Source organism: Rousettus aegyptiacus, unplaced genomic scaffold, assembly GCF_014176215.1.
Source record: "Rousettus aegyptiacus isolate mRouAeg1 unplaced genomic scaffold, mRouAeg1.p scaffold_m13_p_8, whole genome shotgun sequence".
Taxonomy (NCBI): domain Eukaryota; kingdom Metazoa; phylum Chordata; class Mammalia; order Chiroptera; family Pteropodidae; genus Rousettus; species Rousettus aegyptiacus.
This window is the reverse complement of record NW_023416311.1, coordinates 30,216,199-30,277,146: the sequence shown is the minus strand read 5'-3', so window position 1 is coordinate 30,277,146 and position 60,948 is coordinate 30,216,199. Positions and strand designations below refer to the sequence as shown.

Below are 60,948 nucleotides of genomic sequence, written 5' to 3'. Positions count from 1 at the left end.
GAGCTGTTAGAGGGATTTGAGCAATGAAGAAATATTACAAGATCAATGTTTCACCAAGCTCTGTGTGCGGCATGAGCCCAGCCTAGTATCAGAAAAAACTCCTTAGGAGGTTATATCAACAATTAGGTTAGATCTCTAAGGCTTTGTACCAACCCCTCCTACCCCCCACCTACCAGCCTCCCACGTCTTGCAGTATACTCTGAGTTGCTTAAATTTTCCTTTTATTTTACACTTCCTTTTTTATTAATTTTTTTCCATGTGGTCTTCTGAAATTTACCCACCATTCTTCGATTCCTCTTTCACTCATTGATTTCATAACCTTTTACTTTCTACTTTCCTGGAAACCTAAATCATTTTGATTGTGACATGCTGAAACTGTTTGCGCCATACCCTTTTGGCTGACACCACTAGTTTAATGAATACAGGATTTAGTAATGGGTAGAAGAATGTGCATATTGTTTTTGGGTCACAACCACCTGTGTAGTACTTTTACAACTACAATGAATGTGTACTAAGAGATGTGGATGGTAATTTTTATCCCACGTGAGGTTGACAATCTGCCAGAATATTTCAGGAGGCCCCTTGGAATCCAAGCTCAAATGCTGCTGGCATAATTTGAAATCACAAGATCTAGCTTCATGCCCTGAATTCATGGTTTAATTGGTTGGACAAGACTCTGCATCCTGATTATATTTTCACATCTGTAAAGTGGGAATTAGAATTATCCAACACTGCTTATCTCATGGGGTTGTTGTGAAGATTAATGATGAGAGACATGAAAGAACTTCTTACTCTGTATATTAACCCATTTCCTGTTTAGAAAAAAAGTGCAGCTCACTGCTAGCATATAATTTAATTTATCACAAACACACTTAGGCTGAAGCAAATCTGACTGGTCTTCAACATGAAAGTAAAATATAAAAACTTCTTGGTGTTATTTCAAAACAGGACTTATCTCCAGTCCTAATGTAACAGAAATATATACATAAATTGCATTCATCAAATGAATATTTGGCTAACAGCTATTCAAGAACGTTGTTAACATCACACATAGGAATGCTACATTTACTAGGATGTGACATTTTCTATGATCAAGAATTACTGTATTTTGTAAATGGAAATACCTATACTAAAAACAGAATGCTATAAATAGAATGATATAATTTGTTTCCAAAGGCTATTGATATACTTGAGCGATGCAGAAATAATAATAAAAGTGAGATATTTCGTGACAGACTTTGGGAATAATCCGTGAATTATCTCGTGGTAAATGCTGATGCCGCAAGGCAAGTGCAGCTGGTGAGTATTCTCAGGGCAAATGGGAAAAGGGTAAGATAGAGCTGTTGATCCTACTTTTCCCGGGGATCATCTTCCAGCCTCCCATGTCTGCCTTTTGTTGGTATTCAAGCTTGCAGCCCTTTCTTAATTACCTCTCTGTGGGGCTCCATTATCCCAGAGCTTCCAGAGGTATGCCACATTCTGAGCACAGTTATGTCTCTGTCTACACTGGCAGACTGCTCCCAAGGATGGGGACTGTAAGACTTATGGCCCACAGCTTGGCTCAAGAACTACACATAACATTTAGCCACTTGGCCTTGAAGCAATGCACGGATGAGGAGATGCATTCATACACTATACTTTCCACTGGCAGCTATGGAATTTAACAGGTGTCTCCTGGAAAAAGACCTTAACCCAAAGATGATAAACTGTAATAGTAGAAATTTTGGACTTCATGACAAGCTTCCAAGTAAATAAAAGGAAGCGGGTGAGATAGTTGGGACTTGCTGCATTTTACCAATGAGACATCCATGTATTTATTCAGTCCAGTGTCAGGCAGCCCTGCGGACTTTCAGGCCAGAGGGACTGAAAGAATTGGCAATCTGTAAGTATCACTTTCTACAGAACTGCTGAAAGTGAGAAAAGATAAAGAGAGAAGGAAAGGCGCAAACAAGATTTGTCTCCTGTTCCTTTGAATATTAAGAAAATTGAGGTTTTGTCTTTGACATAATCTACAGTCTTTCAGGCCAAGTACACGCAGAACATGGATTTGAATGATGATAATGAGCTGGTGGAATTTCCAGACTCCGTCCTCAGCTCTCTCCCACCAGGAATGTGGTGGGGGGTTTAAAGGTGATACTGATTGCTATTATAGACCTCTTCCTACCAGCTCTTTACCACCCATTTAAAATCCTCAAGTAGCCTAAAAGAAGGAAGCCACCTCTACTGTGATCCCTTTGCCCCTGAAAAAAAGCTCACATCACCTGTCCAGAGTCCCACACCATGCATAGTGGCATTTGCCATGTCATTGGTGGCTAAGGTGTTTGGGGTTCAGGCTGCTATTCTCTTTGTACCCATTGTTCTTGGACTTGCCATCTTTCCAGAGAGACAGGGCCATTGTTTGCTCTTAAATCTGGCTCTCTGGCTATTGCAGGACCCGCTGAGGGCTGGGACAGGAAACAGGATGAAATGATACACTTGGTTAGTCATCACCTTCTCATCCACGTCCTGCCTCTCCTTCAGGGACCCCTCGTCAACATAATCCTGATGAATCAGCCTGAACTTGCAGTGATGGACACCGAGGCACAGCCAGGCCTTCTTGTTGCACTAACAGTCAGGAAGATGGTGTGGTCACCAAGGAGCCACAAGGAAAGGACGCACAGGACACCCAACAACTCACGTCAACCACCTCAACTCCAGCAACTCTACTCGATGCCCACTTTGTATAAAGTGCTCTGCTAGAGACTAGGGACATAGTGGTGACTAATAACCAGACTGTACCCTTGAGAAGCTCTCAATCTGCTAATGAAACTTGACGTGGAGACCAACAGAGGTGCTGAGGGTAGAAAGGACAATAATAGAATTGTGTGCAGGGAAGAGAAGTTGTCCAGAGGAGGAGGTGGTTCTATCTGGTTTAGGAGGTCAGTTACAAAAGACTCCAATAGAAGAGGCTCTGTCTAAGCTCAGTTTTGAAGGTTGGGTAGGAGCCTTCTAGGAGGCACACAGACATTCCTTGGCACAGGCAACTGCATGGGTACAGATCTGTAGACATAGCTTATTTGAAAGATTTCATTTTTTAGAGCAGGCAGCCATGGTGTCAAGGGCAGGTTAGAGATTTCATGCAGTAGCTTTGCTTATGTTTCTGCAATCTTTGGGCTCACTGATAAAACTGAATAGGTTTTTTACTGATTTCCCACAGAATATGAACATAAGGCTGATCAAACTAGGAGTGTCCATGATGCTTTGCCAACTGTCAAAGTGAAGAGGGCAGCTGCAGGTGGAGCAGAGATGGGTCTTCTACTGGCTGCTACTTAATCAAGCTCCACTCCCTTACCAATCCTGTCTGATGAATCACAGCTGGGTGGGAAGGGAAACTCTTCACGCACAGGCTGGCAAAGAGAAATAGAATTTATTGCTGAAAGGGAAACTCAAAGGAGAGGCTCTCGAAAGGAAATTGGCCATGGACCTGATCCTAAGCTTTTCCACAGAAACCTGGATTCTTGTGGCTATCAGCCTGGTGCTCCTCTATCTGTGAGTAACTATTCAGGCTTGTGACCTCTGTAATTACGATCTTGGGAGGTTATTCATATTCCCTTTTTATCTAATCTGTTTCACAGATAAGACCGTTAATGAAGGGAAAGTTGTTTAAGTGTTGGGGGCTACAGATATCAAAGCGGCTATTATTGATCTTAATTAGATCTGTTGAAGGAATAGCCCTCCCACCTTCTCCAACTCCTAATTACTGTTGCCTGGAGGATTCAGTGACATTATTTGCTCCTAGGGATAATCTTCTGATTGACTGCCAGTTTGGATAGACCTAGACTAATTAACCAGAATTCAGCAGAGGCAGATAAAAACAACTGGCTTCTGTGCAGTGGGGTCCTCATCCCCTTCCCAGCTCTGGGTATCCTGGAGGAAGGAGGGAATAGCCTGGTTTTATCTCATTATCTGCATCTTCCCAAGTTCCGTGTCTACTACAAGAGATGTTTGGAAGGTTTGGCACCTGTGTCACTAGGGTGGTTCCTGCTCCCCTCCTTCCCACTGCCTGGCATAATTTACACAAGACACCAACCAGGGTGCACCCCAGACTTCATGGAGTATGGGGACTGCCCTATTCTTCTCTTCACACTTGACTCTTCCCTCTTTTCTGTGCCCCTCCCTTGGTACTCCCCTCCGAAGACTCATTCCTGAACCCTGTAATAGGCAGAACTCTAATTACCTGTAAATGAAAATCATAGAACATGAGAAACTTGACCGAAATTGAAATGAAATGAAATTGTATTCTTTTCTTTTATCTTTCCTTCCAGTCTTTGGGGAGGGCTAACATCAGTATAGAGATTTATTTTCCCCCTGATGTGAAATCTGCTAAAAGCCTACAAAGCTACAGGCCAATTTGGATTTAAATATTTTTTCCCTTTAAGTTATAGTACAGGAGGATGAATTAAACTGTCTAACAGAAGAATTCTTTTCAAGGGTGAGATTCCTGGCGTCATGGAGCCGGCTGCGAGAGGAACGTTTTTGATGAGTGGGTAGGGAAGGCCCCCATTATATCCCATTTGACCTTAACCTCAATTTCACTTTCATTAAAAGTAGGAAATCATAATATGAATACATAAAATATAAACTTTATTTTAATTTTTTGAAAGAAATGTTATGATTTCATAGTTCTGTGGCAATATGTTTTCTATTTGATAATACTTTAAAATTAATTGATTATGTTTAATTCCATTTTATTTAATAGTAGACTTTTTTACTGATATAAAACTATTTCCAGCATGTTTTTTCTGAAAGATAAAAGCGGGCTGTTGGTTCAAGATTGGTGGCTACGAAAGTGGGTAAATAACCTCACCCTTCTAGAATAATGTCAGAAATATGAGTCCATTATATAAATACATACTTCTGTGACTCTATATATGTTTTTAAAAATACCCAGACAGTATTTTAATCTCACAGTGCAGGTGAGATAGAGAGAGCGTGAGCCAATGATGATAGGAAAGGCATCCAGATAGCAGTCTAGATGGAATAGGAGAATATTTTTCTCAGATACCCACAGGAGGTCGCTTGGGGCATCAAGGTAGGTACTGCATCTGATTCAAGTCTGGGGACAGGGACACCATCTAAGTCACATTGTGTAGTCTGTCAGTAGGGCTGTTACTAGATACTGTCACCACTACATAAATCGTTGGCCTTATTGTTAGCCCCTTCATTTGTACCAAAAGCAGCATTACTCTCCCCAAAAGAGAAGAGCTGGAAAGAAAGAGTTCACCCAGCCCACCCTCTGCTTTGATATGGAACCATGTGAGTTTAGACACTAGACCTATCTTCCCTCGGCATCAAAGTTGCTGACACATTTATTCAATTGCTTGGCCTCACCTGAGAGTTCATATAACATGTTGAAAGGTCAGAAGCAGAAATGGGTACAATTGATTCGCAATGGTTATATTGGTAAAGGAAAACCCTGAGGTGGGACTAACCAAGAGTACCCCGGCAATATTGGGATTTGGAGATAGTTGACACACAGAGGAAGTAAACAAACTGCTTTGTGAGTAACCATCTTGAAAAATGAGTGAGCCTGGTACTGTGCTTAGCAGCTTCAAAGATTGAAGGACCAGATGTCATGAGGGAAAGAATGGCCTAGAAATGGATTCTTTAGTCATTGGATGCTTTGTACAGTTTCATTCAGGGAACGAATTGTCAATCATCCTTCTCTAGAGATCAAGTCAACCAAACTGCCTAAGAACAGAGACTTGGTATAGCTAAAACACATCCAAATTTCTATGAGAACTATGGAAACCTTGGGCATAGTTTTTATTCTTAGAAATAAGTAAACGGTGGCTATTCCAAGGCCTCTTTATTTAGAAAGAGCCAAACTCTAAAACAGGGTCAGGACATAGTGAGAAGGAAAAGCATAAAAGTCACCGAGCAAACAGTGAGAACAATGTGGGTTCTCAGTAACTCTCTGTTATTGAGTGGATGCAGTTGAGCAAAATTTCATCATCAGAGCAGAATATGTCCCCCCCCGCCCCATTTTTTAAACCTAGAATAAGAATCTCCAAAATCATGGAAGAGTCAACTTAGTATAAGTCATGAGTGTATTTCCTGGAAGAATTCCAGACCGAACCCCTGGAGCACTCCAATTTGGAAACATTTATCAAGTATTCGCTCTAGGATTGGGACCCCGAAGTCTTCAGCTCCTTTAAGCTAATTGTCATTACTTTCTCAAGGTCTCACAGTTGAGGTGGGAAAGGAGATGATAAGTGGATGTACTTATTGCTGTTGGAGTTGCTGTTATTATTTATCGTCTACATGGTACCTCCCTAGATTGACACTTCTGGTTCTGAGTCAGTGACTGGCCAGCACCAGCATCTATCGCATAATCCCTGTGACCTGGCAATCTCTTTTGCTTTGTAGATATGGGACCTATACACATGGAATATTTAAGAAGCTGGGAATTCCCGGGCCTACACCTCTGCCTTTTTTTGGAACTATTCTGTCCTATCGAAAGGTGAGTGTTGTTTGAACTCCCTCTTTTGTATCTTATGGTTGCAAATCCCAGCGGAGTTCCATAGTAAAAATGCACTCCTCAGGAGGAAGTTCTGAGGCTTCCTGTTCCAGAAAGGGCTTCATATGCCCCACTCAACAAGGGGCATCACATGCCCGACTCAGCACTGGGCTAGGTTTACCCCAGGGCTCTATTACTGTTAGGAGCCTCAGGTTTTGCTTCAGTAGGACAGAGAACCCTCTGGCTGATTCAGTACAGGACTTGATGTTTCAACTTGTGAGCATCATGGTGAGGATTTTCTTTCTGCCAGATGCAGAGTCCCAAGAAGGTAGAGGCTCCTGGTAGCCCTCACTTTTTTTCCCTTCCTCATGGATAGCTTTGAAACTTCAGAGTATCAGGCAACTCAAGTGTTCACCATCGGGTAATTTGCACAGACGTTCTTGAATTCTCTTAAGAATTGCTAAATTCTGCCGTTATTTCCATGGGCCTAACTCATCCTTTGCTGCCCATGATGATTTTGGGGGACTCGAGAGATGGAACAAAAGCTTTCAGCTCTACATCTTTATCCTCAGAGGCAGCACCCTATGGGTGAGTCCGAGCAGGGAGTGTGTATAACTGACAAGATGGTGGCCACCTATTGACTATTTAAACTATAAATGAGTTCTGCATTTTTTTCTTTAAAAAAGAAAACAGAATTACTATACTAAATCACTAGAAAGGAGATTCGACAACATTATTAAAAATTTAGTTTGCCCTAATGGAATGTACTAGGTGACACATGACTGTGAATTATGGTGTACCTTTGTGGTTAATCCAACCCTGGTACTTCCCCATGTCCTGATGCATGGACAGAAGGTTATAAGCTCATGTCTGGGTGGCCAGCAGGCAGAGTCTTGCATAAAGACTGCTCTCTACGTCAGATTTCCTTTCCCGCAGACCAGAGGCTTGTTTCTCAGATCCTAATTCTCCTGAGGTCTTCAGTGCCCCTATTAGTCTAAGTAGATCCCACACCTTTTCCCTTCTGAAATAGCAATAATTTTTTCCACCTTTCTCAAATCACCTCTTTATAGATACACCCCAAGACCACATTTCTAGCACTTTCTTTTATATGGTTAAAACATCACAGATCGTACATGAAACAGCTACAGGAAGATTTGTTTTTTAAGTTACAGAAGTAAAACTCAGAGAAAGTGTCTTGATCTGCTCTGCCCTGGTGGAGGGTGCCACCTCCCTGTCTTTTCTGTTCTGAGCTGGAAAACTGGAAGGCAAATCGACTTTGTCATTTAGTCATTCCCTCACTCAATATCTCTCTCAACAAACATGTCTTAGACTTGTTTAATTCTGCTAGACTAAAAGAGGTCACTGGTATCTTCAACTTACTAATTCTGTTAGAATTCTAGAGGTGGCTCATGAGACCAACGAAAAGAATCCTTAACCAGGAGATGAAAGAGTGTGCAGGTTATTCCTAGTGTCCCTCGACTTCCGTTTTCAATGTCCATGGAGGCAACAATCCAGGGATTTATGAGATTTTAGAAACAATGCAGGCACATCCAAAACCCTTCAGAAAGACAAGCAGTTACTCAGTATCATAGACAAGGGGTAAGTGGTTCAGTATCTACGCCACTTGGAGAAAATTCAAGACTGACTTTAAATTCTCCATTTCAACATTCTCCTCTGTTTTCCATCTGTTCTCCAAGACACCTCCGAATAAGGCTTCCCTCTATCTGCCAGTGCAAGACAGGAAGTCTGATTTTAAGAGATTCGAGTAATTTTTGTCTCAATTAGAGGTACAGTTTAGCACATTTAGAGTAATAATCTAATTTTGTTTCTCCTTGTAGGGTTTATGGGATTTTGACAAGAAATGTTATAAAGAGTATGGAAATATTTGGGGGTGAGTATTCTGGAAACTTTCGCTGGACATACTTGCTGTTCTGATGAAGCCCTCTTCCCCACCTCCCCCTACCCCACCCTTTTTGTGGAACACAGTCTCAGACCAAAGCCTCTTAGAATGAAGCCACCTATTACAAAGGCTTTGGAAGCTTGTCCCACCAGGAATCTGATAGGTCACCAGGTGTTCGGTGTGCAATCTGAATCCAGCTGTAGAGTTGCAGGTTAGCACTGCTGTCCAGACTTTGATGGTCTAGGGACTCCTAGCATCACTCTCTGTCCAGGGCCTCATTATCCCCTCTTCTCCATTTTCTCTTCCTTGGGTCACCTTTAATTGGGTAAAATGCATTATTTCAGACCCTTCTAATATAAGCTCATAAATGCATGTCATTCCCCCTTTCCACATGAATCACTGTTACTTAAAAGCCAAACATTTTTAAATTAAAATTTGATTTATATGTCCTTTTGGAAAATGGCTGTGGCTTTAGGTAAACAGAATAGTAAACCAAGGTAAACAGAATAGTAAACCATTTCTGCTCAGCCTTTTTTACTTTCTCCACAGTGTGGGTTCTGTTATTTTTTAATTTTAAGCTAAGGTTTTCCAATGGAAATTTAGTTTATACAAGTATTGTTTATCTACTCTAGTATACTGATTTTTTGTATGTATGTATATGTATGTATGTATGTATCTTTATTAATGTATTGGGGTAACATTGGTTAATACAATTATACAATGTTCAGGTGTACATTATAATTTGGCATCTATGTATTCTATTGTGTGTTTACCACGCAAAGTCCAGTTTCCTTCAACTACCATATATTTGACCCCCTTTAGCCCATCTCCCTCTCCCCTCCTCCCCCACCTCCTACCATCTGGTAACCAAAAGTCCATTGTTCATGTCCATGAGTCTCTGTTTGTCCTGTTCATTTGTTGCTTTTAGGTTTATATCCCACAAATAAGTGATATCATGTGATTTTCAACTTCTTCTGTCTGGTTTTTTCGCTTAGCATGATTGTCTCGAGGTCCACCCATGTTGTCGCAAAAGACTGTATTTCATCTCTTCTTATGGCTCAGTAATATTCCATTGTACATATGTACCACAGCTTCTTTAGCCAATCATCTATCATAGGACACTTCGGTTACTTCCATGTGAGATGTAGGATATTTCTAAACCTCTCTGTTTCCTGGCGGGCTAATGGACTTGAGGATTTTGCAGAGTTACCTCGGGCAGTTGCAGTTGCTGTTTCTCTTTGGAGCGTCTGGTGTTTTAGTGAGAGCAGCGGGGGAGGTGTAGCAGGGTGCTTGTATGATAAAAGCAAGTGGGAGAAGGCTTCACCTCTCCATACTTCTCGTCTTCTAAGTGCCACCTCAATAACTTATATCACTGCACTAAATGTACTCTACACCCATTTAAACCCTCTCAGTTTTAGAACTTTTTTTTTTTAAATGGACAGCATTAAATGCACTGGTGTTCTTCCATTTTTATTTGTGATCCCAAAACCATATAAAATTCCTCTCCAAAGTCAGAGAATAGGTAAGCCTTGTGGAAAATCTTCCTTTTTGTTTTAGGCAATGCAAATGATTTAGAGTAAAAAATAAAATACCCGTGGACAATATAATAAAACTTACATTTAAGCCGTCAGGAGATCAAGTGAAATTAAGATGTATCATGTAGAAAGAGTCAGCTTTCTGTGGTACACATGTGAAAGGTCGGCTTGCCCTGCTGCTAATATTGTCACCTGCATGGAGCCTGAGGCACATTGGGGATCCACATATATCTAAATATAGATAATGAAAAGAAGAAAACTTTTAAATGAATTATACATGCTCTTCTGCATTTTTAAATTCCTTTTGTCCCTGTCTTTAAAATTTTCCTAACTTTGATTCTGCTCGGGACTTCTCTTTAATAGTTAAAATAATATTTCCTGTTAAGAAATTATAAACTGGTACAATTTTAGAAAACAGGGCATATTCTTACTATATATTTTATAGCATTCTAAATATTTTTTATTTGCAGACACATTTGTACATATTTGTTATCAGTATGTCTGCAATTTTCATCTAACATGAAATCATGCATTTTTCAGGTTTTTGCTATATTTCAAAAGTATATTTTTTAATGACTGAATAGGTGGACTCTATTTTTTTTCCTGTTCCCAGATAATTTACTTGCCTTCAATGATTTACTAGCCTAACTTCCTTTTTGATAATGAAATATTTTTAAACATACAAAAAATTATGAAGAGTGGTATAGGAAATACCCATTTATACACCACCTACACTCAACAAAGGTTCTAATGTTATTACTAACCATGATCTCTAGAAATATGAATTATGTAATATTGAATGAAAAGTCTGGACTTCCAGAGTGACCTCAGCTGCAGAAACTGTCTTGTTAAAATTAATCGGCTTTGTTTTCCCAATGCAGGTTTTACGATGGTCGACAGCCTGTGTTGGCTATCACAGATCCAGACATGATCAAAACAGTACTAGTGAAAGAATGTTATTCTGTGTTCTCAAACCGGCGGGTAAGCATCTATTTCTTCTTAATTTAAAATTTTATTTATTTATTTTTAATGGTTAATTTTGAAATAATAAAAGGTAAACAGGAAGTTACCAAAAAATATTTGGGGGCAGAGGGCATCCCATGGCATGTACCTTTCATTCTGTTTCCCCCAATGGTAATGCCTTATATAACTACAGTATAATAGCACAACGGGAAATTGACATTGGTACTACCCACAGAGCTTATTCAGATTTTATTAGTTTTATGGGCAGTCATTTGTATATATGTGAGTGCTGCACTATAAAAATTTATCATATATGTAGATTTATGTAACTACCACCACAATCAATATACAGAGCTGTCCCATTTCCTTAAGGCTCCCTCTTACTATTCTTTATAGTCACAGTGTGTAGTTCATCCTTTCCTTTTTCAGGGTTTTGGGCAGAGCAAACCTTTCTAAAATTTTATTTTGATGAAGCTCATTTATCAGTTTTTGAAATGGATGGTGTCTTTAATGCCAAATCTGAAAACTTTCCCTTTGGCACTAGGTCCTGAATATTTTCTCCTATTTAAATGTTATATAGTTTTATGTTTTATACTTAAGCCTGTGAACCATATTGTGTTAATATTTGTATTTGTATAAGGTGTGAGTTTTAGGTCAAGTTTCTTTTTTTAGTGTGTACAATGATCCTCCCACCATTTTTTCCCCAGAATTGTTTTAGCTATTCTATGTCTTTTGCCTTTCAGACAAATTTAGAATAAGCTCATCTATGTTTATAAAAAAAAAACTGCTGAGATTTTTTTAAGAATGAAATTAATCATGTAGATCTATTTGGAGAAAATCTATATTGTTACTAGGGTCAAGTCTTTCAATTTATGAATATACTATATTATTTATTTAGATTTTTTTTACTTTCTTTCACCAATATTTTTTAGTTCTCAGTGTAGAAATCCTATACAGGTTTTGTTAAATTTACACCTATCGTATTTCATTTTCTTTGGAGTGACTGTTGTAAATGGTATTGTGTTTTTACATATTCATTGTTATTATAGATATGCGATTGATTTTTATGTGTTGATCTTGTATTCTACAATCTTGCTGAGCTCATGTATTAGTTCTTGAGGTTTTCTTTTTATATTCCTCGAGATTTTCTGCATTGACAATCATGTCACTGAAAATGGGGACACTTTTAATTTTTTCTTTCCAATCTGTATGCCTTTTATTTCTTCTTTTTCTTTTGTCCTCTTACTGCACTAGCTAGGACTGCCAGTAAGGTGTTATATAAGAGTGGTATGAATGGAGATTTTTGCCTTATTCCTGATCTTAGGGGGAAGTATTCAATCTTTCTCTGTTTTGAAATTTTTATAGATTTATTTTTGACAGATAAAAATGTATGTATTTGAGTATATGATGTGACATTTTGATATATGCATACATTATAAAATGATTCCCTCAAACGAATTAAAATATCCATCACCTCTCGTAGTCACTTTTTTTTTTTTTTTTTTTTTGGTGTGTGGTAAGAACACTAAGATCTATAGTCCTAGCAAATTTCAAGTATACAGTATAGTATTATTGCCTATAGTCACCATGCTGTCTATTAGGTCTCTGGAATTTATTCATCTTATAAATAAATATTTCTCTGTTACTATGAGTTTAACTATTTTTCTTTAGATTCCATATATAAGTGATGTCATGTGATATTTTTCTGTGTCTGACTTAATTCAATTAGCGTGTTGTCTTTCAGATTTATCCATGGTGTCACAAAGGGCAGGATTTCCATTCTTTTAAAGCCTGAATTTAATTCTATTTTACACACACACACACACACACACACACACACACACACACTACATTTTCTTTATCCATTCATTATTGATAGGTCAGTACTTACAATTACCATTTTGATAATCCAGATGTGTCATAGATTCCTTGTTCCTTCTTCCTCTCTTTCTTTGGAATTTGATATGTTCTAGTATATGCTTTGATCCCTTTCTCTTCTCTTTTCAATAGGTTATTCTTTGTGATTACCAAGAGGCTTATATAAAATATTTTACATATATAATAGTCTATTTTAAACTAAGAACAACTTAACTTTGTTCTATTCAAAACAAAATGCTTTTACTGCCCCTTTTATGTTTTTAATGTCATTATTTACATACTTTTGTATTGTAGATTCATTAACAAATTATTTGAGCTCTAGTTATTTTTAAACATTTTGTTTTTAACCTTTACACTAAAGTCATAAGTGATTTGCACACCACTATTAAAATATTACTGTATTTTGAGTTTGACTATATATTTACATTCACCAGTGAGTTTTGTGCTTTCATGTGACTTCATATTACTAATTAGTGTTCTTTGTTTTCATCTCGAAGATCTCCTTTTATCTTTTCTTCTAAAGCAGTTCTAGTGCAATGAACTCTTTTCACTTTTATATGTTTGGAAATGTTTTCACCTCACCCTTATTTCTGAAGGACCACTTTGTCGGGTAAAGTGTTCGTGGTTGGTAATTTTTTTTAAAATTTAGCATGTTGAATATGTCATTCCACCGTCTTCTGGCCTTGAAGGATTCTGCCAAGAAATTTGCTGATTGCCTTATGAGCTCATATATGATGAGCTCTTTTTCTCTTGCTGTTTTCAAGATTCTCTCTTTGTATGATTTTCAACAGTTTTATTATAATGTATCTTGGGAAAGTCTTTTTAATTTTTTCCCCCTCTTTAACTCCCCCACCCCCTATTTCCACCTTTGACCTATTGACGTTGCCATTTTCCCCTTAAGAACTGGATCTCTGAAGGTGGGGCATCTCCTCCCACATGCTCGTGGTGTGCACCTGGGGCCTGTCACACCCCGGCGGGCCTGGTCTGTAGCTCCACCTGGGGAACGGACCCAGAACCTTCAGTGTGTAAAGCAGACGTGCTAACCACTACACTATGGAGCCACCCCAATGGTGAGTTCTTTTTAGATCAACCTATTGAGGACCTTAGAGGTTCATAACTAGGATTTCTATATATTTCTACAAATTTGGAAAATTTCAGCAATTATTTTAAAAATAAACTTTCTGCCCCTTTGTCTCTCCTCCTTCTAGGATTTTCATAAAGCAAATATTATTTCATTTGATGGTATCCCATGGGCCCTGTAGGCCTTCTTCATTGTTTTTCATTCTTTATTTTTTTCCTGCTATGACTGGTTACTTTTAAATGATTTGTCTTTGAGTTCACTGACTCTTTTTATAGTTGACTGGATCTGATCTTAGAGCTTTCTGTTGCATTTTGTAGTTTGGTCATTGTATTCCTCAGCTTAAAATTTTATTTTATTATTTTCACATTTTATATCTCTTTGTTGAACCTTTTTTGGTAATTTTTTCTGATTTTGTTAAATTTTTCAAGAATTAAATTTATTGAGGTAAAATCGATTAATAAAATGCACAGAAACCATTGTGAGACTACGGGGATCATGAAGAATTGGAGACTCTGACACCAAATGATCTTATTAAATTTATTTTATCTATGTTTCTTTAGCTCTCTGGGCTTCTTTAGAACAAGTATTTTAATTACTTTGTCAGGGCAATTCATGATCTCCATTTCTTTGGGGTCTGTTACTAGAATTTTATTGTGTTCCTTTGGTGGTATCATGTTTCCTCGATTCTTTGTGATTACTGTAGTCTTGCAATGGTATATGTGCATTTAAAGAAGCAATTACCACTCATAAACTTTATCAACTAAATTCAGTAAGGAAAAACCTTTACTTGTGAATCAGAGCATACTGGAGTGTGCCATGGCCCTCAGTCTAGTGGTGATGGGTGCCAGTGGGTGGTGACTCCAGGGCTGGGTGGTAATGTTGGTCTGGTAGCTGGGTCCACAATATCACCAACTATATGATCTTTGGCAGCAAGAGCTGTGGAGGGTTTATGGCAGTTGTAAGGGCTGTTAGGATATTCAACAGCATCAGCCGGTCAAGTGGTGAGGGACCAAGGCAGGCAGCAGTGATGGCAAAAGCTGGTGGTATGCAAATTTGGGGGGACCAACTGTAGGCACACATGTCAAATGGCAAGGAATAGGGCCAACTGTTAGCATGAGCACAGAAGTAGCTTAGAGTACCTAGTTGTCAGTGTGCACTCATATGGCTATATCAGCAACCTACAGGAACATGGACAACAGTGGGGCCTAGTGAATGAAGTTGAGGCTGAAGCTGTGCAGGTATGTGGCTGCAGGAATTAGCTGTGGGCACATATGGCAGTTTAACCACTAACAGGAGGCAGAACTGACTCCAGGCACCTGTGGAGCTACAAGAGCCCAGTTTGGTGTTATATACATACCCAGCTGCAGAGGTCAAAGCTGGCTGCTGGTATAGATCCTAAGGCTAACGGTGTTAGTGGTGGTACTAGTTGGGGCAGCTCTGGTGGGGGTGGAGTGTGGTAAGGTAGGACTAGGCACCTGAAGTCTGCAAAAGTGAAAACATCTGGGGCTGTCAAGTAGCAAAATCTTCAGGGGGTTCACAGTATCTGCATTGCTGTTGGTTTCTTCAGCAGCAAAGACTGTTTGGGTCTTTTACAGAGGACACAGAAAAGCAGGGTCATTCCTGCCACATAGCTGATACCGGCGGTCACTTCTCTTCTTTGTTCTTAGCTACTTCTAGATTTTTTATCTATGCTACATGGTGTGTGTAGTGAAACCAAAGCAGGTCATTTGTGCTGTGCCCTGAAAGGCTGGGGGAAATTGTCGCTCACCCAGTTGTTTTTTACTCAGCAAAGAGGAGTCTCACAGGCTGTGGAGTTCCCTCTTGGCATTGAGCATTGCTGGCCTGACAAATGGGATAATGCAGGCAAAATTAAACCCTTCTTCCTATTCACTTTATATAGTTCTTTTCAGGTTTTTTGCTTCACTCTGTTGCCGATCTTCTTAAGTAAACTCCTGCGCTCTCCTAGATCTATATTTGTTTGTGGATAGCTGTCTCATTGTTGTTTGTGGGATGATGGAGGCTAGAGTCTCCTACTCTAGTATCTTGGTGATGCCCCTCCAGGTTTTCATCATTAAATGTGACATTAGCTATAGGAGGTTATTTTTGTAGATGCATTTTAACAATTTGAGGAAGTTTTCCTCTCTGTCCAGTTGGTGAGTTTATATCATGAATGTATATTGGAGACACCTATTTTAAAACAAAATATAGTGTTAGAAGATGAAAGAGTCTCAAGCAGGTTGGTTTGATAGACCAGTCCCAAGCTGGTAAAGAAATATAAGGGAAAAGGATTTCAATGTAATTGTATCTTTTTTTTTTCCAGAAAACAAATAGATTCCTTATAAGTATTAACTGCTATTGTGTGTGTGTGTGTGTGTGTGTGTGTGTGTGTGTGCGTATATATATATATATATATAATACCATATGATGCATCCCTTTTTCCCGTTGCTCATGTTGGAGATATAAGTAAATATAGAACTGATTCGAGGCAACATACAGTTTGCCAAGGCTATCTGCTGTCTGTCAGCAGCCCTTTCAGTTCTCCACAGCCCTGGAGGATGTACTAGATTTTATTCCTATCTATACCCCTGAAAGAGAAGTTTCATTTGCATTTAAAAAGAGATTGGAATACAAAGGCTGGATACCATATCAAGTGTCTGGGTGTGTCCTCCACCATGACGGAACTCTAAACATTTAGGATAAGTATTTATTGAGTATGTAGCATAGGGCCTGCTACTAAGTAGAGAGTCATTAAATATTTGTTGAATAATTGATGTCCATTTAACAAATATACAATTATTGAGACCTCAAAACTTATGTAGGGCAAAATGTCTTATGCTTTTAACTCTAGTCTGCAAGTCTACTAGGATTTATGAAAAGTGCCATCTCCCTGTCTGAGGATGAAACTTGGAAGAGAATACGAACATTGCTGTCTCCAACCTTTACCACTGGAAAGCTCAAAGAGGTAAAAACATAAAGATGTTCAATTAGAAACTCAAAAAAAATAAAAGCATCTGGGGATAGGTAGAAAATAAAAGTTTCTTTCCAAGAGGTAGCCTGCTAAATTTGAGCTTCTCAAAAATGGTCTTGTATTTTCTGTCCTAAAAGTGACATTATAAGATTCATTATAAAATATCACTTGCTGCTGCATGCTTGTGAAATCCAGGTCCTTTTAGGACTTGAGTCTTGGCACTTAACTTTAACTGCTATTATACTTTGTGTCTAGATGTTCCCCATCATTAGCCACTATGGAGATATGTTGGTGAGAAACCTGAGGAAGGAAGCAGAGAAAGGCAAGCCCATCTCCTTGAAAGAGTAAGTAAGGGTGCAGCCACTGGGTTCTAAGCTCTGTCACGAGATCCTCCAGCTGCCTGCCATGAAGCTGAAATTCCCACTGTCAACTTACTTTAATGACCAAACAGAAATAGGTGTGTAGTATTACAATGCCGGTGGGCCACCCAAGAAGAGATGACTCACCGAAAAAAGCAGGACAGCCACTAGAGAAACGTCTTCTCCTGTGTACATGAGCCAAGATACATTTTTCTGCATAATTGTCACCTTGGATATTCTGGAAGACGAAAAATCCACAGTTTAAGAAGAAATGTGATCGTACCACAATTTTGATATATAGAGTAGGGGAAGTAACTTGGCACATACTGGTGGGAAGTGGGTGGGGCAGGAAAGTTATAATGTAGAACTTGGAGCCCCTTAAACCCCTTCGTGATTTTGCTGGGGATACCAGCAAAATATGAAACATTAAGTCTTACCACCACTTCTCCTTTCTTTAGTCTCAAAAAAGAGAATGTCCTGCGCAGACTCTGGGCAAGGTGACCGTATCATTTCTTGTCTAAAGTAAGATATTTTTCAGTTACGCAGGAACAACAGATGTAAATTGAGAAAACTGAGAACACATGATCACTGGCCTGTGGGATTCCCCCAAATCAATTTTGGAGAGCTTTATTATTTTTTTAAAACTAGGGACATTCTTAGTTCTCACATTTTACAGAAATGAGTTTGCCCTCACAGGAACCTCAAATCACTGGAGTTGAGGAGAGTGGGTCTTTTAGGAGCCATGGCGGGGGTGTGGAGAAAGAGGGATGGTGTTGCTGGCAACAGCTGGCAACTCAGAAGAGGGTGCTGCTGTTCTGTGATGTGCTGAAGAGCAATCAGCTCTGAGCATAGACGCTCTGGGGAGGCAGGACCCAGATCAATGTCATGTTTCTTGACTCCACTAGGATGAGTTCGTTTTGTCCTGCTCAGATACAGTACAACTACTAGTGCCCACACTACTGTCATTCGCCTGGTTATGGGTCTCCATCCATTTGTGACTGATCTCCTTGTGCTTGCAAGTGGGTCTATCTTGCCTCCGTGTCCCCATCACCCCCAGCACAGGGCCAGCGATATCCCTGGCACCTCATAAACTCTTCAGATGATCCAGCAGATGGTTTTGAAAGTGTGTGGCCCTTTTCGTGTCTTTGCCTGAGCATATGCATTTACATGCTCTTCTTGCTGCATCTGTTCAATAAGGAGAGCAAAGTTGTGCTGATTTTAATTATCCTCGTCTTTCTTTTTCTACTCAGCATATTTGGGGCATACAGCATGGATGTGATTACTAGCACATCTTTTGGAGTGAACATCGATTCTCTCAACAACCCACAAGATCCCGTTGTGGAAAATATCAAGGAGCTGTTAAAATTTCATTTCTTTGACCCATTCATTCTCTTAATAAGTATGTAGATTACTATTTTTTCTTTCTCCCTCCCTCCTTCAATTAATCTATCTTTCTCTTTCTTTCTTTCTTTCTTTCTTTCTTTCTTTCTTTCTTTCTTTCTTTCTTTCTTTCTTTCTGTCTGTCTGTCTGTCTTTCTATAAAAGCATATTGAGACATAATTCTCATAGTACATAATTTATTCATTTAAAATGTACAATTTAATCTTTTTTAAAACCTAGTGTCCATTGACAGATAAATGGATAAAGAAAATAAAATACACAGCTCACACACACTCAATGAAATACTACTCAGCCATAAAAAGGAGGTAATCCTGTCATTTGTGACAACATTGATGTACCTCGTGAGAATTATGATAAGTGAAATAAATCATACAGAGAAACACAAATACTATATGATCTCACTTGTATGTGGAATCCAAAAAATATCCAAACTTATATGAAAACAAGAAATGGTTTGTGGTTATCAGAGGCAGGACTTGAAATTGGGGAAATTGAATGAAGTTGGTCAAAAGGTACAAACTTTCAATTATAAGATAAATAAGAGTTTAGATTCTAAAATTTCTGATAACAAGGGAAAAAAGACTTTGTAACTATATAAGATGAATGATGTTAACTAAGCTTATTGTGGCAATTATTTTGCCATATATGTATGTCAAGTCATTATGCTGTATATCTTAAGCTTCTACAGTTCTCTGTGTCAACTAGAACTCAATAAAACTGAAAAAAGTTTTTAGTACATTCGAAGATATATGCAGCCATCACAATATCAACTGTTAGAATGTTTTTGTCTACTAAGAAACCCTGTAGCTTTTAACTTGCACTTCCTATTCTCTTTAGCCCTAAGCAAATCTCTAATCTACATTCTGTCTCTATAGATTTGCCTATGCTGGACACTTCATGTAGATGGAATCACATAATATGTGGTCTTTTGTGGCTGGCTTCTTTCATTTAGCATAATGTTTTCAAGGTTCATTGATGTTGTAGCATGTTTCAATACTTCATGTACTATTATATCCAAGTAATACTCTATTGTATTGAAAGTCTCCATTTTGTTTATCCATTCATCAGTTGATGGACATTTGGGTTGTTTCCGCCATTTGGCTATTGTGAATAGTGCCGCTATAAATGTTCATGTACAGGTTTTTGTTTTAATACCTGTTTCAGTTCTTTTCAGTTTCTTTTGGTTGCACTTATTTAACAAAGGGGTGAAATTTCTAAATTATATAGTAATTCTGTGTTTGACTTATTAATGAACTGCCAAAATTTCCCCATACATTAGCTACATCATATTACATTCCCACCAGTAATGTATGAAGGTTCCAATTCCTCCGCATCCTCACCAACACTTGGTCAACATTTTCTATCTTTTTAAAAAATTAAATTTATTGAGGTGACATTGGTTAATAAAATTATGTAGGTTTCAAGTGTTTAATTCAATCACACACCATCTGTATAATAATTGTGTGTTCACCATCCAAAGTCAGATCTCCTTCTGCACCATATATTTGATCCCCTTTACCATTATCTACTTTCCCCCTTCTCCCCTTTCCCTCTGTTAACTATGAAACTGTTGTCTGTGTCTATGAGTATTTTTTTTGTCTTGCTCATTTGTTGCTTTTAGTTTTATATCCCACATATGAGTGAAATCATGTGATTCTCAACATTTTCTGTCAGACTTATTTCACTTAGCATGATTATCTCAAGATCATCAATGTTGTCATAAATGGCAGTATTTCATCTTTTCTTATGGTTGAGTAGTATTCTGTTGTATATATGTATCACTTCTTTTTTTTTTTATCCAATCATCTATTGAAGGACATTTTGGTTGTTTCCATGTCTTGGCCACCATAAATAGTTCTGCAGTTAACACTGGGTTGCATATATCTTTACAGATAAATGTTTTTGAATTTTTGGGCTAGTTACCTAGAAGAGGGATTGCTGTGACATATGGTAATTCTATGGCCATTCTAGTGGGTATCAAGTGTTATCTCTTCATGGTTTTGATTTGCATTACCCTGAGACTAATGATATTGAGCAACTTTTTATATGTCAGTTGACCATTTTATAACTTCTTTAGATAAATGTCTATTCAAATTCTTTGCTCATGTATAGTTGGGTTGTTTGTCTTTTTGTTGTTGCATTGTAGGAGTTCTTGACCTAGTCTAGATAAAAATTCTTCATCAAATATATGATCTGAAAAGTTTTTCTCACTCTGTAGGTGTCTCTTCAATTTCTTGATAGTATTTTTTAAAGGACACATTTTTAATTCTGATGATGTACAATTTATATGTTTTTCCTTATTGCCTCTGCTTTTGATATTATTTAAAAAAATCCATTGCCAAATCTGTCATGAATAATTATTCCTTGATTTTCTCCTAAGAGTATAGAGTTTTACTGTTTGTTTTTAGTTCTTTGATCCATTTTAGTACTGTTTTTGTCTATGATGTAGGTAGGAGTCCAACTTCATTCTTTTGCATGTGGCTATCCAGTTGTCCCAGCACCATTTATTGGAAAGGCCATTTTTTCTCACTGAATAGTCTTCGAACCCTTTTCAAAATTTAGGTGACTATATGCACATGGGTTTATTTCTGGACTCTAAATTGTATTTCTTTGATCTATATGTCTGTCCTTATGGCAGTACCACATTGCCTTGTTTATTATAGATTTGTGTAAGTTTTAAAAGCGGAAAATGCGAATTCTACAACTTTAATCCTTTTTTTTCAGATTTGTTTTGGCTATTCTGAGTCACTTTCAATTTCATAAGAATTTTAAATTTAGCTTGTCAGTTTCAACAAAGAAACCAGCTAGAATTCTTATAGAAAATGCATTAAATCTGTAGATTGATTTGGAGAGTATTGCTTTCTTGACAATATTAAGTTTTCTGATCCAAGAACATGAATGTTTTTCCATTTACTTAGATTTTTAAAAGTTTTTATATTTTCATTTTTTAATTATAGTTGACATACAATATTATATTAATTCCAGGTATAAAACACAGTGATTAGACATTTATATGACTTATGAAGTGGTCATCCTGATAAATCCCACAACCATCTGACACCGTTTATAGTTATTAAAATACTACTGACTATATTCCCCATGTTATACTCTATATCCCCATGACTATTTTGTAATTACCAATTTGTACCTCTTAATCTCATATTCACCAATCCACCACCCTCCAGCTGGACAACCTTCAAAATGCTTTCTGTAAATATGAGTTTCTTTCTGTTGCTCACTTGTTTTATCTTATTCTCTAGATTCCACATGACATTTGTCTTTCTCTGTCTGACTTACTCCACTCAGAACAATACCCTCAAGGTCCATTCATGTTGTTGCAGATGACAAAATTTCCTTCTTTTTTATGGCTTAGTAACATTCCATTATATATATGTACCACTGTTTTTTATCCATTCATCTATTGATAGACACCTAAGTGATCTCCATATCTTGATTATTGTAAATAATGCTGCAATGAACATATGGATTCACATATCCCTTCAAAGTAGTGTTTTGGGTTTCCTCAAATAAATACCCAGAATTGGGATTACTGGGTCCTTCTTTGTCTTTTCCTATAGCCTTTGTTTTAAATTCTATTTTGTCTTGTATAAGTATTGCTACCTAGTTTTTTTGTTTGTTTCCATTTTCATAAAACATCTTTTTTTTATCCCTTTACTCTCAGTCTGTGTGTGTATTTCAGTATGAAGTAAGTCTCTTGTAGGCAGCATATATAAGAATCTTGTTTCTTATCCATTAAGCCACCCTATCTTTTGATTGGAGCATTTAGCTCATTTAAATTTAAAGTAATTGTTGCTAGCTATGTAGTTATTGCCATTTTATTATTCATAATTTTTTTCTTTTTTTCTTTTTATTTCTTCTTAAAGAAGTCCAACCAATATTTCCTATAATACTGGCTTGGTATTGATGAATCCCTTTAGCTTTCTCTTATCTGTGAAACTTTTTATCTGCCCTTAAATTCTGAATGATAGCTTTGCTGGGTAGAATAATCTTGGTTGTAGGTCCTTTTTTCCCATTACTTTGACTATTTCCTGCCAGTTCTTCTGGCCTGCAGAGTATCTATTGAAAAATCAGCTGACAGTCTTATGGGACCTCCCTTGTAGGTAACTAAATGCTTTCTTTCCTCTGCTTTTAAGATACTTTGTCTTTAACCTTTGGCATTTAAATTATGGTGTGCCTTGGTATGGGCCTCTTTGGGTTCACCTTGTTTGGGACTCTTTGTGCTTCTTGGGTTTGTATATCTATTTCTTTCACCAATTAGGGAAGTTTTCAGTCATTATTTCTTGAAATAGGTTTTCAATTCCTTGCTCTCTCTCTTCTCATTCTGGTACCCCAATGATGCTAATGTTGGTATGCTTGATGATGTTTCAGAAGCCCCTTAAACTATATTCATTTTTTTTTTTTGGATTTTTTTTTCTTGTTCTTTTGATTGGCTGTTTTCTGCCAGTCACTGATTTGATCCTCTGCTCCATCTAATCTACTGTTAATTCCTCCTACGGTATTCTTCATTTTAGTTATTGTATTCTTCATTTCTGACCAGTTCTTTTTTTATGTTTTCTGTCTCTACTTTTATGTTTTCTATCTCTTTGTTAAAGTTCTCACTGAGTTCCTCTATTCTTTTCCTAAATTCATTGAACGTCTTTATAACAAGTGTTTTAAAATCTGCATCTGGTAGATTGTTTGTCTCCATTATGTTTAGTACTTTTTTTAGCGCTTTGTTCTGTTCTTTCACTTGGGACATATTTCTTTGTCTCTCCATCTTGGCTGCCTCCCTGTGTTTGTTTTTATGCAGTAGGTAGGACTGTCAGACTTAGTAGAGGGACCTTCTATAATAGGTGTCCTGTGGGGTTCAGTGGTACAGTCTCCCTGGTCACCTGAGTTTGGTTCTCCAGATATGTCCCTTTCATGGATTGTGTGTGCCCTCCTATTGTAGTTGAGCTTTGATTGCTGTTTGCTTGTCAGTGAAAGGGATTTTCATTCAGGCTGATTGGTTGTGATGACAGGCCATTACCAGTGGGGGAGCTATTGTGCAGGGGCTGACCCTACAGAGCAAGATTCGTTTTAGCAGGACTCTAGTACCTACCCTGTCTGCTCTTTGTGTGTGTCATCCTCACCAAAGCTGGGCACTGGGTGAACAGGCCAGGGACTCCTGGGAGGGACCCTGCTGTAGGCCAAGTTTAGATGCAGCCTGTGCCCTGTTCAGGGCCACCTAGAATGAGCCACCAAGCAATCCAAAGATGGCCACTGCTCGAGCTGGGCTTGGAATTGCCTCGAGAGGCCAAGCTGCAAACTGAGGCTGGCTGCCGCTAATGCCAGGCTTTGGCTGCTCGGCAAGACATATGGGGTATGCTGAGGCCAGATGCTGCTTGTGAATCTTTGAAATATTTTAGGAAAGTTTACAGCATGAGCCAAGACAGGCCACTTGTATGGAAAAGCTACTGGAAGAAATTTGGGTGGGCATCCATGCTGGGAGGTGTGGGGTCTCAGGCAATCACCAGGGTAGGGCAAACAGTGTTAGCTGAGTTGATTGAGACTCAGATATGGTGGCCACTTGGTCTGAAAGCTAGGCGGGGGAGAGCTCATCAAAAGAACAATACCCTCTGCCAGCACTTCTGTCTGAGAGAAGGCTGCCCCTCCAGCCCTTGCTCTGAAGCCAGACAATTTGCTTCCTACCCATATGTCCCTGGCACCTTTCAAGCTATTGTCCCAGAGCTGGATCTCAGAGCAAGTGAGTCTGTCACTGAGTAGGTTCATGTGAGGCCCTTTATGAGAAGAACCTTGGACTCCTCCAGCACTTTGTCTCACTCAGCCCCAGTCTCTGCTGGTTTTCATATTCAGAAGTCGTGGGGACTTCTCTTTCCAGCACTGGAACCCCGGGCCTGGGAGCACTCACTTTTCCAGGGGAAACTCTGTAGTTGAGATATTTTTCCCTATTCTCAACTGCCATATGCGGGTGTAAGACCAGCCTGTTTCGCATCTTCATCACTCTTACCAGTCTTGAAGTGGCCTCTCCTGTGAGTTCCTAGTCATAAGACTTTTGTTCAGTTAGACTTTAGGTGACTCTCAATGATGGCTATTCTGTAGTTTAGTTGTAACTTTAATGTGGTTGTGGGAGGAGACAAGCACAGTGTTTACATACTCCACCATCTTAACCAGAACTCTCTATTTACTTAGATTTTAAAAATTTATTTCAACAATATTTTGTAGTTTTCAGAGTATAAGTTTCGCACTTCTTTTGTTAAATTTATTTCTAAGTATTCTATTCTTCTTGATGTTATAAATAGCGCTATTTTCTTAATTTCACTTTTGGATTGTTTATTGTAGTTTATAGAAATACAATTGATTTTATTATTACATTTTTTATTAAATTTATCAGGGTGACATTGGTTAATAAAATTATGTAGATTTCAAGTGAGCAATTCAATTGTACATTATCTGTATATTGCATTGTGTGTTCACCACCCAAAGTCAAATCTTCTGTCACATAGTATTGACCTCCTTTACCTACCTGCCCCCTCCCCACTTTACCTCTGGTAGCCATTAATCTGTAATACAATTGATTTTGTATATTGCTCTTGTACCTTGAAATCCTATTGAACTTGTTTATTAGTCCTAATAGATTTTTAGTGGATTTCTTAGGATTTCTTATATGCAAAGTACGTTATCTGATAATAGAGATGGTTAACTCCTTCATTTCATATATCAATATCTTTTATTTCTTTTTCTTGTCTGCTCCTCTCTGGCTAGAACCTCAGATAATGTAAATAGAAGTGGTGAGAGAGGCATCTTTGTCTTGTTCCTAAACTTAGGTGAAAGGATCCAGTCTTTCACTGTTAAGTAGTGTTAGCTACGGTTTTTTCACAGATGCCATTTATGAGATTGAAGAAATTCTCTTATATTCCTATTTCATTGAGGTTTTTTTTTTATCACAAAAGGTATTGGATTGTGGTAAATGCCTTTTCTGCTTCTGTTGAGGTGATCATATGGTTTTTGTTTTTTATTCTAATATGGCATGTTTTGCGACCTTGTATTTTTGGAATACACTCTACTTGATTATGGTATATACTTCCTTTTATATGTTTCTTGATTGAGTTTGCTAGTATTTTGTTAAAGATTTGTTCATCCACAGTTATAAGATATGTTGGTCTGTGGCTTTCTTTTCCTGTGTAACATTTGTTTGGTTTTAGTATCAGGGTAATACTGGTCTTGTAGAATGAGTTCGGAAGTGCCCCCTCCTCTTCTATTTTTTTTTGGAAAAGTTTGTGAATAACTGATAGTCATTCTTCTTTAAACATTTGGTAGACTTCACCGTCGATACTATCAGACCTGAGGTTTTTGTGTGGGTATTTTCTAAATTACTAATTTAATCTTTTTTCTCATTATGGTCTTTTCAGATTGTCTATTTCTTTCTAGGCATTAGCACCTGGTATTCCTAGGTGCTCTCCCATCCAAGTACTAACCAGGCCTGACCTTGATGAGCTTCCGAGATCAGACAAAATCGGGCATGTTTAGGGTGGCATAGCTGTAGACTCTTATTTTTTTAATTGGTAGTTGTCTCACCTCTTTTGTTTCTGATGCTAGTCATTTGAATGTTCTCTTCTTTTTTCTTGCTCAATTCAGCTACATGTCTTCAAACAATAATCTTTTGATTTCATTGATTTTTCTCTACTGTTTTTTATTCTTTATTTTATTAGTTTCCTCTCTTATCAGTATTTTTTTTTCCTTCTGCTTGGTTTTGATTTTGTTTGTTATTCTTTTTTTCATTGTGATAAGGGAGAAAATGTGGTTATTGATTTGAAATCTTTGTTCTTTTTAGATGTAGACATTGGTAGCTATAAATTTCTCTCTGAGCACTGTTTTTGCTACACTCATATTTTGATATGTCATGTCTTCCTTTTTATTCATCTCAAAGTAATTCCTAATTGCCCTTTTGATTTTTTCTATGACCCATCAGTTATTGGTTATTAAGTTCCTTTGTGAGTTTCCCAATTTTCTTACTGTTATTAATTTCTAATTTAATTGCATTGTGGTCGAAAGACATACACTGCATTATTCTTATCCTGATTACTATTTCTTGAACAGCAAGATTAATTAAAATAGCAGACTCTGGTGTCTGGTTTATCCAAAGATACTCTAGCCTAATAGATAAAAAGGTTAAGCAGTTTAGGAACATAATCCAGTTCTTTTGGTCACCCCAACAACAAGGAAGAGGCCATTGAACTCACTGCTATAACGTGGACCAGTATGTGTGGACTTACCCTTGCTCAGCCTCAGGTTTGTAAATCTGAGCAAAGGTCGTAGAAGGAATGGCTCCTGATGAGAAGCCTGGTGTGTTTTACTCTTCTGTTTGTGAAATAAAATAATTATTTTTTCAGGTACATTTTGTATTTTCATTGTTCTTTTCTTTTTCCTTACAGCACTCTTTCCATTCCTTAACCCAGTTTTTGAAGCATTAAATATATTTCTGTTTCCAAAAAAAGTTACTGATTTTTTCAAAAAAACTGTAAAAAGATGAAAGAACATCGTCTGCAAGAAAAGCAAAAGGTAAAATATGAGTGTTTATTTTTTGATAATTTATTGAGTCGTATATGTACAATTTGTGCATTTCTCTTTTGTTTTTAAAGGTAGATAGAGACTCTAGGGTTTAGAGAGGGAGATTATAACATTTTACTGGGAATGAAGAAGTTGGAGGTTGGGAAAGGAAATCAGAAAATTAGTCAGAAAGGCAATATTTAAAATGTCATAATGAACACAATGATTAGTATGTCACTGCATGAGTATTGTTGAGATAAAAAGTATACCACTTACTTCAATAAATGATCAAAGTATAAAAATTACTATTTAAAAATTATTTTCCTGATTTTATAATTCCCTAATCTTAAATTGTCAAAGAATCACTTCAATTCCAAGTCTCTTATTTTATACATTTTGCAATGGAAGTTTTGATGGGACACTTGAAATATAGTCTATGTTAAATTGGAGCCCACCCAGAGACTGGGGAGGGCAGGAGTCTTCTCTGAACATTGAGGCAGCAGCTAGCTAACCCAACTTTGCCTTCCTGAGGACTAGTGGCTAGCACAAAAGAGTCTGAAGGTCATGGGAACAGGGCTGGTACCCTAGGACTGCACTGAAAATTATTCAGAATTCTGTAAGAGTGGGACATTTGAAGCTTCTCACAGAAAAGCTGCTGATGAACTCTGCAAATGTCAGGAAATTCAGCTAAGTGGCCATTTGTTAAGAATTAAGGACTGGGAATAAAATGGATAAAGTTCAGGACTTTCTCCTGAGCAAGCAGGAGTGACAGGAGAGGGAGCAGGCAACTCTTTGGCAGGGAAGCCATGTTCAAACCCCAGAAATGTTGAAGATCAGAGACAGTGAGGACCAAAGAACAGTTGGACATGATGGCTGGATTTCTTTTAGGGAAACACCATGGTCTCCAAGATTTGTAGATGGAGGTTTTGTTCACTGATGACTCAGGGGACACTAGTGAGACTTCTGGACTTAAAGGGGCCAAATTCTCCGGGAAGAGCCTAAACGTGGCAGTCCTATTTTATTTCCAACTTCACAAGTGACTCTCTGTCATTAAAATTTCTCCTTCTGCTTCCAGCACCGAGTGGATCTTCTTCAGCTGATGATTAACTCCCAGAATTCCGAAGAAACAGACTCCCATAAAGGTAACCAAGTCATACTTCAGAGGGCCTGTGGTAGGGGGTGGTTCTGAAAATGTGCAGGAAGATTTCTAGGCAGATAAGAATTTCTGCCAAATTGAAGAAAGGCACTTGTTCAGATATAGATGGCAGCCGGTGGCAGTTTCTAGAAGCTTGCAGACATGACTGTCTTTGCTCAAAGCTTGAAGGGCAACCATAAACAAGTATTTTATGCCTAGAAGTCGGTCAGTGGTCTGTGGATCACCTACATCAGAACCTCTGAGGAGCTTGTTTCCAGCGTCCATACTCTGGCTTCATCCAGCCTTACCGAATCAGAACCTCTGCCTGGAAATTTGCATGAAGGCTTCATCACCTCAGGAGGCACATTGCCACAGCCTGGGTGACCTTAATGTGGAACACTGGTTGAAACTGTGGCCACTAGCTTAATCTACTGTGAAATTTTGTTTTTTTTCTGTCATTAGTAAGTAACTTGTGGGGAAGACTTTGAGACTAAGTAAATATTCTGTTCCTCTTCAAACTCACCTACTAGTTTTTATCATTTATGGATGGTTTTTTGGCTGCAGTCATTATTACTGTGATGGTTGCAAATTAATGACTTTCTAATTCCATCATTTCTTCTACATTTATGAATTCATTTTCCATTAGAAGCAAGAGATTTCCATTCTTCCCTAATTATTTATTTGTTTATTTTTATATGAATATGATCTCATATATTACAAATTACTCTCTTACATCATTCTTCTTTTGTTCATGGTCAAATTCTCTCAGGTTTGTCTACTGGAGCCCTTTCAAGTAGGCTGTGAGGTTCAGTTCTTTTCTCTTTTCTTGTTTTTAATTTCTTTATTCTTTCTATAGATTATATATTTTAGGATAGTTTTAGGTTAACAGCAAAATCAAGTGCAAAGAACAGAAATTTCCTATATACCCCTTACCCCAGAAATACACAGCCTCCCCAACTATCAAAGTTCTCACAGGGGTGGATCATTTGTCCTAATCAATGAACATGAGTTGATGAATGATTATCACTATTTTTTAGAGCAGTTTAAGTTCACAGCAAAATTGTGGGAAAGAGATAGAGATATTTCACATACCGCCCCTACTCCCCCCCCCCCCCGCCCCACCAACTTATACTCAGCCTCTCCAACGTTCAAAATCCCTCACAGGTCATTTATTATAATCAGTGAACCTACACTGACACATCATTATCACTCAAAGTTCTTAGTTTACATTAGGGTTCATTCTTGGTGTTGTAAATTCTATGGATTTTGACAAATATATAATGACATATATCCACCATTATTGTATACAGAGTATCCTGTATTTTTTCACCGATAATTTTGAGAATGCTTCCTTGCTTTCTAGTGCAAGGCATTCCAGATTTCTCTATATTTCCCCTGCTCATTCATAGAATCAGCCATTTCACCAAAGAGCTCTGGTTTATTTTAGTGAAGTATGGTATTTAGAATAAAAATCTGGGATTTTGGAGTCCTTGTTGCTACCAGGGTTTCTTTGCATCTAGACCCTCTCAGTAAACAAAGCTAAAAACATCCAATATATTTACACAGCTCCGATAAACATAAACCTTTCTATATGTACCCATAATCAGTGATGTAAACATATTCTCTCTTGAAAAAAGGAAAAACCCATGTAATACAGTTTATTTTAATGATATAAATACTTCCATCATGATTAATTTTAAACTACCATTCATCTCACAAAGTTTCTGAATATTTAATAGAGCACAAATGAAAATACTGCAACACAGCACTATAAATATATCTATGTCTAGATCAACTTCTTTGTTTCTCTCTGTTTCTTCTATCTTTCTTTATCTAGGTCTATCTATCTATCTATCTATCTATCTATCTATCTATCTATCATCTATCTATCTATCTATCTATCTATCTATCAATCATCTATTATCTATCATCTATCTGTCTACATTGTCCAATACAACCTTCTGTGCTGAAGGAAATATTCCGTATCTGCATTGTTCAGTACAGTAATCATTAGACACATGTAGCTTTGAGATTTTGACATGTAGTTAGTGCAACTGAGAATTGAATCTTAAATTGTATAAATTTTAATTAAATTTTAAGTTTAAATAATCACATGTGGCTAGTGGTTACTATATTGGACAGCACAGCTCTAAACTTTAAATGTCATGGGGTATATGTTAACTGGGGAAGAGAATTTGCTAGTCGAATTTACTTCCAAGAGCATCATAGAAATCATCATTGAAAAATCGAACCTTTCTGACATTTCTTTTGTAATGTTTTTGTGAATTACAAGGTTGGGGCAGGTACCACGTTTATTTCAGTGCTCTAAATTTCTAAAAGTCCTGATCCAGTCCCAATCAAATACATTAGAGCCTAACCATAGCTAGTTTTTTTATGAGAAAATAAAAAGGAGGCCAATTTGATCACAAGAGCTGTTTGTTGAGCATACAGTAGAACAAAGAGAGGGTGCATGTGCTGAGAAAGATGACATTCAGGCTATGATTGAATAAGCACTGCTAATTCTGCTCACTGAACCCTACTTTTCTATATTTTGTTCTGGCCACTGCTCTTCTGTTGACACATTCATTCTTCAGCTTTTTTAATTCCACCGATTAGAGTAGGCTCAATCACCACTTTTCTAGCTTTGTGTGTATATCTGTAGTTTCTGTACACATCTAAGATCACCCATTTTGAAGACAAGAGCCCCAGATCTTCTATTACATCATGGCTTTTAAAGGTATAATCTATTCTTCTCGAGCTAGATTGTATATACAAATCACCACACTTCTTGAAAGTTAAGGTTGTATTTCAATAGTTCTAGTGTGGTATTTGAGCCTCTGTGTTTCTAATAATCTCCCAGGTGCCGGTGATGCTGCTGGTCCATGGGCCATACTTTGAGTCACAGGAGTCTATCTGTAGCCCAATATTGTTCTCTTAAGGTCCTGCAAACATGTTTAGATGAATGATCCTTTAATTTTTTTTTTTTACATAAGCTTCTCAAAAATTTTCCAGGTGTATTTTATCCAGAATAATTTAAAATTTTCCTGGGGGAGAATGCTACTTAATACTACTTGCAGCTAAAGTACTTTTAGGGTCCTCCAAAGAACATACTGATCACACTGTGTGCATTAAACAAAAAATGCTATTTTTTGAAATTACACAGTTGTGTTAGTGGTGAGAATGATGTAACCAGGAGCATAATGTCAAGAAGAGTACGGACCTTGAGAAAAGCTGAATTAAGACAACTTTTGCCTTTCTCTGGCTCCATAATATACACATCAAAGTGCAAACCACTTCCAGTTTGATCCTAATTGCTTTCCATTTTTTCCCTTATGGATTTGGGAGTTTCATTTGGATTTCTCATGATTTAAACAGTGATAATGTACAACGACCTACATTACCTAAAATGTCTTTCTTCTCATTTTAGCTATGTCTGATCTGGAGATTGTGGCCCAATCTATTATCTTTATTTTTGCTGGCTATGAGACCACTAGCTCTTCTCTTTCCTTCCTTATGTATATTTTGGCCACTCACCCTGACATCCAGCAGAAACTGCAGGAAGAGATTGATGCAACATTTCCCAATAAGGTGAGTGGGTGATACCTGGAGAGGCAGGAAGAAAGAGAATCCTTAGCAAGAATATCTCCTCACCGCTTGCTAGGAAAATTTTTCCAAAGAGCATAAACATCAGTTCTTTCAACTATGCTATTTAAGAAGGCTATAACAAGTGAAAAACAAAGGGAGAAACACAGGTAATGCATGCTACTCACAGATATATAAGATCTTGAAAAAAAATGCTAGTCTTGGTATAGCAGTTATTATTACCACTATAATGCCAAGAAAAAAGCAAAAAACCTAGATGGATATTAACAATAAGCATTTATTGCTTAAGTGTCTGGATAGCTATCTGTGTTGATATTTGCTGAACTTGGTCTGGCTCTTGGCCGATCTAAGCTAGCCTTTGATAAGCTGGCTTGGCTGACTCAGATCCTCATGTTCTCAACACACCTCCCATATTCTAGAAAACTAGCCTGAGTGTGTTCTTCTCAGGTAGTGCCAGAGGGCAGAAACAAGAAACCCAATCATATAGGTTCCCTTTTAGAACTCTGCCTGCATCACACTTAGCCAACATTCTGTTGGTTTAAAGAAAACTACACGGCCAACCCCAGTTTCAAAATGGGAAGGCACCACAAAGTTAGATGGCAAAGGACATGGATACACCAAGGGGTGGAGAATTGACACCATTACTGGAATCTACCACCTTGGATAAACTTTGCAGACCAAGAGAAGCCTTGTATACAAGAAAAACCATAGGGTAGGAAATAGAATACATAAATTTGAGTTTATACCGTGGTTTTGAATGTCTTATGACTTTTCTGAGTCATAGGTCCTTCAGATATAAGGTAAAGAGTTTAGGGCCTGCCTACATTGGGATTCTTTTGATTGCAGTAAGATAGAAAGGTCACTAAGACTACCTAAAGTATTGCACTTTTTATAGAAATAATCACAACAAAAATAACAATAGCTAACATCTGCTTCTAACTATATATATCTGTTCTAAATATCTTTTATTTTTAAAGAATTTAATTTTCACATAATTATGTATTAGTCAGGATAGGCTAGTTTATGTCTCAATAACAGATTGGCTCTCAACTCTGAGTGGCTTTACATATCAAAAGTTTATGTCTAACACATATTTACATGGATTATTAGTAGAAGATGAGAGTAGGAGTCTCTGCTCCTCATCGTTACTTGGAAATATAGGCTAAAGAGTCTCCACTTTCTTGTAGCTGCACTCTCTGGAACAGAGGCCTTAATGCTGGTGGGAGAATAAAGAGCTAGAGTGCTGATCACTAGATTTGCAAATATTTTGGATGCAAACTGACATATGCTACCTCAGCTCATAGTTTATTTGCAAAGCTTGTTTCCCCTAACTTCATGTGGGCTTGGAGATGTGGGATACATGGATATTGGGTGAGCACTGAATATCTATGCCACATAACTTTGAATTTGCAAATCTAATTATCTCCATGTAATATATCAGAAAACTGAATTATGGAGAGATGAAATAACTTTCATATACTAGTCATACAGCTAATGGTGAAGAAGCCAATATAAGAACCAGGGTGTCTTGATCCTGAGCCAAACTCTTAACCTCCTCAATATTGCCTCTTCAATATAACACTAAATGATAACCACATATTGTCCACAGAGTTTTCAGATCTCTGCTGAAACTAAAATCCATTGCGATGTGAAGAGACTGGGCTCTGGGGATGGAGATGCTTGTTTGAGGTCTTCATAGCTTAGAGTCAAGCCATGAAATGACAATTTGGAGACTGTTCCAGACAGACAGCATGGAGCTGAGTAGGGTTCCATCTCTTTGAAACTCTCCCTAGAATGAAATTGTGGACCATGGTAGCATCCAGTCTTACCATATTTGGTTTAGAAAGAGACTAGTTTCTCTCCAAATTATTTAGAGTTTATATATAATATAGTATTTCCAAATTTTATATAGATAGATATCTTACTAACTCTTTATATTATATATAGATATAGAGATAGATGGAGAAAGAGAGAGAGAGAGAGAGAGAGAGAGAGAGAGAGAGAGAGAGAGAGTGTTAGTTTTCTGATATATTACATGGAGATAACTAGATTTGAAAATTCAGAGTTAGCAAGCAGGACTTTTCAACTATAAAACTTTATGTCAAATAGGAACTTTGCTTTCACGTATTCTTTTTCCTTTGTACAGAAGTGTAACTTTTCTTTTGAAGGAAACAGTGACTTTGCCATATTTCACTTAAGAATAAAGGCCATAACCTATAAGAGTCACATTTGTTCACATGAGAAAGAAAATTACTACATGGTATTGCAAGAGATTTTGAGTCTGTTTAGAAATTTGTCTCAGCAGTCTCCCATAGTCATAATGATTCCACACATCTCAATGTACCATTAAGCAGGTCAAAGGACATGATGGATATTAAAATGTCTATAAATCCTAAGGTCCTTTACTAAAATAAGTTATTCTTTGGAGCTCCTAACAGTTCAGTAGTACTGCATAGACTGAGTTGAAAGTTGATCCCAAATATCAGCTTATTAAAATCTGCTTCTTTTTTTTTCAGGCACCTCCGACCTATGATGCCCTGACACAGATGGCGTATCTTGACATGGTGTTGAATGAATCTCTCAGATTATTCCCAATTGCTGGAAGAATTGAAAGGATGTGTAAAAAGGACGTAGAAGTCAATGGGGTGTTCATTCCCAAAGGGACAGTGGTGATGGTGCCAAGCTTTGCACTTCACAGAGACTCAGCATACTGGCCAGAGCCTGAGGAGTTCCGTCCTGAAAGGTACCAGACCCCCACGAAAGGGAACCTACCCTGATCCAAGCTGGTTGGAGCATATTCTAATGACTGTTAGTGTAGACGACAAACGTATGATTGTATAATCATTTATTTGTACAGGTTTTTAGTTTTCGAAGTCTGATCTTTCTTAACAAGAGTGATATTTGTTGACAAAATTTTACAAACGTGGCCTATAAAAAGGAAAACTTCTGTCCACAGTCCCAATACTAAGATAGGCCTCATTAATAATGCGAAGTATGTCATTATTGACATTTCTCTGTGCATATATAGATTTAAAACTTAGAATGGCATTAAATTTTATATTTTAATTTGACTTTATTTAATGGTAAACTATAAACAACATCATATGTATAAAAACATTATATATATGATTGTATGCATATGCCATAATTTACTTAACAATTATTTGACTTTAGGAATATAGGCTCTTTTCCTTCTGTACTGCTTTTGTTTTTGATTTTGTACTTTTGCTTTGGCTCTCCGAATTTACCACCAACATTCCCACATCCTATTATTTTACACATTGGCTGCCATTCCTCCAGCATTATTGTGAGAGTACAGGCTGAGAACCTCAAAGGTCCTCATCTCTAATGGTTTAAGCAGCTTCATTGAGGATGGAGGCAGACACAAGTTCCTTGGTGCCTCTGTGGCTGCAGTCCTGTGGCAGCTCCTTTCTACTCTCAGTATTTGGTACTCATTCAAAGTGAAGTCATCTATTCTCTATGCATCTAAGACACTCCATTTATGAAGGGGCAGGGTGGGTCTTCATGCGCTCTTCTGGTGATTGAGAGACAAGGTCTGGCTTTGGGCACAACTTGAATTCTGGAAAGAGCTGATGTTTCCCATTTATTCTATTTTTGAACAAAACTGGAATGAACTATTGGAGGCACTAGCTGGAATCGAGACTTTCATTATCCTGATTATAAGATCCCTAATGACAGGGACTGTGTCTCATTTGCCATAATGTCTTTAGTTCTAGCACAGTGTCTATACATAGCACTTGTTGAAAATAGAAGCTAGAGTTGTCTGTTTTCTAGACCAGGGGACATCTGTGGTTACCCCAAGCTCAGCAGTTTCCTCCACTGTAGCTTCATAAACATTTTACCATACTTTCATTTTTTAATTAAATTGATCATACTTTTTTTTTAAATTAAATGTAATGGGGTAACATTGGTTAATAATATTATATAAGTTTCAGGTATACAATATTATAACATCTGCATGCTCTATTAGGCTAGTCTCTTTCCATCACCTTGTATTTGACCCCCTTTACCCTCTTTGTCCTCCCTACCCCCAGCCTTCCTCCACCATTCTGTTGTCTGTATCTATGAGTTTATCTTTTTACTTGTATTGTTTCTTTTTATTTTTTGCTTTTTCTTTTATATTTAATATATGAATGAAAACATAGCATTCTTGTCCTTTTCTATCTGCCTTATTTCACTTAGCATAATAAGCTCAAGATCCATCCATGTTGTCACAAAGGCAATATTCCTATTTTTTATGGCCGAGTAGTGTTCCAAATGTATACCACACCGTCATGATCCAATCATCCATCAACGGACACTTGGGTTGTTTCAATATTCTAGCTATTGTAAATAATGCTGCAGTGAATGTATGGGTACATACATAGTTACCAAAAACTGTTTTCAAACTTTTTGTTTAGATACCCAGAAGAGAGATTGCTGGGTCATATGGTAACTATGTATTAATTTTTGCAGGAACGCCCCCCCCCCCGTATTGTTTTTCATAGTGGCTACAGTAGTTTATATTCATAGCAACAGTGTACGAGGGTACCCTTTTACCCACCTCCTCATCAACGTTTGTTATTTTTCGTCTTATCAATGGTAGCCTTCTAATGGGAGTGAGGTAGTATGTCATTGTAGCTTTGATTTGCATTTCCCTTAAAACTAGTGATGTTGAGGATTTCTTCATACGTGTATTGGCAGTCTTGTACTTCTGTTTGATTCATTCAGTCATTAAAGAGAGAGTAAGTGCTTACCATATAAGAGGATTTGGGTCAGATGGTGAGAAATCCAAATGTTAAAATAATGGCTACATAGAGAAGTTTTGACATATACACAAGCATTTTCTACACACACAGGGAATGTTTCTATAGAATACTATGGAATACTTGCAGGACTAGTGTGCCCATCATGTGCTTTACAGCCATCAACCCATGTTCACTACCCCATCTTCACACACCTGCTGCCATCCTTCTGATACCCATTTATTTTAAGGCACACCATCTGTAAATATTCCCTAGTTCTCAAAATATAAAGACTCTCAAAAATATATAACTACAATGACATTAACACTTTCCTCAATTCCAGATGTTTTCCTTGATATATTCAAATTTGAATGTATCAAATTTGAATCAAATTTGAATGCAACATATTTCTAAACTTTAAGGAATTTATAGCCTAGTGGAAGATTAGACAAAGAGATCGGTGATTATAGTAGAGTAGATTGGCATCATCTGCCCATAAAAATCACTTGATTTATGTTATTCTATGGGAGAAAGAGGGACAGAAGCAGAGAGGTGAATAAAATGGAGTTAAGTCAAGAAAAAGAAAGGAAAGAGAAGGGAAGGAATAGAAAAAATAATTTAACTAATGGGAGGTATTATTCCTGCTTCCTTCCTCCATGAGCATGTGACCATCATTGTTTGAGTAGAGGCGGGAACTTACTTTTCCTTCAATCAGTCTCATTTCCTCCTTGCCTTTCAGAGTGTGAGCCTTTCAGCACTCTGAATGTAATTTTAGTGTTTAAAGATACATTTTCCTCTAAACAGCATTCATCCCATCTCTTCAATGAGACTAGATGCTCCTTCAGGGAAAGGGGAATGGAATGGATCTGCGGCTTAGAATTCTCACAGAAAAATAACCACAGCAGCATCTCAGTGACTATCCCGTGGAAGCATCCGGTATACCACTGATCGAGGATTCTAAATAAGAAGACCAAACACGTAGATCTTGTGGTGTTTATGTTTCATTAACTGGCTTTCATCTGCTGTTGTGGCACCAGGTTCAGTAAGAAGAACAAGGGCAACATAAATCCTTACGTATACCTGCCCTTTGGAGCTGGACCCCGAAACTGCATCGGTATGAGGTTCGCTATTATAAGCATGAAACTTGCTGTCATCAGGGTCCCGCAGAACTTCTCTTTCAAATCTTGTAAAGAAACACAGGTCAGACACTTGATGGTCTGCATAAATTATACTTTATTGAGAGATTGTTTAAACTGGGGAATATATATATATATGCTCATATACATATATAAATATATATGTGTATAAACATCCTCATTCATTGTTTAGTACTTTATTCTATAGACCAGAGAATCTATTTGGAGTCATCCACAACCATTAGTTAGACATTTAAATAGTTTATGAAATGATCCTCCCGATTACTCTACCAACCATCTGGCTCTACACATAGCCATTACATTATTGACCATATATTACATTATTGACTATACATTACATTATTGACTATAGTCAATACTACTAGTGACTATATTCCCTATGCTGTCCTCTACATCCCTGTCACTATTTTTAACTACTAATTTGTACTTCTTCAACCCTTCACCTCTTTTTTCCAGTACCGCAACCCTCCTCCCCTCCGACAGTCACCAAATTGTCCTTCGCATCTGTGAGTCTGTTTTTGTTCAGTTTGTTCCTTTTGATCATCTGTGACCTTTAAGATCCAATTTTTTAGAGTGCTAAGTCTTTAGCTTTATAAAGACCCACTATAAAGGTCATGTACAATCAGTGCAGTGAATGTAACATGATGATGCACAGTCCTTTGAGAAAAGCTTTAAATTTGGTTTCCAGTCCCCTGGATTGACTGCATGAAAATAGAGCTAAAATATTAGTCAAAACACTATATAGATTTTCAGAAGTTCACCATTTACACTACACTCGGGAGCTAGGAGATATTAGAAAATAGGCACAAAGCTTCACAAAATTAACTGTGTTCACTTTTCGTATTGTTTACCATAATGCCTAAGAATCTGGTTGAAATTTTAAAAATTCATCTATTTAGCTTAAAGTTTAAACCAACAACTAACTTGATTTCACCTCTGGCCTAGAATAGAATAGGTGCTGTGTTGATATTTTGTTAAAAAAAAAAATATATATATATATATATATATATGCATGATTTCACTATTCAGTCTTGACAGAGTTTATTGAATCAGTATAAAGAAGCAAAAATATATATGCTAAAATTAATTTTTTTATGCTTATAAAGTATTATTATCCTTAATGTATCTTGTTTACTTTGCTTTTTTTTGATGGTGCTTCATTGTTCAATTCTCATGTGATTATTTAACATTTGCAGATTCCTCTGGAAATAGATTCTCAAGGACTTACTAAACCACAAAGACCCATTGTTCTAAAGATTAAGCTGAGAGATGAAACTCTAAGTGGTGCCTGACTTTCCCTAAGGTTCTTCAATGAAGCTGTATCCCACAACACCCAAGACTTCAATTTATTTTGTGAATAAAACCCAGAAATGAAGATCGGCTTAACCTACTGCACTTGATGGATGAGCAGGGAGTCTGTGCATTCCTTTAGCTTTCTCAGTGTCTACACAGAGTATTATGTATTGTGTTATATAAAGGAAATGACTAAATAAGTGCCACATATGCAGACCTAGCTTATTTGGTTCTCATAGTACTATCTCCATTTACCCCCCACTCAGCACCATCTACTCTTCTTGAGCACTGATCAAGCATGCAAATTTCTCAACAATTTTATCAATAAACTTTAATGACAACAAGAATTATTGTGGTAATTGCAGTAGTGACATTTATATTATGTGTTTTATTTTGAATATTCTATATTTTGTTTTATATTGAGCAAGTCAAGAAACATTTTTTTCACAATAGTATTATATGATGCCCTCTTGCACTGTAAGAGGCAATCCATAAAACCTAATCGCTGAGAGCCAGTGACTAAAAGTTTTTGACTCTTACAATTGCTGGTTGGGTGGAGCCTTTTTCAGAACTCCAATTTGATATATTAAAATAGATGAGAGTTAATACATTGTGATTCCCTGTTTCTTAGAAAGTATATTCATAGTTTAATTCTACCTTTTTTTGAGCACATATTTTTTTGTAACAAAAAGCCGAGGAACTTATTATTATATTATTAATTTTGATTTAATGTTTCATCTCATTTCTCTTGACCTTTCTGGTAGTCAGGAACCACGTTTTCTTTTATCTCTTCGTGTGTCATTCTCAACTCCGAACTGTCTTAACACAATTAACATAGAATAAAAGATGGTCAATTGGTCAATTGATTGGGCAGAAAGGCTGCAAGCATTAGTCAATATTAGTTGTTATCTGGAGCTGCATGTGGTTCTTTCTTTTCCTTTTCTGCCCCTTCCCTCCCCTTTATTTTCCATCCTTTCCTTCTCATGGATACCATATAGTGCTCCTTCTATACTTTTTCTTCCCTTCCCCTCCCCTCCCTTCCCTTCCCTTCCCCTCCCTTCCCTTCCCTTCCCTTCCCTTCCCTTCCCTTCCCTTCCCTTCCCTTCCCCTCCCTTCCCTTCCCTTCCCTTCCCTTCCCTTCCCTTCCCTTCCCTTCCCTTCCCTTCCCTTCCCTTCCCTTCCCTTGCCTTTCCTTCCTGGATAATTCAGTCCTAAAGCTAATAACTGGGGCACAGTATGTGACAGACACATACTGAGGAGGGGACAGGGGCAGAGAAGGGAGTTACAGTGACTTCAAGTCAGAGACTGAGTAAAGTGGGAGGGTGTCCACATGAAGAAGCAGACTGGCATGAGTGTGGGAAACCAAGCAAGGTCAGAAGGATGTCCATGCTGAGGGATGGCCTAGCAAAAGCAACCAGAGCCTGAATACAGTGTGGAGAATCTAAATAGAGTAAGTAAATAAGTAAATGTATTAAAGACTAAGGAAGCCAGATTTTGCACTGTTGGAAGGAGTACTGATTAAGAAAAGGAGAAAAACCATAATGAACCCTATGGACTCAGAGATTGGAACTGAATGTATCAGCGTAAATTCATGGTTTTCTATATAGATAGATGATAGCTAGCTAGTTAGCTAGCTAGCTATCTAGATGTGCATGTGTGTACGTGTCTGTACATGAGTGTGTGTACACACCTGTGAAGGGGTAGGGTCTAGCAGTTGTCCTGATGGGAGGGTGAAGATTACTGCTGCCAGTAGGGTGTGGTAGTTGAGATGGAAGGCTCTTCCTGAATTTATTAACCAGCTCTGCCACTTACAAGCTGGGTGACCTAGTTTTTTAACTTGGTGAACCTCAGATTCCTCACCTGTGAAGCAAGAATGATAATAGTACCTACCTCATGGGATAATTATGAGGATTATGGAATGATTCCAGGCACATGGTGAATCAGCAACAGCACTGGCCATTGTCATTAAGATTCATACTTTAAACAAAAATTCATACTTCCAGAAACAGTGATTTCTGAGCTGTAGAAATCATGGAAACAGCCCCCAATTACCACAGGTCAATTTGTGAAAGAGCCAAATTGCTGAATCATTCAGTCACTGGAAGACTGAAAATACTTTCTATGGTCTCAGTTCTTCCCCATCCCCAACTTCTGTGATGCGGCACTATGATATGAAGAAGTGGGTTTTCCTGGAAACACAGTTTACCAGTTTTTTTTCTGGACTTACGTCCTGCCCTGACATCTGCCTCATGCCCTGCTTTGTCCTTTTTTGGCCCTGTCTGCAACTCCCATTTAATGGGCACATTGGTGCATTAGAGAGTTTTTCCTTAAACACCGTTTACCATTTTCTCTATTTTTGTGGACTTATGTCTCTGCCTCTGGCAGAGAGATGACAGTGATGGAATATCCAAGATCTTCATGTTTTATGGTTTTGGTGAATTGACTTATTTTGAACTGACTTCAAAATAAGTGCCAGAAGTAGGCACTGTGCTTAAAGTCAGCTGCATAGATAGCATCAATGGCTCTATGGCTCTGGCCATATTTACCCAAAGCTTGACCCTCCCAATTCCAGGGACTTGCAAGTGGCTTACATTATTGTGTCCCATGACCCTTCATGTTCTCTCTTAAGAACTGGTACTAACAATTAATCAGTTAGTCTGTTTATTGAATAATGGTTTCTTCTGAGGCCTCTCTACTTGGCTAAGATAGCCATCTCTTCTCCATCTTCACATAGTCTTCCCTCTGTGCCTGTCTGTGTCTCAATCTTCTTATAGGACACCAGTCATACTAACTTGAAACCCACCCATATGTCCTCATTTAAACTTAATTTGCTCTTTAGAGGTCCTGTCTCTAACTATAGTCCCATTCTGAGGTGCTTGAGGTATGGACTTCAACATACAAATTTTGGAGCAGTGTACACAATTCAGCCTATAACAGGATTTGAGGAGAGCCCATGGGCCTGCACGTGGCTGTCAGAGGAAGGCTAAGGGGACCCATCTCACACAGTGGTGAACATGCACTCTCATCAAGGCTGGGTGGAGGAAGGGCCCAGGTTAAAGGAGCGGCCCTCAGGCCTGATAGAGCCACAAAAGCAGCTGCAGACCCTCGAGGATCCTTTGCAGAACCAGAGCAAGAAACAGATATGCCTTACAAATGGCCAGGGCAGAGTGAGGGTCTGAGGCCCATTTTCCCATTTCCATAGTTTATACGCCCAAATACCCTTATCTCATCCTGGGAGGAGCAGGGAGAAAAGGGAGTCAGAAAGTCTACACTCAGAGAAACTCAGTTACACAAATGAGACCACAACGTTGTTTATGATAATCAAAAAATTCCCCTTTCCAATCCTACCCCAGATAGGGTCTCATGGGGATTGATGATCACATTTATGTAAAGTTAAAAGGCTGCATTTTCTTTGGGCATCAGTATGAATTTTCAAAAGTGCTACATCCCTCATTTCTATAGCTGATACTTAATACAGTTGATTGATGAACAAAGATGAAATGAAAGGAGTCTCAGCAGTCAATCCAAGACTTTAATTTTACAGGTGCCTCACTTAATCATCTTAACAGCCCTCTGAGGAAACTGAGGCACAGAGAAGTTAATGACTTGCCTAAGGCAAGAGAGCTAGAAAAGGCAGAGCTCTCCAGATCTGTGGCCTTAACCATATGCAGTGATGTTGCCAAGCAATCTCATGAGTTCCACTGCTAGGGTGGGGTCCAGGAGGCCCCCAAAGGGCAGGGGCGGCTTTAAGGCTAAGTTGATTCCACTTATGTTCTATCAAGGCCTAGCACACTGCTGAACACATAGTAGCTCTTCGGTAAAACTGTCCCATGGCTGTTTGTGAAACAGAAATTGGAACCAGCACATGGACTTTCACCAGCACCATTCGTCCTTATGCTATTTAGGGATTTTCCAACAACTGCTCTCATCAGGATGTTCATCTCAAACTTGCCTGGGAAGTAAGCGGGAGGCTCTTGGAGGGGCTTTTGTTAAGATATACAAACATTTCCTGAGCCCCACTCTGGGCAGACACAAGATACCCCCAGTTTGGTGGATAAGTGTCAGGCTCTTGAACAGATCAATTCAATATGGCAGAAGGTCACCCCAGTGCTTTGGGAGCCCAGAGAAGGGCCCCAGGGGAAGTTGGGAGGAGATGACACCTGATCTGAGGATTTAAACTTTTTTTAAGCATCAAATTAATAGATGTACGTGTTTTAAAAACTCAGGCAGTCCTACAATGTTTATAACAAAATCAGTGGTGACTTGCTCTACCTGATCTCTACTCTGATTTTCTATCCAGAGTACACTTTGAACCAGATTACTAGTTTCTTCTGTTGTTTACTTCCCTGTCATCGAATAATGTGTTTATATTACTATTTTTAAAAAATAAAATTATCGCATTTTATTATTTACTTTTAAGTATTTTTTTAAATTTTTCAATTATAGGTAGCATACAATATTACATTAGTTTCAGGTACAACACAGTGATTAGACATTTCTATAACTTACAAAGTGATCACACCAATAAATCTAGTACCTATCTGATACCCATACATTGTTGTTACAATATTATTGACTATATTCCTTATGCTGTACTTTACATCCCCATCACTATTTTGTAACTACCAATTTGTACTTCTTAATCCCTTTCCCTTTAACCTAACTCCAATCTGGCAACCATCAAAATGTTCTCTGTATTTAGGGGTTTGTTTCTGTTTTGTTAGTTTATTTATTTTGTTTTTTACGTTCCACATGTAAGTGAACTCATATGACATTCGTCTTTCTCTGTCTGACTTACTCTACTCAGAAAGATACCCTCCAGGTCCATCCATGTTGTTGCTGATGGCAAAGTTTCATTCATTTTTATGGCTAAGTAATATTCCACTGTCTATATATACCACCTCTTCTTTATCCATTCATCCATTGATGGACACCCAGGTTGTCTCCATATCTTGACTATTGTAAATAATGCTGCAATAAACATATGGGTTCACATGTCATTTTAAAGAAGTGTTTTGTTTTGTTTTGTTTTGAATAAATACCCAGAAGTAGGATAATTGGATCCTTCTTTGTCTTTTGTCATAGCCTTTGTTTTAAAGTCTATTTTGTCTTGCATAAGTATTACTACCCCAGGTTTTTGTTTGTTTCCATTTTCATGAAACATCTTTTTCTACTCCTTTACTTTCAGTCTGTGTGTGTCTTTTGATCTGAAGTGAGTCTCCTATAGACAGCATTTGTAAGAGTCTTATTTTTTTATCCATTCACTTTTGATTAGAATCTTTTGATTGGAGCATTTAGTCTTTTTTCACTTGAAGTAATTGTTGATAGTTATGTAGTTATTGCCATTTTATTGTTCACATTTTTTAAATCTTTTTTTTCTTCTTTATTCTTTTTAACAGTTCTTCCTATATTTACTGTAATACTGGCTTAGTGTTGATAAATTCCTTTAGCTTTTTCATGTCTGGAAGGCTCTTGACCTGTTCTTCGATTCTAAATAACTTTGCTGGGTAGAGTAACTTTGGTATAGCTCCTTGCTTTTCATCACTTTGAATATTTCCTGCTAATAGCTTCTGGCCTGCAAAGTTTCTGTTGAGAAATCAGCTGAGAGTCTTATAGGAGTTTCTTCGTTGGTAACTAATTGCTTTTCTCTTGATGCTTGTGAGAGTCTCTCTTTGTCTTTTTTTTTTAAATTTTTTTTATTAAGTTCATTGGGGTGACATTGGTTAATACAATTATATAATTTTCAGGTGTACATTATAATTTGACATCTATATATTCTATTGTGTGATTACCACCCAAAGTCCAGTTTCCTTCAGCCACCGTATATTTGATTCCATTTACCCATTTCACCCTCCCTCACCCCTCTATATTTGACCCCCTTAACCAAGTCCACCTCTCCTGTCTTCCCCCATCCCATACCCACTGGTAACCAATAGTCCATTGTCCATGTCCTTGAGTCTCTGTTTGTTTGTCCTGTTCATCTGTTGCTTTTAGATTTATATCCCATATATAAGTGATATCATGTGATTTTCAATTTTTTCTGTCTGGTTTATTTCACTTAGTATGATTATCTCAAGATCTATGCATATTGTCACAAATGGCAGTATTTCATCTCTTCTTATGGCTGAGTAATACTCCATTTTATATACGTACCACAGCTTCTTTAGCCAATCATCTATCACAGGACACTTCGGTTGCTTCCATGTCCTGGCCAGTGTGAATAATGCTGCTATGAACGTCAGTATGCAAATATCTTTATGGTATGAGTTTTCAAGTCTTTGGGGTAAATATTGAGTAGAGGGATTGCGGGATCATATGGTAGATCAAGTCTTAGTGTTGGAGGAACCTCCATACTGTTTTCCATTGTGGCTGTACCAATTTACAGTCCCACCAGCAGAGTATGAGGGTTCCCTTTTCTCTACATCCTCTCCAATATTTGTTATTACTTGACCTGTTGATTATAGCCATTCTAACAGGTGTGAGATGGTATCTTATTGTGGTTTTGATTTGTATTTCTCTAATACCTAGTGATGTTGAGCATCTTTTCAAATATTTGTTGGCCATTTGTATGTCCTCTAGGGAGAAATGTCTGTTCAGGTCCTCTGCCAATTTTTTGATTTGATCATTTGCTTTTTTGTTGTTATTGAGTTGTATGGGTTGTTTGTATATTTTGGATATTAGGCCCTTATCAGAGGTGTTGCTTGCAAATATATTTTCCCATTCGGATGGCTGCTGCTGATTTCTTTTGCCGAGCAGAAGCTTCTTAGTTTGATGTAGTCCTATTCATTTATTTTTGCTTTTACTTCCCTCGCTTTTAAGGTCAAATTCATAAAATACTCTTTAAGTCCAGGTCCTTGAGTTTAATTTCAATGTTTTCTTCTATGCATTTTATTGTTTCAGGTCTTATATTCAGGTCCGTAATCCATGTAGAGTTAATTTTGGTGCGTGGTGATAGACGACAGTCCAGTTTCATTCTTTTGCAGGTGGCCTTCCAATTTTCCCAGCACCATTTATTGAAGAGGCTTTCCTTTCTCCACTGTATGTTTTTGGCTTGTTTTGTCGAAAATTATTTGCCCACATAAATACGGGTTTCTTCTAGACTCTCGATTCTGTTCCACTGATATGTGTGTCTGTTTTGCTGCCGATACCATGCTATTTTGATTATTGTGCTTTGTAGTATAATTTGAAGTCAGGCAGAGTGATGCCTCCAGCCTCATACTTTTTTCTCAGGATGGCTTTGGCAATTCGGGGTCTTTAATGCTTCCATAGAAATCTGATGATTTTTTTGTTCTATTTCTTTAAAAAACACTGATGGGATTTTGATTGGGATTTCACTAAATCTGTATAATGCTTTGGGTAATATGATCATTTTAACTATGTTGATTCTTCCAAAACCAGAATACGGAATATCTTTCCCTTTCTTTGTATCTTCTTCAATTTCTTTTAATAGAGTCTTGTAGTTTTCATTATGTAGGTCCTTCACATGTTTTGTTAAATTTATTCCTAGGCATTTTATTCTTTTTGTCATAATTACGAAAGGAATTATTCTTTCCACTTCTTTTTCTGACGTTTCATCATTAGAGTATAGGAACGCTATGGATTTTTGAACGTCGATTTTATACCCAGAGACATTGCTGTTTTTGCTTATTGTTTCTAGTAGGGTTCTTGTGGAGTCTTTAGGGTTTTCTATATAATCATGTCATCCACAAATAGTGACAATTTGACTTCTTTGTTTCCTATTCAGATGCCTTTTATATCTTTCTCTTGCCTGATTACACTCGCTAGGACAATATAAATCAAACGTTGTATTGAATAAGAGTGGTGGTAGTGGACGGCCTTGCCTTGTTCCTTTCTTAGAGGGAAGGATGTTAGTTTTTCAACATTAAGTATAATGTTGACTGAGAGTTTGTCCTAGATGGCCTTTATTATGTCAAGGTATTTTCCTTCAATACCGATTTTGTGAAGTGTTTTGATCATAAATGGATACTGTATCTTGTCGAAGGATTTTCGACAACTATTGATATGATTCTTATTGTTTAATTTGTTTATGTGGCATATCACATCAATCGACTTGCATAAGTTGAACCATCCCCGTGCCTCTGGGATGAAGCCCACTTGATCGTGGTGTAGAATCTTTTTATTTAAGATGTTGCTGTATTCGGGAAATTGGTATCTTTAGGATTTTTGTATCTGTGTTCATGAGAGATATTGGTCTGTAGTTTTCTTTTTTTGTGTTACCTTGACCAGGTTTTGGTATCAGAGTAACATTGGCCTCATTAAATGCGTTGGGAAGTATTGCCTCTTCGATTTTTTGGAAGAGGTTGAAGAGTATAGGTATTAAATCTCCTTCGAATGTTCGGGAGAATTCACTGGTGAAACCATCTGTTCCTGGACTTTTTCTTTTTGGTAGTTTTTTGATGATCGTTTCCATTTCTATACTGCTGATCAGTCTGTTTAGATTTTCCATCTTTTTGATTCAGTCTAGGAAGACTGTGTTTTTCTAAGTACTTGTCCATTTCTTCTAGATGATTCAATTTGTTATATACTTTTTCATCGTATTCTTGTATGATCCTTTGTATTTCTGCGATGTCAGTCATAATTTCCCCCTTTCGTCCCTGATTTTGTTTACTTGTGTCCTTTCTCTTTTTTCTTTAGTGAGTCTAACCAAAGATTCGCCAATTTTAGTGACCTTCTCAAAGAATGAGCTCTTCGTTGCATTTATTTTTTCTAATGCTTTGTTGTTGTTGTTGTTTTCAATTTCATTTATTTTTGCTCTAATTTTGATTATTTCTTTCCTTCTGCTGACTTTATGCTTCATGTGTTCTTTCTTTTCTAGTCTTTTAAGATGGAGCATTGGTTATTTATTTGGGCTCGTTCTTGCTTTTGAAGATAGGCCTGTAATGATATGAACTTTCCTCTTATGACCGCTTTTGCCATGTCTCAAAAGTTTTGATATGTTGTATTATCATTATCATTCGTTTCTATGTATCTCTTGATCTCTCCTTTTATTTCTTCCCTGACCCAGTTATTCTTTAGTAGTGTGTTGTGTAATCTCCATAGATTTGTGGTTCTTCCTGCTTTCATTTTGCAGTTCAACTCTAGTTTCGAAGCATTATGATCAGAGAATATGGTTGGTATGATTTCAACCCTCTTTTTTGGTCGAGGCTATCTCTGTGTCCCAGTATGTGGCAATCCTTGAGAATGTTCCACGTGTACTAGAGAAGAATGTGTAATCAGCTTTTTGGAGATGGAAGGCTCTGTATATTTCAATTATGTTCAGTCGGCCTAATATGTCATTTCAGGATGTTATTTCCTTATTGATTTTCTGTTTGGATGATCCGTCCACATCCAAAAGTGAGCTATTTAGGTCCCCCACTACAATAATATTTTGGTCTGTTTCTCCCTTCAGTTCTGTTAGTAATTGCTTTACATATTTCAGGGCTCCCTGATTGGAGCATAGATATTAATAAGTGTCATGTCCCCTTGGTGCATGATTCCCTTTATCATTATGAAGTGTCCCTCAGTATCGTTCTTTACCTTTTTGATTTCGAAGTCTATTTCGTCTGAAATTAGTACCGCTACTCCTGTATTTCTCTGAATGCCATTTGCTTGAAATGTCATTTTCCACCCTTTCACTTAGAGTCTGTATTTGTCTTTGGAGCTGAGATGTGTCTCCTGGAGGCAACGTAGGGTTAGGTTTTGTTTTTTGATCCATTCTGCAACTCTGCGCCTTTTTATTTGTGAGTTTAGTCCATTTACATTTCGGGTGATTAATGAAATATGAAGTCTTCTTACAGCGATTTTATCCTTTCCTTTCTGGTAGCTCAGTGTTTCCATTGCTTCTTTGTCCTTGTGTTTCTGTTTTCTTTATTTTTTGTTGGCTTTTGTGGGTTTTGCCTATGGTCCTTCTTATTTTATGTTATATATTTTGGTTCTGAGTCTTTGTCATGTGATAACCATTATGAATATGTAAAGGATAGTTTTATGTATATATATGTAATATATACATATATATTTTTTATATATATACATATATACATACATACATGTGTGTGTGTGTATACACATACACTGTCGGCCCTTTTCTTTTATGCATGACTTATCTCCACTCCTCTTTGCGAATTAGGATCTTTGAATGCTCACTTTTCAATCATTGTTATCTCAGTTTGCTCCTATGTATGCTCAATGTTCATTCCTATCTTGCTATAGCAATTCTCTTATTATTATTTAAGCTTATAATGCCCTGTTCTTAGTAAGGGCTGCACTTTTCTGCTTCTATTTGCCTGATAGTCACTTTACTCCTAATTATGTATTTTTTTTGTCATTTTATTTTAGATGAGCTGACCCATTTTAGTATTTCCTGTAGTGCAAAATTCCCTCAAGTTTTATATATCTGGAAAGGTCTTTCTTCTCCTTCATATCTAAAGGAGAGCTTAGCTGGATTCGTTATTCTAGGTTTACCAACCTCGTTGGTAGTTCCTTTCACTTAATAGTTTAAATATTTCATTCCATTTCTTTCTGGCTTGCAATTTTGCATAATGGGTTTCCCTTTATAAGGTACCATTTTCTTCTCCCTGGCTGCCCTGAGGATTCTGCCTTTGTCGTTGATTTTTGATAACATTAATGCAATGTATCTTGGCAAAGGCCTTTTGGGGTTGAGGTAATTGGATGTTCTGCTGACTTCTTGAATTCCAGGCTCCAGCTCATTCCTTAGATTTGGCATATTCTCATGAACTATTTGTCTGAAAATTCTTTCTAGACCCTGCTTCTTTTCCTTCGCCTTTGAGAATGCTCATTATTTTTGTTTCCTCTCCTGATGGTACCAACTAGTTCTTGTAATTCTCTTTCATCACTTTTCATTCTTTGGTTTCTCTTTCTTTCTGATTTATTTCTAGATGTCTGTCTTCGATATCAATGATCCTTTCCTCCGTTTGGTCACCTCTATTTCCCAAGCTTGTCATTTCATTTTTCAACTCCTGCAGGGTGTGTGTGTGTGTGTGTGTGTGTGTGTGTGTGTGTATGGGTGTGTGCGTTTATCTCCAGAAGATCTATTCTGTTCTTTTTAATGGTTTCTCTCTCTTGGCTAAAGAACTCATTCTATTCACCTAATTGTTTTTCAACTCCTGAAATTGTTGCTATGACTTGTTTTGGAACTCACCGAGTTTTTTCAGAAGTACCATCCTGCATTCTGTGTCATTTAAGTCGCATATTTCTATGTCCGTAAGCTTATTTTCTGGAGAATTTTCTCTTCCTTTCTGAGATGTTTTGTCCCCTTGGTTATTCATGGCGTTTAATGGACTATTTCTCCACCTGGGCATTAATGGAAGTGTATTCTGCTGTTTTTTTGAGAAAGAAGACTTATTATATAAAGGTCTGTAGTCTGTTGCAAAGAAGGCTCTTTTCTTTTGGTTTCCAGTAGGTGGCGTCTGAGCCTCTTGCATCCCTGCTTTATATATAGCCTAAATGATGCCTTTTTTTCTCGTAGATGTTTATTCAGGTTTGCGAGCCTCAGTCTCAGTCCCTGTCAGTGTTAGCAACGGTTTCAGTCTCAGAGCATATGGGGGAAGGAGCCCTTTGTGTTGGGGTTTTGGGGTCGCGCTCAGCCTCGGCTGGTAAAAATCAACTGTTGTTTATCCATCATCCCGCTTCTCCACCTTCTGCCCTGAAGTCTTGGCCCTGTCGCTGGCTGCGTGGACCTCATAGAACTCCCATGCAGTGCTGCTCACGGAACTCGCCACTCCTTCTCTGCTCTCCCTCTTCCTACATTTAGATCTGATGGCTGCAATGGGCATCTTCTTTATTTCTCCCAGTCCTCCGCCCAATACCCAGGGTTCTGACCTATGGTGGCTCTCATGCACAGATCTCACTCTCATAAGTGCTAGTGTGCAGCTTGGGTATTTTTTGTTGAGTTTTAGATGTTCAACTTATTGTTGTTTCAAGGGGAGAGATCCGGGACATCTCTCACTCTGCCATGTTTCTTCAAATTCCCCTAGCTTTCTTATTGTTGTTAATTTCCATTTTCATACCATTGTGTCAGAAAATATGTGTGGTATAATTTCAGTCTTCTTAAATTTATAGAGACTATTTCTGAGTCCCGATCTATGGTCTTTCCTTGAGAATGTGTACTTAAAAAGATTGTGTATTTTGTCATTGGTGATGGAAAGTTGTATGCATATTAATTCAGACTGTTAGGTCTAGTGTTATTTGAAACCGATGTTTCTTTATTGACTCTCTGTCTGGATGATGTATTGATTGCTGCAAGTGGGGTATTCAAATCCCCTACTATAATTGTATTTTTGTTAGTTTCTCCTTTTAGGTTTGTTATTCATTGCTTTATATACATTGGTACTTCCAGACTGGGTGCATATATGTTGATACATATTATATCTTTTTTGATGAATCATCCCCCTAATCATTGTAAAATTTCCATCTTGGTCTCTTTTTACCTTTTCCATCGTTAGAAATCCATTTCGTCTGATATAGGTATTGCAAAACACACTTTCCTCTGGATTTTATTTGCCTAGAGTATCATTTCCCACCACTTCTTCTTAAGCCTGTGTTTGCATTTGAATCTCAGATGAGTCCCCTGAAGGCAGTATATTGCTGGTCTTGGTTTTTTTGTTGTTTGTTTTTTGTTTGTTTGTTTTAACATGTTTCACTGCTCTAGCCCCAAAGAGCCATTTAAATCGATGACATGGAAAAAGGTAAACAGTTTATAATCCGCAAACTGCCAACATTCTAGTAATTTTTTAACTACAACTTGAGCTTGTTTCTCCTTCTGCTAAAAGAAAATACATTATGCAATTTGAGATTACTCTATAACTCTTGCCCTCTCTCAGCCACTAGTTGAACTTTTTATAAGTTCACATGAGTGAATACTTTTTAGATAAACTTGCAGAAGGTCAGATATCTGACTGAACAATGTCATAGGTTCTCTTTAGTCATAGTACTATGAGTCTGATCTGCGGATCTAGGCCTCAAGCTACTGCAGTTAACAGGTCAGGGTCTCTTCTGGTCAAGACTTCTTTGGGGAAAAGAAAGACATTAATTATTAATGCTCATTTTATAAATGCAACAACTGAGGATGAGGGTGTTTAAATAACTCCTACAGGGCCTACATATCATCACATTCTGTAAATCCCTATTAGCTGGCTGTCTATACAGCAGAGAACATGCTAGTCCCTGAAGCCCATAGAAAGCTAAGGGGTCAACGAGGGTAGGTTCCCAACCATACGCCTTACTTGTCCTCCTCTATCCCTGCCATGGTCTCACAGGCTCTTACCCATTGTGTTGCACAAAGTCAAAGTCCCAGAAAAATTACTACTTCACAACCATTGGGATAGTTATAAGTAAAATAACAAGTGTTGGTGAGAACATGGTGGGAATGTAAAATGGTACAGCCACCGTGGAAAATAATTTGATAGTTCCTCAAGAAGTTAAGCATAGGATTATTATATAAGCCAGCATTTCTGCTCCTGGGTACATACCAAAGAGAACTGAAAACAGTTTTTTAAACAAATATGTGTACCCTCATGGTCAAAGCAGCATTTTTCACAGTAGCCAAGAGGTGGAAATGCCACACAATGATGGATTAGTAGATAAGCAAATCGTAGCCTATACATACTACAGAATTCTACCATGAAAGTAAGAAAGTACTGATGCATGCTAAAAAAGGGTAAACTTTGAAAACTTTACCCTAAATGAAAGAGCAATAGAAAAGTCCCCATATACATAATTCCACTTATATGAAACATCTACAGTGAAAAAATCTCTAAAGCCAGAATGTACGCTGGTGATAGCCATAGGCTGGGGAGAGCAGAGTAGGGAGAAACTGCTCAGTAGGCACAGGATTTTATTTGGTGCAATGAAAATGTCTTGGACCTAGAAAGAGGTGATTGCACAACATTATCAACGTACTAAAATGCACTGAAATGTTCACTCTATAATGGCTAATTTTATGGTATGTGGATTTTACCACAGTGAATATTTTTAAAATTCCAGAAGTGTACCCTAATGAGTACGACAGGTCACCATGGGGCCTGCCATGCACCATGGCTTTTTTCCAGAGATCCTGCCCAACGTCTAGCCCCATGCTGAACCTTGGCCCTAGAAGCAGAGGACCCCCAACTTAGCATGTAAACTGGTTACTTCATTACAAGCGGTAATAAGAATTGGCATAATTCGGACACTGTACTGTGCAACCAAGAAATGACAAACATACTCAACAATAATAATGATGGTAAGCTAAGCCATTCTCACAGCTTGAGATGCCCTCTCTTCTTCCCTTCTGTACAAACACTCCTCTGTCAATGGTAGTGAAAGTGGAGTGTGACATTCTCTGAGAAACACCTCCCCATATGCCACTTATCTCTGCCTTCCTCAAACTCCAGATTCCTTTGGAGGTGCCTGCCTACAGGAGAGGCCCCCTCCTCCATATAAGCTCCTTTCTTGATGGTCTTGTTGACATTTTGCCTCCATGGCACATCATAGCACCTGGTACAGCAAAGATCCAATTTAGACTTATAGAGAGGGCCCCATGACCCTGGGAACAACCTTGTGACTGATCGGAATAGGATATCTTGTGCTGGTGTTCAAGAGTGTGCTGACATTGGCTGGGCAGGGCCACTGGGGTTGGTAGGCACCATGGCGATGTGTCACTCCCTTGGAACTGTAAGTGAAATGATGAGTGTTCATTTCCTGTGCAGAGTGTTCATTACTTTTATCCAATGAATAAAAAGACCTTGTGTTCTGACTTAAGGTCAAAAACTTGTGAACCTAGGTGACCTCAGCTAAATAAATCTATGGACTTTCCTTTACCCCCTCCCTTTGCTGCCCTTTAATCTGATCAATTTGCAGAGCCTCTTAAGGAAGGAAAGTATTTAAATTGTCAGTGATTCTCAAATTGTTCACCCTGGGATTCACGAGCAGGAATTCTGACAAAAACAAGTAATGACGTTCTTCCCATTCACAGCACAGAATAAGTTAATCGATGTGATATTATTTATTCAAGCAGTGTATACTTTTGAAAAGGCTATATGTACATAAAGTAAAATATTAAAATAGTATAAGAGAATAACCGTTTTATTTTGCAAAGAATGATGTTTTCTTTTGGTTCTTTGGTAGATACTTTTATCAGAATAAGGATATCCCTGCTATGAGTAGTTTAAGAATTTTTATATCATAAATGGGAGTTGAATATTATCAAAAGCTTTTTCTAAAACTATTGAGATGATATAACTTTGTGCCTCGTCACAAAGTTATGCATTTGGAGTGCTACTATTTGTTTAGGAGTTTTGTGTTGAAACTCGAGTGTTACTGGCATGTGATCCCCATTTTTCTGTCCTGTCTTGTCAGATTTAGATCAAGTTGATACCATCCTCATAGAATGAGCTGGGCATGTAGCATTCCTTTTCAATTCTTTGGATTGAATTTATGTGACACTTTAGATTCTCTTGACTTCACATTAGTGATAGCATTCTCTAAAATGGTCACCAATGTTCTTGCCTTCTAGTATTTACATGCCTCTGGAATTTCCTCTCCTTGGAGTCGGCTGGATAATGTGACTGGCTTCAAATGAATAAAATATGGCGAAAGATGTGAAATGTCCCTTCTGAGATTAGTTTATAGAAAGTCTGTGGCTCCAACCAAAAGGTTAGTCATCAATGCATCCTTTGGATTCATTTATGACCAAAAAGGGGGACTATGGATGATAAAAGAGATTCTATAGAAAGTAACCTCACAGGGTGAATGGATCATAGATTCTAACTGGGAAGGTTATTGTAGGTAGTCATGCCCCAGGCATATAACTTTTTAGTAAAAGATTTATCTTTGGTTGGCAGGTAAGTTCAGGCTGAACAACATTTAGCAATCAATCACGCCTCTATAGAGAACATTCGCCATCCTCATGGCTGGGGTTTCGCACTCAATAGTTCAGAGGCCCCCAGGCAGACTACAAATTGTGACAAAAGGTGTGGAGTTTCTTATTTGTACAGATTGGATTTACCACAAATTTACCAAGTAAACAATTCCAGGAAAGTGTTTCAGCCTTCCCCTGCAGATCATGAAAAACATGGTAGGGACCCATAGCACTCGCATGAATTGTATATTGTTACCAGAAAAAGTACAAAAGGACATCCATATTGGGAAAAAGATGTAATAAGATGCTTGGATTAGAAAAAGCACATACTCTTCAAGTTCCCCAAAACATCTCTTTAGTGAATACAAAATTGAAAGTGGTTAAAAATTTTATAAGAATCAAGTTTCTGAGGTTGCCACAACGACTTCTGGCAGAGGAGGACATAGCTCACACCTGTCTCAAGAGCCTTGGGCAGTTAGTGTTGTAGCCGCCAGCCCCCGAAAGACACACGGACCACCAGAACTCAGTGAGTAATAGGAAACACTCTTTGTTTAGCCAGCTGGGTCTGCCAGGGGTACGCAGACCCCAAATGAAGCAGCCCAGAAATGTAGAGGTACAGGGTTTTTAAGCCCCAAATCCCATTCCTCATTCTGTCTAAACACAAAGGTGTATCTATCTTCTATTCACTACCTGTCAACTCACAGGTCAGGTGCGTAAGCGGGGTTACAGAAGCAGAAAGCTTGTTTAGAATGTTATGTTCCTATGGGTAACGGCCTATGTTCCCATGGACATAGCCATGTTCTCATGGACACAGTCAAGCAGTCATTTTCCTGCAAACAATAAATTTCTAGCAGCCATTTTTCAGACATTACATTAGTAGAGTGGTGGCATCTAAGCCCTGTGAACCAGGATGCAATTAAGTCCTAATGTCAGAGTAGTTTCAGGTTAAAAAGAGTCATCTGTTTTTATTTAAAGACGGCAAGAAAATACTATCATTAAAATGTATTTTAAATGCCACGCAAGAAAAAAGAAAGATTTATCTTGCCTTAAGCAAACCCTGTCTATTGTTTCTTAAACCTAGGGTAACACACCTTTGAAATTCCTCTTTTCAAACCCCTCCTTTTAATGCGTAAACCATTCTTTCGGATCCTGCCTTCTAAGACTTAACCGCCTTCAACAGGGAGCATAAATAATCTTAATGATCCTGTAATTCAGCCCCACCTTTCTTTCTCCCATCTTTATGCAATCTTCCTCACTTTCCTTTCTTAATTTCAGATGCATAAAAGAAACTACAAAACTGTTATTCTCTGGAGCATTTTCAATCTTGCTCTCTGGAATATGTTGTGAGTTTGGATCAAATAAATTCATTAATTTTTTTCTGTTTTTAAGTCTGTGGCTTCCCATGGACAGGGACAGAAGGATAGAAGTTTAGTGGTTACCAGAGGAAGCCGGGGAGAGAGAATGTAGATAAGGGTAAAAGGGGTCAAATATATGGTGACAGAAGGAAATTAAACTTCGGGTGGTGAACACACAATGCAACATACATACAACATATTATCGAATTGTACAATTGAAAGCTATGTGATCTTGTTAACTAACCTATGTGACCCCAATAATTTTAATTCAAAAAAAGAATAATTGAGTCATTACAGATAAGCATTTAAAAATGTTCTGGTAATGCTTACTTCATTTTTTATTATTAAATATATCGGGTAACTACATCATCGTCATCATCATAGTCATCATTACTATTATTAATAAAAATCTGTTGATTTCTTACAATGTGCCAAAAACAAACGAACAAATAAATAAGTAATAAAATCTGTGGCTTCCATCCTGGGTACCTGCCTCTAGTAGTTTCACTTCTGTGCAATCACCTCTCCTCAGTGTGGGCTGGACCATGCGATTTGCTTCTAAGGAACAGAATATGACAAACGAGTTGGCATGCTACTTCTGAGAGTAGGCTATAAAAAGTCTGTGAGTTTCATCTCAGGCACCTGTCTCACTCACACACTCTAAATGGAGCCAGGTGCCATGTTGTGAGCTGCCCTGTAGAGAGACCCAGGTAGCAAAAAACTGAGGGAGACCTATGGCCAACAGCCAGCCATGAACTGAGTCCATGCTCTTGTGAGGAACTGAAGACTGACAATGACCACCTAAATGGACTAGAAAGTGGATCCTAACCCAGTGAAGTCTTTGGCCAAGACCACAGTCAAACCTAACTGCGGGACCATTAACTCATGAGAGAGCTTGAACTAGACGTTCCTAGCTAAGCCATACAGGATTCTAAGAAAACATGACAGAGTAAATGTTTGTTATTTAAGCTATTACATTTAGGGATAATGTATTGGACAGCGTTAACAACTATCTGACCTATCCGGGTCTTTGTCTACTTGTTCTGTTTCAGCTACTACCGAAGAGAACTTCTTTGCATCGTTTCCAACCTAAATTGCATAGGTGTAGCCTGGCAGTGCCTCCAGACTGACCAAATCATTTATGATGCAGAAGTTTGGGGGAGTTAATGCCCTCATGGAAAGAATGTTTCACCAATGAGGGAAGGGAACCAGTGGATACCTTCTTCCCTTTTCCGTCCCTTGGGTGAGCTGTCCCAATGAGTGGCCATGTGGCCTCTCAGAAGATGGTCTCTCTTGATCAAAGATCAGTTGTTTCTGATAACGAGTGCTGGCCGTGTTAGTAAGGAATCCTCCTGTGAGTTCTCCTTCCTTCCATGCTTCATTCCTATGTTTTGTTTTGTTTTTTACTCCTACTCCCCTGGGTTCATATTCTTTTACAAAACAGCAGCACAAAAGCCTGTGTCTCGGGCCCACGTTTTTGGAATCATGTTGAGACATACTTGATCCTCGAAGGTTATTGTAAAACTCTATGGACATGATGTTTTCCTTGTGGGACGATTTTGATTTCTGCCTAACGTTTTTTTAAGGACTTATTAGACTATTTAGGTTTTTATTTGTTCTTGTGTTGGTTTTGGTAAATTACATTTTCCTAGGAACTAGCCTATCGCTTTGAATACTTCAAATAATATTTTTCTCAATTCTTAGCAACAATTACAATTTTCTTGAGGTCAGGTTTTCAGTCCACAGATTTTTAAAAAGTTACCAGTATGCGCTACTCATTAACTGCTATAAAATGCTTGTATTCCATAAAGTGAATGAATACACAGGCAGCAAGTGAATAATAATTGAACGACTGAGAAATGACCAATTATGCCTTTTTCCTTACAGACGTGTACTTATAGATGTAATTGTATATTCTAACTCATGTGTCATAGTTTTGTTTTTGTTTTGTTTTTGTTTTTGTTTTTTTGCTTAGTAGTATATCTCATAGTCGGTATGATAGACTAAAATATCAATATTTTATAAAAACAGGCTCATGGTTTCCAGAAGCAGTTGCCTCTTGATGAGCCTTGAGAACTGCTGGCTTTTCTTCATGTGTGGCCAGGAGTGGATCCAGCCATGAGCTCCACCTTTTCTAGAAGTCCTTGCTTTGAGTCTGGTCCACTGGGGAGCAGTGCTAACAGAGGTCTCCAGAGGCTCTCAGATCACAGGGATGAGAAGTTTACTTGACATGGGAAACTTGATTTTCCCACCTCTGGAGCAAACAATAGCTTAAATAAACACCTTAAATGGTGTTTGCATTACTTGACATGACTCAGATGGCTGCTCCATGTGATCAGTCACTTCTTCTTGGTCATTGTTCTCATTACTTGACTGTTTCCAAAACTGATCTCCCTGATTATTAGCTTACTAACTGGTTACCAGCTTAGGAGATGCTCACTGTCCCATTTGCTACTGTTTATTATTTGTGAATTCTAGGCTGTCCCGGCTATCATCTCGACTCTCATTAATTAACCTTCGTCAGTTTGATTCATTCAGTCAATCTTCCATTCATTCACAAACATTTACAAGTGTCTGTGATGTGCCAGGTCGTGTGCTAGGCCAGGGGTTCAGAATGGAGAAGACAAAGTTGTTGCTCTGAAGGAGAAAAATTCATGCGTTAGGTACCATATGTCCATTAGCACTCCTTGTCCCTGGCTGCATGCTAGAGCGGCCTGGAGGAGAAGGTTTTTAATTTTGGTGGTGCCTTTTGTCTAATGCTGATGCTTTTTTCCTACTTTCAGATATTCCGGTGGGCCCAGGTACCCTTTATTTTTAAGCGCTCCCTGCACGTGGAATGTAAGGAGAATTCTGGGCAGTTGGTCACTATTTGTTCCTCTGTAGGAACTATAAACATGCTCAAGTGGGGGTCCCCAATGCAGTGGAATGATGCTTTGGCTGACTCCTGGAGGATGGCTAGGAATTCACCTGATGGAAAATGGGTTGGGCCTATTTCAGGCAGAAGAACAGCCCGTGTTGACACAAGAAAACACAAAACACAAACATGTCTCATTTGAGGAGCTTGAGGAATGGCAAATCATGTCATTTGCTTAAAACATCACATACATATGGGAAGTGTACCAAGAAGAGACCGAAGAAACCAGGCTTGGCCAGATGAACAGGGTACCCGATGCATCTAGATTTCATCCTGTGCATGATGGGAGCTGTTGAAAGGATTTGAGGAATGGAGAAATGTTACAAGATTGATGTTTCACCAGCTCTGTGTGTGGCCGAGTAGGGGATTCCCTGGATGAGGCTAGCCTAGTGTCAGACAAAACCCCTTCGGAGGTCAGTCACACCAACAATTAGATTAGACCTCGAAGGTTTTGCCCAGCCTCCATTTTGCAGCCAAAGCATCATTCCACTGCATTGGAGACCCCCTTTTACTTTCTGCTTTCCAGGAAACCTAAATGATTCTGATTGTGACATGCCGAAACTGTTTGCACCATCCCCTCTCTCCGCCGATACCATGAGTTCAGTGAATACACAATTTAGTAATGGGTAGAAGAACGTGTATATTGTTTTGAGGTCACAACCAGTTCTGTCACATTTATTCGACTACAGTGGATGTGTGCTGGGAGTAGGGGAAGGCAAAATTTTTTTTCCACATGAGGCTGACAATCTGCCAAATTACTTCAGGAGGCCCTTTGGAATCCAAGCATGAATGCTGCTGGCATAATTTGGAATCACAAGATCTGGCTCCATGCCCTGGATTAATGGTTTAATTGGTTGGACAAGACTCTTCTTTATCCTCAATTGTATTTTCACATTTGTAAAGTGGGAATTACAATAATGCCCACACTGCGTATCTCACAGGATTGTCATGAGGATCAATTAATAAAGACTTGAAAGAATCTTTTTAAGTGTACAGTATGGTAGAGGTGTTAGTGTCTGTTTATCAGGAAAGAGACACTCTAGGATAATGTAGACAGTGAGCAGCCATGAGGAAGCCCATTCCTCCTCTTCCCTTTGCGGTAAAGTCTATGGAAGTACTTCTACTTTGGGCAAGGGGAACTTTCCTTTTTAATTTTTATTTTTCAATTAGAGTTGACATTCAAAATTATTTTATATTAGTCTTAGGTGCACGGCATAGTGCTTAGGCATTTATATCGCTTACAAAGTGATCTCTCTGATGAGTTTGGTATCCACCTGGCGCTACACATAGTTATTACAAAGAAGGACTTTCCGCATGGTGGAATGTGTGTGGATCAGAAAGGACGTACCCATGCCTTGCCCCTGCCCTCCTTGTTGGGCTTGCTAGGGGGCTTCAGCTTGTCTCTGTGTTGGGCTATTCTCTCAGAAGGCCTGGGTTCTTGGCCCATTAATTTTGGGCAGAGCTAAACCTGGTTAAAGTTAAGACCTTAGACTCTAAGTTAGAGCATATAAATTTGAATCCCGGCTCTGCTAGTAACTAGTGATGAATCCTGTATGGTCACTTCAACTTTCTGCCCCACAGTTGGCTCATCAGTAAAATAGGGGTCATACCTATTCCATGGAATTTTGGGGGTGGATTAAATCAGTAAATACAGCCAAGTACTCAGAACAATAAATATTATCTATTTATCATTTTCTGAAGTTAGGACTTGCTGTGTGTGTGAGTGTGTGGCATGCCTGTTTTCTGCAGTGCCAGT

At 38.1% G+C, this 60,948-nt stretch overlaps 1 protein-coding gene across 1 annotated transcript; it reads left to right on the top strand.

Moving 5' to 3' along the window:
• The first annotated feature begins 1,074 nt into the window (after window positions 1–1,074).
• LOC107498118 (cytochrome P450 3A12-like) lies at window positions 1,075–39,403 on the top strand. Its single transcript, XM_036226268.1, is given in 15 exon segments — window positions 1,075–2,830; window positions 3,197–3,528; window positions 6,409–6,502; window positions 8,338–8,390; window positions 10,816–10,915; window positions 16,705–16,818; window positions 17,080–17,168; window positions 18,434–18,582; window positions 27,020–27,106; window positions 27,109–27,146; window positions 28,210–28,276; window positions 31,697–31,857; window positions 34,389–34,615; window positions 37,655–37,817; window positions 38,971–39,403. Coding segments are annotated over 14 exon segments (1,509 nt in total). The 5' UTR covers window positions 1,075–2,830; window positions 3,197–3,457; the 3' UTR covers window positions 39,067–39,403.
• Window positions 39,404–60,948: the final 21,545 nt, after the last annotated feature.